This window comes from Sorghum bicolor, chromosome 2 (assembly GCF_000003195.3).
Source record: "Sorghum bicolor cultivar BTx623 chromosome 2, Sorghum_bicolor_NCBIv3, whole genome shotgun sequence".
NCBI lineage: Eukaryota > Viridiplantae > Streptophyta > Magnoliopsida > Poales > Poaceae > Sorghum > Sorghum bicolor.
The window spans coordinates 12,714,357-12,786,445 of record NC_012871.2 but is presented as its reverse complement, the minus strand read 5'-3'; the positions used below and the strand labels follow the sequence as shown (position 1 = coordinate 12,786,445).

At 44.3% G+C, this 72,089-nt stretch overlaps 4 protein-coding genes across 4 annotated transcripts; 3 read left to right on the top strand and 1 right to left on the bottom strand.

The window, feature by feature from the left end:
* On the top strand, positions 27,368–29,271 carry LOC8057285 (F-box/FBD/LRR-repeat protein At1g13570). The gene is made up of 3 exons (XM_021453926.1): positions 27,368–28,378; positions 28,471–28,605; positions 28,746–29,271. Exons 1-3 carry the CDS (start codon positions 27,425–27,427, stop codon positions 29,142–29,144), a joined length of 1,488 nt encoding a protein of 495 aa, XP_021309601.1. The 5' UTR covers positions 27,368–27,424; the 3' UTR covers positions 29,145–29,271.
* LOC8084618 lies at positions 32,886–33,774 on the bottom strand. Its single transcript, XM_002459658.2, has 2 exons — positions 33,177–33,774; positions 32,886–33,089 (listed from the first exon to the last, which is right to left on the bottom strand). Exon 1 carries the CDS (start codon positions 33,648–33,650, stop codon positions 33,255–33,257), a length of 396 nt encoding a protein of 131 aa, XP_002459703.1. The 5' UTR covers positions 33,651–33,774; the 3' UTR covers positions 32,886–33,089; positions 33,177–33,254.
* Positions 41,854–45,025, top strand: LOC8084617 (wall-associated receptor kinase 3). The gene is made up of 2 exons (XM_002461798.1): positions 41,854–42,823; positions 43,842–45,025. The coding sequence occupies exons 1-2, from the start codon at positions 41,854–41,856 to the stop codon at positions 45,023–45,025; spliced, it is 2,154 nt and encodes a 717-aa protein (XP_002461843.1).
* Positions 51,919–53,898, top strand: LOC8084616 (putative F-box/FBD/LRR-repeat protein At5g22670). Its single transcript, XM_002461797.2, has 2 exons — positions 51,919–53,082; positions 53,498–53,898. The coding sequence occupies exons 1-2, from the start codon at positions 51,925–51,927 to the stop codon at positions 53,762–53,764; spliced, it is 1,425 nt and encodes a 474-aa protein (XP_002461842.1). The 5' UTR covers positions 51,919–51,924; the 3' UTR covers positions 53,765–53,898.

Genomic DNA, 72,089 nt, shown 5'->3' with positions numbered 1-72,089 from the left:
TACGTATATATCTACAACCATATATATTGTGCATGGAATCCGCTCTTACATGGAGTATTTGCAGCGGGAAACACTTATCGAACGCTAAGGTCGACAACATTGGATGTTGGACCTACGTTCGACGTGTGTTGGCAGTTTTGTGTGTTTTTCAGTGGGTCACTGGCGCATTCAATGCTCTAGCACGAACACGGCTGAAACACTATTGAGCGTCCAAGGAGCTGTGATGTCAGCAGGGTCGTGAGCATTGTTTTTAGGTAGTGTGTGTCGCATACTGAGGCACGTCCAATGGCATATTATTGGACGTGTCCGATGTGTCTTTTGAGCAATTTTGAAACTCTTTGAGTAGCGTACGGTGTGAGGGAGGAGCATCCGGTGTGTAGCACCTGGCGTGTCTAACGCCTCGTGACCAAGTGCGTTAACGTTGAAGTGACTGTTTGTGGGGGTATAAACCCCTATACCCTTACGGCTAGACTTCAGCTAGGAAGCTTGGCCCACTACGAGACGAGTTCAAGGCTTGATCTCGGCAGCCCGTGTTTCGTGCAAGGAAACAAGACGTGGAGATCAAGCAGGATTCTAGTCGGTTAGAATAGGAATTGATATCGAATTATCTATGGTAATTGTAACCGACTAGGATTAGTTTCTAGATCTGTAACCCTGCCCTCCAGACTATATAAGGAGGGGCAAGGGACCCCCCTAGGACAGATTATCTCTCAACACAATCCAATACAACCAGACGCAGGACGTAGGTATTACGCCAACTCGGCGGCCGAACCTGGATAAAAAGCTTGTCCGTGTCTTGCGTCACCATCGAGTTCGTAGTTTGCGCACCGTCTACCGATAAACTACTACCGTGGGTATACCCCAAGGTAGACTGCCGACCAGCTTTCGTCGACAGTGGCGCGCCAGGTAGGGGGTGTGCGTGCAACTTTTCCGGCGAACAAGATGGTCACGATCCCAGCTTCCGCGACCGTGCCCGAAGGCCTCACGTTCACCGTCGGCCAAATCACGTGGACGACGCGCAGCGGCGGTTTCGCGACCACGGTTCCGAAAGAGATCCAGATCCAATCTGAGATCACGTCGTCTCCGACCACGCGCGTGACGACACCAAGCTCCCGACCACCGTTCCCGCTCTACAAGGGAAGGGAGATCGACTGCTCGGACCTCCTCCAAGCGCTCGATCGCGCTGACTCCAAGCTATTCGAAGTCTCCCAACTAATAGATGGAGTTCTGCGCCGGCCCGACCAAGCCGCTCGAGCGGATTCTTTGAAATTCCGCCGGCCAACTCGTGTCACCACACACGAACGGCTGGGAACATCCCTGACGATAACCTCAACCCCCTCAGGACGATCCGTCGAGCTCAAAAAGGATGACTATCCTTGCGGCCTGAACAACTCGGCCTCTGTTTATTCACAGCATGTCCAATCCGTTTTCACCAAAGCGGGCTGGTCGCCGACAAGGAACAATCGTCACCATGTCAACATGGTGACCATCCGAGAGCTACGGGACGGCCAGGTTTCCAGCACCAACTCAAGCACCGGCTCCGTCCCCACCGAGGTTGTGAACACCGAAGACGAGGACTATGACCTGGATTTTCCTTCACACCCTCCGGGTTTCGACCGATTCCCGATATTCCCCCCCCGGCGAGGGGATATTGTATTCAATGTCAGCGCCGACGAACCAGCCGTTGACGGAGAAACAGACGACCAGAGGCAACTCCGCGAACAGCGTAACGCCGAGCGCGCCCGACGGCGTGCAGACGAGCAACAGCAGACGCCGCCAGGCAACCTCAACGACGCCTTCGACATGGTCGGGGACCAGCCGGTCTACAAAACGCCAAGCGCCAACGTGGCTGTCGCCATGGCCAATCTGGACCGGCTTCCTGACACCCCCGAATGCCAGGGAGTCCGGACCAGTATCCGAGCACACCTGATCGCCGCAATGGGACAGACAGCCACTCTGCTCAAGAGAGTCCAGGACGCCTCTTATACGGAAGCCGCCTCCGACCAGACTCATCGTAGCCGGGCCTCACCCAGCAGGCGTCGCCGCAGCCGCTCCCCCGACAACCGTCGAGGGGACTCACGGCGCGATGATGGTGGTCGGGACACCGATGGCCGCCGACAGCAGGACCGCGTACGCGGCCAAGAAGAAGAAGATCAACACAGGGATCTCCGCCACAACATCCCTCCCAAAGATGCCCGGGACCGCATCAACAGGCGCGCCGCAGAAAGAGCAGTCCACGAAAACCTGCGCCGCATCGAGTACGACGCGACCCACGGCCCTCCGGGCCTAAGGCAGTTCTCTTCACACCTCCGCCAAGTCGTGTGGCCCCGCAATTTCAAGCTCGAAAAACTTAAAAAATACGACGGCAAGGAAAATCCAGAGAACTGGATCACTCTCTATGAAATCGCCGTCCGATCAGCGGCAGGAGATGAGCACGTCATGGCTAATTACTTCCCCGTAGTCCTCGACCAGGCTGGTCATCAGTGGCTTCTCGGCTTGCCCGAGGACTCCTTCGACTCTTGGGAAGAGCTACGTCAGGCTTTCATCGACAACTTCATCGCCACATGCGAGCAGCCCGGAAACAAGTATGACCTTGAAAGGATAAGAGACAGGAAGAATGAACCTCTGCGCGATTACATCCGACGATTCTCGGATATGCGTCTCAAAATCCCGAAGATTTCTCATGACGAGGCCATATCAGCCTTTATCAAGGGTTTGCGTTTCCATGAAGCGCTGAGGAACAAGCTATTGCGTAAGCGCCCATCAACAGTAGCAGAGCTCCTCGCCACGGCTAAAAACTACGCCGATGCTGATGACGCAGAAAAACTAATCCGAGACGATGCGAGAGGCACCGACCAGCCCTCCCGGCGACACGACGGTCGTGGTCGCTACGACAATAGAAATCATCGCCGCTCCGACAACCGCGATCACCGAGAAGGTTGGGATCGGCGGCGCGACAGCCGCGACGACTTCAGAGGAAAGCGCCCTCGCGAATACGACCACGAAGTAAACACGGTCAAACGTCCCAATGGACGACGGGACTACCAAGACGACTACAACAAAACGTTGAAGGGACCGTGCCAGCTACACCCGAAGTCTAACCATACCATGGAAGAGTGCCGCGTCCTCAAAAGTATCTATACACGGCGGGCCGCCCAAGAAGACACCGCCAAGAAAAGTAGCAAACGCGACGGGCACGACCACGAAGATGAGGATGAGGACCAAGACAGGGACCCCCGACACCAATATGTCAGCCCTACCGACGTGGTTCACTCCATTTTCGGGGGCAAGGTCTCCACTGAGTCCAAGCGAGAAAGAAAACTGTTAAAGAGAGCCTGCCTCAACATAGACATCACGGACGGGCTGATCGCAGACCCGAAATTTCCCGCCTGGTCCCACAGGGAGATCGCGTTCAGCAGGAAGGACCAGTGGGCCGCTATCCCAGAGCCGGGTCGTTTCCCACTGATTCTTGATCCCTGCATCAATAGCATCAGATTCGAGCGCGTGCTCGTGGACGGGGGAAGCTCCATCGACATCCTCTTCCGCAACAGCCTGCCCGCCCTCAAGATATCACTGGCGCAACTAAAACCTTACGACGCCCAATTCTGGGGGGTTTTGCCAGGTCAAAGTTCGGTGCCCCTCGGACAGATAACATTGCCTGTCCAATTCGGCACACCCGATCACTTCCGGACGGAGTTCATCAACTTCGTAGTCGCGGACTTCGACGGGACCTACCACGCCATACTGGGCCGCCCATCACTGACAAAGTTCATGGCAGTCCCGCACTACTCATACCTGGTGCTTAAGATGCCCACGGAGAAGGGCGTCCTGACCGTCAGAGGCAACGTCTATACTGCGTACACCTGCGAAGAAGAAAGCTTCAAGATCACCGAGGCAATTGACCTCTCAATCCGCATGGCGGAAACAGCAACCCAAGCCGCACAGCTGCCCCCCGACCAGCTCCGATTACCCGAACAAGAGACAGCCAGAAAGAATTCGAAATCCAAGGAGTACAAAGAAGTGCAGCTGGTCGAAGGTAACCCCGAGAAGACAGCCCTCATCGGGGCTAATCTGGATCCAAAATAGGAAGACGCGCTCGTCAGGTTTCTAAGGGACAACGTGAGCGTTTTCGCATGGAAACCCGCAGACATGCCCGGTGTCCCACGAAACCTGATCGAGCACTCCTTAAACGTCTCGAAGACCGCAAGACCAATCAAGCAAAAACTGCGACGGTTCGCTCGTGACAAAAAGGAGGCTATTAGGACAGAGATAACACGGCTTCTAGCAGCCGGATTCATAAAAGAGGTGTATCATCCCGATTGGCTCGCCAATCCGGTTCTTGTACGCAAAAAGAATAATGAATGGAGAATGTGCGTTGATTACACCGATCTCAATAAGCACTGTCCTAAAGATCCTTTTGGTCTTCCTCGCATCGACGAGGTGGTCGACTCAACGGCCGGATGCGAACTCCTCTCCTTTCTAGATTGCTACTCTGGTTATCACCAGATCTCGTTAAAGGAAGAAGATCAGATCAAAACATCCTTCATCACACCCTTCGGCGCATACTGTTACACTACCATGTCTTTCGGACTTAAAAACGCCGGGGCCACTTATCAAAGGGCCATCCAGCAATGCCTCCACGACGAGATTCGCGACGACCTCGTCGAGGCCTACGTGGACGACGTGGTCGTAAAAACAAGGGACCCGAGCACCCTGATCGACAACTTAGACCGAACCTTCAAGGCACTCAATAGGTACAAGTGGAAGCTCAACCCCAAGAAATGCATTTTCGGCGTTCCTTCCGGTCTACTGCTCGGCAACGTCGTCAGTCGCGACGGCATACGACCAAACCCTTCAAAAGTCAAAGCCGTACTCGACATGCGACCACCGAAGAACGTCAAGGACATTCAGAAGCTAACCGGATGCATGGCCGCCCTCAGTCGTTTCATCTCAAGGCTGGGAGAAAAAGGCCTCCCTTTCTTCAAACTATTAAAAGCGTCAGAAAAATTCTCCTGGACCGAAGAAGCCAACGCTGCGTTCACTCAGCTTAAGATCTTCCTCACTTCACCGCCTGTCCTCACAGCGCCTCAGCCTAATGAAGACCTGCTCCTTTACATTGCTGCAACCGACAGGGTTGTTTCCACGGCAATAGTGGTCGAGCGAGATGAACCAGGTCACGTCTTCAAGGTCCAGAGACCCGTTTACTTCATAAGCGAAGTTTTAAACGAATCCAAGGCCAGGTACCCACAAATACAGAAGCTTATATACGCCATCCTGATAACGTCAAGAAAACTGAAGCAATACTTCGACGGCCATCGAGTCCTGGTGACAACCAGCTTTCCTCTCGGTGACATCCTGCGCAATAAAGACGCCAATGGCAGAATCGTGAAATGGGCAATGGAATTATGTCCATTTTCCCTGGAGTTCCAGAGTCGCACCACTGTCAAGTCCCAAGCCCTGGTCGATTTCATTGCCGAATGGACGGATCTCAACGAACCTTCCGTTCCCGATGTCTCAGACCACTGGTCTATGTTCTTCGATGGGTCCTTGAACATCAACGGTGCAGGCGCTGGGATACTGTTCGTATCACCCAACAAGGACAAACTCCGCTACGTCCTTAGGATCCTTTTCCCGGCGTCAAACAACGTCGCCGAATACGAAGCATGCTTACACGGCATACGACTAGCCGTTGAACTGGGGGTCAAGCGCCTCTATGTCTACGGCGACTCTGCCTTGGTCATCAACCAGCTCAACAAGGAGTGGGACGCAACCCACGAGAAGATGGATCTCTACTGCAAAGAAATTCGCAAATGGGAAACTAACTTCTATGGCATAGAGTACATCCACGTGGTCCGGGACAAGAACCAAGCAGCAGATGCGATGTCAAAGTTAGGCTCATCTCGGGCCCAGATCCCGCGGGATACTTTTGTCCAGGACATCCATGAGCCAAGCGTAAGCCCTCCCCTGGTCGACAAGCAACCCACCGAGGCAATGCTCATAAATGACGCCACTCCGGCAACCGGTGGGCGTGACTGGCGCACCCCGTTCATCAAATACATATCAGACGGAACAGGCTATCAGGACAAAACAGAAAACGAGCGCCTCATCCGACGATCAAAGAACTACATCCTGGTCGACGGAAAACTCATGCGGAAAAACGCAAGCTCCGAAGTACTGCTCAAGTGCATACCCCAAGATGATGGTATCAAGCTCTTGGAAGACATACACGCTGGATCCTGCGGCAACCACGCCGCATCTAGAACGCTGGTCGGAAAGGCTTTCCGAGCAGGTTTTTATTGGCCAACCGCGGTCGGCGACGCAGAAAAACTGGTTCGGCATTGCGAAGGATGTCAGTTTTTCGCTAAGAGGACCCACGTACCTGCCCATGAAATTCAGACTATCCCGTCGTCTTGGCCCTTTGCTTGCTGGGGGCTTGACATGATCGGACCATTTAAACCAGCCCCGGGCAATTTCAAGTTTGTCTTCGTGCTAATCGACAAGTTCTCCAAGTGGATCGAATACATGCCCTTGGTCAAGGCAACCTCCGAGAAGGCCGTGGAGTTTCTCAATCAAATCATACACAGATTCGGCATCCCGAACAGCATAATCACCGACCTGGGCACTCAGTTTACTGGCACCACTTTTTGGGATTTCTGCGATGACAGAGGCATAGTCATAAAATATGTGTCAGTAGCACATCCACGTGCTAACGGTCAAGTCGAACGTGCTAATGGAATGATCGTTGATGCCCTAAAGAAGAGGCTGTACACCGAAAACGACAGAGCACCCGGTCGATGGATGAGAGAATTGCCGGCAGTAGTCTGGGGCCTCCGAACCCAGACCAGTCGAAACACAGGGGTGTCTCCCTACTTCATGGTATACGGTGCAGAGGCGGTCCTGCCGGCTGACATACACTTCGGATCTCCTAGAATCGAGCACTACGACGAGGCGACTGCCGACAACGCCAGAGAACTCGAAGTCAATTGCATGGAGGAAAATCGTTTAGTTTCATGCCTCCGAACAGCAAAATATCTCGCGGCAGTCAGGCGATACTACAACAGGAACGTCAAGGACCGTTCCTTTGTGGTCGGCGATCTGGTGCTTCGATGGAAAACGAACCAGGAGGGAATGCACAAGTTATCCACTCCCTGGGAAGGACCCTTCGTGGTGACCGAGGTCACACGACCTACGTCCTACAGATTGGCATACCCAGACGGAACACGAGTGCCTAACTCTTGGCACATCGACAAACTGCGACGATTCTATCCATAAAGTTTTAATGACTTTCTTTTGTAAGTATCTTATAGTTTTTGATAATAAGATTCAATATTTCTCGCCTACACTTTGTCGTACGCAGCACCCGGCAAAACTCCTGCAATGGATGCTCTTGGCGACAACCAAGACAAATACGGTGACACGTCACTCAGACATTCTTACAGCGCTCAAAACAACAGTCATGACAAGAAAGAAAACTTTATTACAAACTTTACATACAAAGTTTACAATAAACACCCTGACGGGCAGATACTAGTCTATTCCTACAGACTACTTTATTGGCCTAGCTGCTCGGGCTGATCACCCGCCTGGCCTTGCTGCCCGGACGAAGGGGTCGGGGCCACCGGCGCCTGGCTGGTCGAGACCGCAGGCGTCGACCGCCCATCTCCAGCAACGGACGCGCCCGACAACTCCCTGGCCGACCTATCTGAGCTCGGCTGGTCTGGAGGAGTGGCCGTTCCGCACAGGTTGATGTCGCCGATCACCGTCGACGACAAATCCAGCAGACTTCCCCGAAGTTCGTCCGCTTCCTGTGGGCCGACTTCCTTTGGGTACCCCTTCTCCAGCCTGCTCAAGTCAACCAGGGGGTAGTGGGCGCGCACCATGCTGAGGACGTGCGCGCCGGCAAACTCCCCGGCGTCCTTCACAAACTGTTGGAGCCAGTCCCACGTCCGTTGCGCCTTCTCGACTGGGGTCAACTGCGGCGCGCGGGGCTGGCTCTCCGGGAGCTCAGGACTGATCAGGTCCAGGACCGGGGACACTCCCTTCCAGATCTTGCAACAGTTGGCCTTCCAGGAGTCCCGGTCCTTGATCAGGTCATCCAGGTGCTTCTTGGTGTTCACCTTGAGCACTGCAAACGAAATGAAGCGTTACTTTCGGTATACCAGACAAGCACAGGGCAGGCAGCAATCAACAAGGTGGCACCCATTACCAGCTAACTCCCGGTCTTTTCGGCCCAACTCCTCTTCCGCTCGCCGCCCGGACTCCTGTGCACCGGCGAGCTGTTGGCCGAGCTGCTCCTTCTCTTGCTGGAGGCTCGCCACCTCCTCCTCCAAGTCTGCGTGAATCCTAAACTGGTCAGCAAAGCAAACTATACAAGTATGCGAAACTGCTCGGAGCGTGTGACTAACCTTCCTGCAGCCGGTACTGGTCGGCCAGGCGACGAGCGAGGTCGAGACGACGCTCCTTTTCGGCGCTCATCTCGACCACCTTCTCTCCGACCTCCGCCCGCAACCGGTCTACCTCCGCGGCAAGGGCCTTGTTCTCGGCCATGACGCCTTCTATCTGGTCAAAGCACCGTTTCCGGTACTTCGCCGTTTTCATAACGTCCTACAAAGCAAGCATATAAGAATACGCAGAAGACAAGGCAAAAGAACGCGCGGCAGCTCAAAACGCCGCTTACCTTGACTTCGTCGACAAGGCGCTTGGCCGCGCGCTCCACCCTGGCGGCCTCTTCGGACTCGGCGAGCTCCTCATGACCGATAAAGTGATCCCCGCGTTGGCGCCACACATACACGTGTTGGCGGCCATCACGGGGACGACCCTCGATCTCTTCTACCTCGTCGTCGGAGGCCGCCCTGGTTTCCTCCTCCTGGGCTGCGTCACCCCCGGTGGTGGTCCCAGGCGCCACCATCCCTTGGACCAGGCCTGGGGAGCCCGCAGCCGGAGAGGCTCCTGCTCGGGGTGGCGGGGGGACTTCACTCCCCCCGGCAGGAGGAGCGGTCGGAGACTTTCCCTTCTCCGAGGAGTCAGTTGGGGGAGCCTCCCCAGCCCTGGTAGGGCTGCTTGTTGTAGTAGGCGCCGCGCTCGGGAGCCCCTCCGTGCTCCCAGGCGCGACTGCAGCTGTCGGCTGCTCTGTGGTCTGGGGGGCCGCATCCCCAGAACCGCGGGCAGGCTCGCCCGTTCCCTGGCCAGCAGTTTGGCCAGGGTCGACATCCGATGCCGCACTACAGGAACAAAAGTTAAAAAAAAAAGAGAGAGGAGTCCAAAATACGTAAGTTGAACACTTACAGGTCTGACCGCCGATGGGTCGCGGTGAACCTCCTCCTCGCCCGGCCGGTCGGCGCCTGTGCCCCCACCTCGGCAACTTGCGGGGCAGCCGCGTCGCTGGCCACTCGATCAGTGGTGACCGGCGCAGCGTCTGGGCGGTCCCGAGGCCGTCGGACCAACGACGGCGCAGCCTCCTCGTCGTCGTCGTCGTCGTCGACGATCCGCACGAGCCGACGACGCTTCGGCGCTTGGCTGCTCTCCGCCGGTAGGTCTGCCGGCAGCTCCGGTGTTGGCAAGGGATTCGCCGGCAATGGCCTTTTCCCCGCTACCCTCTCCTCGGAGGTCGGGACGGGGCGGGCTCGGTCTTCCTCTGACGGGACCTCTCCCACAGGATCTTCCATCCCCGGTGCCAGTGATGCGTACACTACGCACCGGTCGACATCACCGACCTGCAAAAGCAACAGAGGTGAGCCAACTGCAGACGACATACGAATGATCAAACGGAGTATGCTACATACCTTTGGTGCTGGTCGTCCTAGCTTGAAGGCTTGCACCCGATCACTGCTACGGGTGAAGCCCCCATCCGCAAAGTTAAACAGCTCGTTCAGCAGCTGTTGTACCTCCGCCTTCTCCAGGATCTCCGACCGCATCCTGGTCGGGTCTGCGCTTCCGGCATACTCATACGCCGAGTGCACCCTCTTCTGGCAGGGCATCACCCGGCGGCAAATGAAGTTGCCGACCACGCTAAGCCCATCCAGGCGTGACCAGTCGATCAGCTTCATCAGATCCGCCACTTGACCGTCGTACTCTGGGCGGTCGCTCCAGCTCGCCCTCTTCTCGGGAACGTACCCCACGTCGCAGAACGTGGAGCTGCCCGGTTCCTCCCTGACGTAGAACCACCTCCTGTACCATTCGGTCAAAGAGGTGTTCCATGGGCAGTGTAGGTAGCGGTTCTTCATCCCATCACGAAGGTTGAGGTATACTCCACCTGCAACCTTGGAGCCTCCAACTGCTCCCTTCTTCCTCAGACAGAAAAGGTATCGGAAAAGATCAAAGTGCGGCTCTATGCCAACATAGGCCTCGCACAGATGGATGAAGGTGGAAATAAGGAGAATTGAGTTCGGGTGCAGATTGCAAATCCCGATCTCATAGTACAAAAGAAGACCTTGTAGAAAGGGATGAACAGGAACACCAAAGCCTCTCTTGATGAAATCTTCAAAAACGACGATCTCACCGGCGCGAGGGTCGGGGTAGCTCTCCCCTTCCGGCGCCCTCCAGCCGCCGAGCTCTGCGCCGTGCAGAAGCCCCATGTCGACGAGGTCACCAAGAGACTTTATGGTGCTGCGAGACTTTTTCCACTCCTTGGCCATCAGTTCGGCCCTCTTCCTGGAATCGCTCTTCGCCATTAGAGGTGCGAGTGTGCGCTGGAGCTAGGAAGGTGCAGGAGATTGGAGAAGATGAGAGCGGAAGATTTGACGGCAATGGCAGGAGAAGCGGTACAGGCGGTCCTATTAGGCCCTTATAAACCCGCGACCCCACCTCTCCCACTTCCTGTATTCTCGGAAAGTGGGCAGGCCATGCGGCGGACGCGGCGTTTCGGTTTACAATGATTATAGGCAATTAATGCGGCGGAGTTTTCGTACCAATTGATGGTTTCCTTTTCTCAAACCATGCAAAGAGCGGTTGTACAGTTGCCAGGCGCGGCTTTTCATACATCCGTCTGACATATCGTCAGGAGACCCCGTCATGTCAACTTTAATGGGAAAGATTTTTTCAAAAGTAAGAAGACACATACGCCAGTGAGTCAGCAATCCGGGGACTGCACCGACCACCGAGCACTCGACGCTCGGGGACTGGTCGCCCAGTCTATCAGCTTGGAACTTCAAGGACTGCACCGACCACCGAGCACTCGACGCTCGGGGACTGGTCGCCCAGTCTATCAGCTCGGAACTTCAAGGACTGCACCGACCACCGAGTACTCGACGCTCGGGGACTGGTCGCCCAGTCTATCAGCTCGGAACTTCAAGGACTGCACCGACCACCGAGTACTCGACGCTCGGGGACTGGTCGCTCAGTCTATCAGCTCAAAACTTTAAGGCACGCACCGACCATTGAGCACTCGATGCTCGGGGACTGATCATACAAGTATAGTAACATGTAATTCCACGCAGCACATTAAGTGCCTGGGGACTGGTCGATTGGCATCTTCGATTGCAGACGAGCATGACATGCTCGGGGACTGGTAAATTCAATTTTTCAGACCTTGCTACAAGGCTCATACTTCGCCTTCCAGCAAGCTCGGGGACTACATCGGTACGATGCATCTAGCGATGCATCTCAGTCTCAAAACTACTTTGGGGAATTTTCTTTTGACCCTGGCACCACGTGCCTACGCCACCTACTACCAGGCTCGGGGACTAAGTGGGCACACTTCACCTAGCGGTGAATTTGCTTGCCTTTTTGATGCTTCTACCTTTCAGAAAGGCAAAGTGGGCACACTTCACCAAGAAAGAAATTTTTTTTAGAGCACCATGCATTCTTCGAACAACCTGCTTCTTCGATGTCAACGTTGATCAACTGTCCTTCGAGTTGGTCAAGGAACCGTTGCGACTGTTTGGGCGATTTTCCCGCTTATTAAAGACGACAAGCCTCGCTGATTGAAGAAGCTCAAGACGGCGTGTTGCATCACAATACATGGCGCTCGGGGACTAGCTGTGGGGGTATAAACCCCTATACCCTTACGGCTAGACTTCAGCTAGGAAGCTTGGCCCACTACGAGACGAGTTCAAGGCTTGATCTCGGCAGCCCGTGTTTCGTGCAAGGAAACAAGACGTGGAGATCAAGCAGGATTCTAGTCGGTTAGAATAGGAATTGATATCGAATTATCTATGGTAATTGTAACCGACTAGGATTAGTTTCTAGATCTGTAACCCTGCCCTCCAGACTATATAAGGAGGGGCAAGGGACCCCCCTAGGACAGATTATCTCTCAACACAATCCAATACAACCAGACGCAGGACGTAGGTATTACGCCAACTCGGCGGCCGAACCTGGATAAAAAGCTTGTCCGTGTCTTGCGTCACCATCGAGTTCGTAGTTTGCGCACCGTCTACCGATAAACTACTACCGTGGGTATACCCCAAGGTAGACTGCCGACCAGCTTTCGTCGACACTGTTGGAGATCAATGGCTCACGTTTCACTGAGGACATGTGGTAGCAATCGAGAGCTACTGACAGAGTATATAACACTCCAAAATTTTAATTTTGGATTGTTATTAGAAAACACTAAATAAAATGAAGGATTTAAATTTTTCTAAAATATTACAAGATTTTATTAATTATTGTCATTATAAAATGAGAAAAATGTGAAATTCTAAAATTTTCGTAAAGTTAAGTGAAGGGTGTTTTGTTTGCTATTATGTGCTTTGTGCCCTAACTTTGTTTGGCTTGTGAAAAAAATGAATTTCAAAATTCCTAGCGAGCCATGTTTAGGTCCTGTCGGTTTTTGAAAAAAATAAAACACTAAAAGTGGCATTTGAAAACCATTTCTAATTTGAGTTAAAAAAAGCGAGAGTTGTTTTAAGAAAATTGGTACTGTTCTCAAAAATAGGAAAGAAAACAAATTCCAAAATAATCCCTAAGTATTGAATCAAATTTATTTTGAAATAGGGTTTGAAAATAGTTTGGAAATTGGTTGGGCAAAATAGTTCAGAAAATCTGTTTTATATAAAAAAGAGAAAGGTATTTCTTTCCCTCTCTTTTTCCATCCCTCTATTTTGGCCTGCTCAAGCTCCCGGCCTGCCCCAGCCATAGCCGAGCCAGCCCACCTCGCACCTCGCTCGCCCTTGGGTCTTGGCCCAGCAACCGCGGCCCAGTAGGAGCACAGCAGCAGCGCCTGTTCCAGCCTAGCAGCGCCCGCAGTCCGCCCTGCGCCTGAGCCGCTGACTGGCCGGACCCGTGTGTCAGCCGCTGCGGCTTCTTCCCCAGCGCGTCGTGCGATTCGGAGAAGGTCGCCGTAGATCCCCTCAGTTGCCGCACCCCGGATGACGAAAACCGATCCCCGAGCTTCGTGTCGAGGTGAGGAACCCACCGGAACTTCTCCCGCCCTCTCTATCCCTTCCTTTCGCGCGAACGGCATCGCCGGAGGAGCTCGTTGCCGCCGAGCCACCCCCACCGCGCGGCCAGCGCACCCTGGCTCCTCTTTCGCACAGGCATCGTGCGCACTGCACTCGCCACGCTTCGCTCATCCCGCCAGTGCCTTCGCTACGTCTCGCCGTGCCTCGTAGCGTCGACGCGGCCACCTCGCCGGCGTCGGCCATGGCGCCGCCGCCCACGCGCCCCGTGCCGCCGCGGTTGGCCAGGCCCCCAGCACCACGCGCCCGACCCCAGCCCAGTCCACCGTGGACCGGTGCACCCCTGCCCGCACCCGGTCCACCGTGGACCCGCCAGTCCCTAGCCGCCACGTGTCCAGCCGGGCTGGCCACTAGAGATGAAAACGGATCGGATACGAACAGATATCAATGATATCATATTTGTTTTCATATTTTTAGTCGAATTCGGATTCAAATACGGATAATATCAACCATGTCGGATAAGATAGGATTGGATGTCGACATCGTAAATATACGATTTTAAGTATTCGAATACGGATACGGAATCGGATATTGAATATTCAGACTCAAATACGGACAGATCTAAACCCCTATAAACGAATTCGGTCTCGAATACGATTGGAAAATATCCATACCATTTTCATCCCTACTAGCTCTTTTGCAAAAAGGCCCTCGGCCTTTGAAGTATTTAACCCGCAGTCCGCAACTATTCAAATTTAATTAGATCTAGGTCCTATTTTTAACAGTTAGGACCCTGACGCCCTTAGTATTTATTTATTTAGTCCAAAATGCTTTTTAAATTCAGTTTTGATTTATTTAAAATATGAAAAATTGTTCTGCTTTATCACAGTTTTGCCACTAACCTAGTTTTGGCCATAGAATCCGTGTATTAATTCCGATTGAGCCTGTTCTTGTCGCGGTAGTTTCGTATCATCGTAAGCTACACTTTAGCAGTGATAGTTACCTCGTTTGACCATTTAGGTTTACACCATAAATACAAAATGATTAATGTCTAACTAAACGTCCTTTTAATCTATAAAAACAATTTATGTTTCTAACTTTGGTTTTTCATAAACAAATATTAATATTATTTATACCAACATAAATACCTTTTTAATTGTGATCTACTTAATCTAATCTCAGTTGATAAATGCCTTGTTTAACTTATGTCACGAATTCTACGCTTTTTCTAAACTATAAATGACAAAGTGACTTAAATAATTTATTATTATCCATAAATAGAATATGACTAGAACTATACTTCATCTTTGATAATTATGATTTGTTTAACTCCGTATTATGAAATTTCTCTTGAATATCTGTCACCATAATTCATCTAATAAAATAAGCCAAGCGTATAGTCTATGTTCTCCGTTATGTTGCAAACCTCGAAAGTCATGTTCGATTAACTATAGCTCTGTTCTCAATCGTTCTTGCGTTGTCTCGATCGTAGCAACAAACCGTGTCATTCAGTGCGCTCTTTCTAAGCTTTCCTTATGATTGTCATTTGTTCTTAGTCGTGTTTGTTTGTTGTTTGTCTGTTTGTGTTGCTTGGTTGGTACAAGTAGAAGAAGCGTGGTTCGTCAACAGTGAAGACCAAGAGCTGAGGACCGACAGTCGAAGCAGAAGTTGGAGATCAGAAGAAAGAAGCCAAAGAATTTTGAGCAGATATACACTAGGAATAAAGGCAAGTGTAGGCACCCTTTGATCATATTGTACCTATGAACTTTAAATACATTTACTTTTCATTGCATGTGTACAATATGATTATAGGTACAATATGATCAAAGGGTGCAATATGATCAAAGGGTTGTTGAGGAAAGGGGGAGCGGGTACTGTTGGTTGGCCCGGTTGCCGGGCGTACCCGTCTCTACTCTCCGTAAGGACTTGGTCATGGAGCGACCCCTGGGACATACAGTGCAACTCTAAGCTATATGGCTCTGGCTTGACTAATTATCATGACCTCCGCTAGTAGGGTGTTACTTTCCGGGTAGGCATAAGGAAGTAGCTTGGGTATTCATATTAAGACGTCGATCAGTTCGGGGTCCCATTGTTATGGGCACGGCTGCCGCGCGCCCTGGCCAAAACTTACGAGTGGCATCCTATTAGTTGGACCCTGTAAAAGGTCTCGTAGTGAAACCCTGCCTGCTCACCTTGGTAGTGTTTTGGGGAGTCGTGTAATACCCGATTCTAAGGACAAAACCAGATATACACTATATATGAGTTTTAGAAGTCAATTCTCATATATAGCTACAAATAAGGGGTAATATCAAAAGACAATGCATAAGTTATATAACGTACTTAGTACAAAAGAGATAACCTTAAGGAGCAAACAACGGAAGATAACTCCAAACTTCGGGTATTAACTTCACTCTACAGGATCCAACTGACTGGTTGATCACAAGCCTAACACATCTCCTGAAGTGTGGGGGAAATAGCAAGAGTGAGTCCATGTCGAACTCCACAAGTATAGCAACTAGATTGTATAGCTCCCACAATCTCATGATCAATGTGACATAAATTATGTAAAGCATTAAATAATAAATAACGAGCATATTCAACACACAGGAATCATCATCGTCACAGCAAGAATCCCCAAGGCCGCTCCTGACCGTGAGCTCGGCTAGTATACTAGTTTTTAACCCTCTGCAGAGGTTGCACATCTTTACCCATGAGTCATGATTTACCCTTTCGCCCGAGGTAGCTAGTCTCTTAACCCCCTTCCTAGGGAGGTCGGCAGGGATCACTATGAAGTCTTTCAAAGGTTCGTCTAACAAGTTAGGGCCGCTTGGTTTCATTAGTCAGTCCGTGTGATTCACCCGCAGGAATCCACGGTCTGCTATTCCCCAATTGCGCCACAACGGGTAACCGCTAACGAGCTAGAAAAGTTACTCATACTTAACTAAAGCCAGAGCCATTATAGCCCTCATGGTTGCACTGTTGTCCCGGTTATCACTTACAGATAAATCATCAAGTGGCTAAAAAGTCATTTTTATCATTTATTACTTAACATTAATCTAGTCACACGATCATGGACACTGAAATAAAATCCAATTGTTATACTTGCCTTAATCCAAATGCTCTTGCTGATCTTGCTAGTTGTCCAAGGCTCTGATCTTGATCACTGAAGCACTCTTGTTCACCACGAATTGCTTACCGTCTAAACTCGATCATCGATCACACAAACAATCGGGAATAACATACACGAAGCAAACAAGGCTATAATTAGAACAGTACACCAATCATATGAAAACAGTATGAAAAGTTTATAAAAAGATTCTACGCATCGCTACGATTTAATAGACGTAAAGATCACGAAAATCGGAGCTAAAACGGAGAAGATCTGAATTTTTCGGGATTTTCTATAGATAAATAATTAATTAAATGCTACTGCGAAAATAAAAAGTTTCAAAGCAGAGATTTAATACTTCTAACATGCAGATCTCGTAAATACGAATCTAACAAAATTTGAATGGGTCGAAACGGAATTAAAATGAATATTTTATGGCTAAAACAAATTCAGTGGCAGTTTTGTAAATTCCGAAATCGTATTTTGGATTAAACCGGAATAGATTACGCTTTCCAACCTGAGAAGGCGTATTCCACAAAACCTGCTTTGGACTGCGGGTTCCATATTTAAATACACCAGGGGCTCTTTAGAAAGATGTCCAGGCCGAAAGGGTATGGACGAATATGGGCCGTTGATCTTGGATCGGGTTGCTCAGATTAGATCGGAGAGAGGGGAAGAGAGAGCGCCGTCAGTTCCTGTAGCCCGACGGCGGCGCCATCGCCGGAGGCTCGCCGGAGTTGGGCGATTTGGCGATTCAGCGCACGATTCGATGAACCAAAAGCACGGGAAGGTAGAGGAGGGCACCGCGAACTTACTCAGGGACTTATCGCGGCCAGAGAGGGCTCGTAGCGAACCGGCTCCGTGCTATGGCGGATAGCGAGTTCCCTGTGAACTTCGGCAACCTGAGACAAGCAAAACAAGGCATGACTTCGAGGGAGGAAAAGCTCGGTGGCTTCGCAAGCACGCAAATAAGCTCGGCAAGGCACTTACAAAGGAGCTAGAATCACAGACGATGGCGTTCTTGTTGGCTGTTGAACCTCGGATTGGCGAGATCCAACACGGCGACGGGGAGCTGCGAGGTTGGCTACAAACGCGTATAGATGGAAGAGATGGTCGCAGGGGGTTCGCCTAGGGCTAAAAAGGACTCGGGAAACCAAATCCCGTAGAAATCGGGGTTGAACCAGATTTGGCGGCTCCCTGCGTGAGTCCTGCTCGGTCACGACATGAGGAAGGGGAAAGGACTGACACGTGGTCCCTACTGGTCAGTGAGAGGGGAAAGGAGGAGGGTGCCCGCATTGCTTCCTGGGCTGGCCAGGCTTCGCGGCCCACGAAGGCAGAAGGAGGGGAGGGGGAACCAGGCCGGTGCTGCGCATTGCTGGGCCAAGCCAGAGGGGGAAAAGGGAAGGGAAGGGCTGGGCTTTCGGGCCAGAAAGAGGGGGGGGAAAAGGTTCTGTCTTTCTTTGTTTTTTCTATTTTCCTTTCTTTCATTTCCAAAGTCATTTTCAAATCCATTCTAAAATCACTTTGAAATACTTTTGAACTTTAGTAAAACCACTCAGCAAAATAAAAATGCATAAGCATGAGTGCACAAAAATGTTGCTACACTCTATGATTAATTTTAATTTGACCTAAAATATTATTTTTCCTATATTTTTATGAGCACAAAATACAAAATTAAATCATTTTTCTCCTATTTCAAAAGTTGTAAATTTTTGGGTGTTACAAATCTACCCCCCTTAAAATGAATCTCGTCCTCGAGATTCGGATGAGACACGGATTCCAAAAGAGAAACAAGAATAAGATATTGATCATTATTTCAACTTGACAACTTGTATCCCAGATGCAAGCACTTATGTTTCGGGATTACAACTTGTGAACAAAACTTCCATAAGATGTCTATTATTCGTAATTGCTCACTGTCCATCTTGACTACCAACTTTTCAACTTATACAACTCGAAGACATGATATCTCGGCATGGATATGCCTCCTCAGGTAGGAGTGGACCACCTTGATACTCAATTCTTTTCCCTGATGGTGCAGTTAAGAATATTTTCCACTGGGTAGCATAGATCACTGCCTTGTGTGCACATAACCATCCATTGCCAAGAACCAAAGGAATATTGAGTGACTCTAGCACAATGAGGTTTACAGTGAAGTTTTCCTTCTTTATGACAAGATTGATATTTGAGCAAACCTGATCTGCCTGTATTTCTCCCATTGGGGTTTGAACTAACAAAGGCTTTCTCGTCGGACACTTCACCCGTTCGATTGTCTTTACCAAGTCAGCGGAAATAAAAGAATGTGAAGCACTTCGGTCAAACAGAGCAAAAACTAGTACTGAGTCCACTTGAATATAGCCTCCCACCACTTTGGTGGCTCCTTGAATGTTATGCATATCCACATTGTTCAGTCTTCCATTGATATAATTTCGCTGTACTTTATTTCCGAGAGCAGGCTTCTTACGAGCTTTCCTTTTACGCTTCCGTCGTTGTGGATTTTGATTTGATTCATTGTCAACTTGCTCCTCAATATTATTTAGATAACACTCAGCTTTGTCATACTCATAGCATCTTTCTTCAAAGGCAAGATGATCATAATCTTCCCACCTATCCATGAGAGGTGTCATATTGTGCTCCGGATTCATGGGACACTACACTCCCTGTCATCAAGTGACCAACGTCAGTAACACGGCAAGGATAGATGATCATAACCATAGAATATCTTAGAAGACAATTATCACTCCAAGCTAGTCTTAAAATGCAACACTCGTGATATCAAGGTACTACCCCCCTTAAAATTGGGTTGATTGGGGACACTAGGGACTAGTTCTCCTATCCTTTTTGGACGCCACACATCATAGTCTTTTACATTCGTGGTACCGAGTCTCTTGTTCCAACATTATCCAATTCTTCTCCATATAACCCCTTTATTTAGGCTACCCCCCTTAATAAAGGTCATCTAGGGGACACAAGAAAGGTAGCTAGCATGTTTTCCAGACAAGTTAACTAACATTGAGAACTTATGACATCCCAAAGAGCTTTTGTGCAAGAGACAAACATGTATCCTGAAATTTTTCCGCGATATGAAAAACACCAGCATAGAAAAACAGGTATAACTCCCATTCTGTTAATCCAATAGAGTTGTAGCTTATACCGTTAGAAAGATTATGAAATTCCCTACAACTTTCCTGTAGAAGACGTCCTTAGGTTCTGTATTTAGGCTCAGGTAAAACAGCCAAACATAATATCCTTCCTGATAATATCCCAGCAAGGATGCAGTAAATTCCAGAAATTATATCTCGAGCTCCTTAACTCATCTGGAGATGATCCTTATATTGTTGAAAAGCTTATGAAATCCTCTACAACTTTCGTATACAACTCTTTCCCAGATTCTGAAGTTAATTCAGCCGAAATTAGGAAATTCCAGATCTGTCCAGATTTTGAAACAGAAAAGAAACATCCAAGTTTAAATGTCATATCTCAGGTTCTACTTGTCCAATAATGTTCCAGCTTATACCGCTGGAAAACTTAGCAAATTGTCTAATACTTTTCTATAGAACACTTTTCCAAATTCTATAGTTATATATGTCCAAACAGTAAGCAACCGAAACTGGTCCAGATTCTTGACAGCACAGTTGTATCCTGTTGTGATTTTTGTAACTTCCAAACCATAACAGCTATGAGGGTGATTCTTGTGGTCAGAGAAAGATCTTGGAGTCTAGTTGTTTCCAGAAAAGTTTAGTAAAATTTGCACGATCAGATCTTGATATACACTATGATTATTGCAGACTGCTCCAGAAATCAGCAAAAGACAGAAACAGGATGTAACCAAACCCAACTACTTATGTCATTACTCCGTATGCCTTAGTTCTATAAACTAAATGAAATTGTGAAGAACTTCACAAAATCATTACACTCATTACAAAGATCCAAATCAAACATAAACATAATAACAAGCAATTAAGCATTAAAGGTTCACTAGGCACACAACTCAACTTTCGCTACTAGCGTTTTTATTACACCAGGGGACACGGACACCTATATCTTAGACTTAGTGTGGTTATCTTCACGATGCATCTGTTGCTTCTTTTGTGGACAAGAGCTTATATAATGTCCTTCTTGTTGGCAGTGATAACACCTTCTCTTAGCTGGTTCCTCTGTGATGTTATTTTCCACTGAAGTGTTGTTCGGTGTGTTATCAACTTGCATACTCTGATGGTTTATCTTTGCCTGGTTAGATTTCTTTCTACATTGCTTGATCCTCCGAGGTTGAAACTCTCTATAAGTAATTGTCCACCCATCTATGCATACCTCATGAGCAGTGGGATTAGCTTGGGGAATTTGTTCATCTCCAAGGTTTGAGTTTTCCTGACGAGGATTTGAAGCTACATGTGACATCTTGGGATTTGGGTGTTGATCACTTCCCAATCTCGGCTCTAGTGCTTTTGCCTTCCTCTTCTTATCCTCATTAGTCACACAGATTGGTTTTGTCTTAACTTCCTTCTTAGATGACATATTCCGAAGACAAGGAAGACCATAATGCTCACAACAGTGGCATTGATCCTGATATCCTGATGTATTACTCCCAACGCTTCCATGATTTCTCATATTTTTCCAAGCTTCTGCTACTTGTCTCCTCACGGGTCCTGAGATACGTTGTTGAGAGTTCTTATTCTGAGTTATTCCTTCCACTACTTGTGTTTGCATGGCTAGAAGCTTCTCCATGTCGAATGCTTTTACGGTTGGAAAATCTGGGTGCTTTCGTTCCTTCTTGTCAAAGGTCTCCTCGTTATGACCCATCTAAAGAGACAAAGAGAGAGGATTTAGAATAGAGACAAGATTTTATAAAAGAACTAGGCAAGAGGTAAGCATAACTTTTAGCAACTATCAAGGTCAAGGAGAAAAGCAAGAAGTAAGCAAAGATAGAAGCATGCCAAAACGTCCAGTTCTAACTAGGCTTGCGTCCTACAGTCAGCATTGCTTTGATACCACTTTGTAATACCCGATTCTAAGGACAAAACCAGATATACACTATATATGAGTTTTAGAAGTCAATTCTCATATATAGCCACAAATAAGGGGTAATATCAAAAGACAATGCATGAATTATATAACGTACTTAGTATAAAAGAGATAACCTTAAGGAGCAAACAACGGAAGATAACTCCAAACTTCGGGTATTAACTTCACTCTACAGGATCCAACTGACTGGTTGACCACAAGCCTAACACATCTCCTGAAGTGTGGGGGAAATAGCAAGAGTGAGTCCATGTCGAACTCCACAAGTATAGCAACTAGATTGTATAGCTCCCACAATCTCATGATCAATATGACATAAATAATGTAAAGCATTAAATAATAAATAATGAGCATATTTAACACATAGGAATCATTATCGTCGCAGCAAGAATCCCCAAGGCCGCTCCTGACCGTGAGCTCGGCTAGTATACTAGTTTTTAACCCTCTGCAGAGGTTGCACATCTTTACCCATGAGTCATGATTTACCCTTTCGCCCGAGGTAGCTAGTCTCTTAACCCCCTTCCTAGGGAGGTCGGCAGGGATCACTATGAAGTCTTTCAAAGGTTCGTCTAACAAGTTAGGGCCGCTTGGTTTCATTAGTCAGTCCGTGTGATTCACCCGCAGGAATCCACGGTCTGCTATTCCCCAACTGCGCCACAACGGGTAACCGCTAACGAGCTAGAAAAGTTACTCATACTTAACTAAAGCCAGAGCCATTATAGCCCTCATGGTTGCACTGTTGTCCCGGTTATCACTTACAGATAAATCATCAAGTGGCTAAAGAGTCATTTTTATCATTTATTACTTAACATTAATCTAGTCACAGGATCATGGTCACAGAAATAAAATCCAAATGCTATACTTGCCTTAATCCAAATGCTCTTGCTTATCCTTTTGTTTCTGCTGGTCTCACTTGTTGCCAAAGCTTTGATCTTGATCACTGAAGTATTGTTCACCGTCTAAACTCGATCATCATCACACAAACAATCGGGAATAACATACACGAAGCAAACAAGGCTATAATTAGAACAGTACACCAATCATATGAAAACAGTATGAAAAGTTTATAAAAAGATTCTACGCATCGCTACGATTTAATAGACGTAAAGATCACGAAAATCGGAGCTAAAACGGAGAAGATCTGAATTTTCCGGGATTTTCTATAGATAAATAATTAATTAAATGCTACTGCGAAAATAAAAAGTTTCAAAGCAGAGATTTAATACTTCTAACATGCAGATCTCGTAAATACGAATCTAACAAAATTTGAATGGGTCGAAACGGAATTAAAATGAATATTTTATGGCTAAAACAAATTCAGTGGCAGTTTTGTAAATTCCGAAATCGTATTTTGGATTAAACCGGAATAGATTACGCTTTCCAACCTGAGAAGGCGTATTCCACAAAACCTGCTTTGGACTGCGGGTTCCATATTTAAATACACCAGGGGCTCTTTAGAAAGATGTCCAGGCCGAAAGGGTATGGACGAATATGGGCCGTTGATCTTGGATCGGGTTGCTCAGATTAGATCGGAGAGAGGGGAAGAGAGAGCGCCGTCAGTTCCTGTAGCCCGACGGCGGCGCCATCGCCGGAGGCTCGCCGGAGTTGGGCGATTTGGCGATTCAGCGCACGATTCGATGAACCAAAAGCACGGGAAGGTAGAGGAGGGCACCGCGAACTTACTCAGGGACTTATCGCGGCCAGAGAGGGCTCGTAGCGAACCGGCTCCGTGCTATGGCGGATAGCGAGTTCCCTGTGAACTTCGGCAACCTGAGACAAGCAAAACAAGGCATGACTTCGAGGGAGGAAAAGCTCGGTGGCTTCGCAAGCACGCAAATAAGCTCGGCAAGGCACTTACAAAGGAGCTAGAATCACAGACGATGGCGTTCTTGTTGGCTGTTGAACCTCGGATTGGCGAGATCCAACACGGCGACGGGGAGCTGCGAGGTTGGCTACAAACGCGTATAGATGGAAGAGATGGTCGCAGGGGGTTCGCCTAGGGCTAAAAAGGACTCGGGAAACCAAATCCCGTAGAAATCGGGGTTGAACCAGATTTGGCGGCTCCCTGCGTGAGTCCTGCTCGGTCACGACATGAGGAAGGGGAAAGGACTGACACGTGGTCCCTACTGGTCAGTGAGAGGGGAAAGGAGGAGGGTGCCCGCATTGCTTCCTGGGCTGGCCAGGCTTCGCGGCCCACGAAGGCAGAAGGAGGGGAGGGGGAACCAGGCCGGTGCTGCGCATTGCTGGGCCAAGCCAGAGGGGGAAAAGGGAAGGGAAGGGCTGGGCTTTCGGGCCAGAAAGAGGGGGGGGGGAAAGGTTCTGTCTTTCTTTGTTTTTTCTATTTTCCTTTCTTTCATTTCCAAAGTCATTTTCAAATCCATTCTAAAATCACTTTGAAATACTTTTGAACTTTAGTAAAACCACTCAGCAAAATAAAAATGCATAAGCATGAGTGCACAAAAATGTTGCTACACTCTATGATTAATTTTAATTTGACCTAAAATATTATTTTTCCTATATTTTTATGAGCACAAAATACAAAATTAAATCATTTTTCTCCTATTTCAAAAGTTGTAAATTTTTGGGTGTTACAAGTCGTGACCCCCGGGCAAATGGGAATCACGACTTGGAGTGAAAGTGCACACATCTGTAGAGTGTAAAACTGATATATCAGCCATGCTCACGATCACGAGCGGTCCAGACTCTCACATGATGAGCAAATTAGAATCACATGAAACTTGGTGAAGGAACTTGGTCGAGGTTGCTACCTCGTGCTTTGGTGGAATGGCTATTCCGTCTTGGCAGGATTGCTATCCTGTGTTCTTAATTGGGATTGCTATCCCATGACCTTAATGGGGTTGCTACCCCGAGTTACTATCTGAGGTTGCTACCTCAGAGATCTTAATAATAATAATTATAAAGGTGACTAATAATATTGTTAATTTACCTTCATCTAAATAAGGGTTGGGATGTTCTACTCACAACTAGTAATAGGTTGTTTTAATAATAAAGTTGTAATAAAAGTTTACCAACTAGAAAGCTCACCTGCAGTCAAATAGTGTCAGCTTTTTCTTTGATTAAGCCCTGCATGTCATACATTTTCTACCTGTACTTGTTGAGTTCGACATGAACTCACCCTTGCTATTTCCCCCACACCCCAGTGTGCAGTAAAGTGCTGCTCAGGAGAAGGACAGAGATGTTATGGATTTTTTTCTAGAAGTTTATCAGAAGTGCTTGGCGTACGTAGCCCCCAGTTAGCCGTCCCTGAGAAGAATGGAGCCTAAGAAGTTTAGCTATTGTTTCCACGTGCTCTGATGTTTGTAAGTGTTATTATAAATATGTTTTCCGCTATATATAACATTGTTTCTGATAGTTATATTCTTCTGTTGTATGTGTGGACTTCCTGGACACACATATGACGACTCTGGTCTTATTTTTAAAACTAGGGTGTGACAGAGTAGCATCGGACGCTAAGGTGCGTCCAACGCCTAAGCACCGCGGTGTCTAACACCCCTAATAGTAGCAGATTTCAGAGCCTAATGACTCTAATTCTTTGGGGGTTTATAAATACTTGGTGACCGACTCAAGGATGTTCCTCTTAGCACTTTGGCATACTTGACATCCTTGTGAGGCTAAGCAAACACCTCTCACTCTTTTCCTTCATAGATTCGTCATCTTTGTGAGATTAGGAGTGATTTCAAGTGTATGTGCATGAGTGATTACACCTTGTGGCACTTGGGGTCATTGTGACTACAGAGTTCTTGTTACTCTTGGTGGTTGCCACCACCTAGATGGCTAGGAGCAATGGTGGAGTTGTGGCAAAAGTTGGTGATTGTTCTTCGCCACCTCTGGTGATCTTGTGAGGGGTGTTGTGTCTTTCCCAGTGGAGTGCCAAAGGTAACTCTAGTAAATTGCTCGTGTCATTGAGTTACCTCACTTGTGGGTAGATTCTTGCAGTGTTCAATTGTGTGGACGAGGTTCGTACAACATCACTAAGCCGCTGAACCACCAAGTGTTGGTCGACACAACGAGGACTAGCGTGCCAACAAGCACGTGAACCTCGAGAGAAGAATTGTGTCTCTCCATTGTGAGTGTTGGCTGCCATACCGCTACGTTGGCCACCGCCCCTAGCACCGAGTGACCTCCTAGCTATCTACAAGTACCCCTGTGCTCTCTAGTGCTATAAAAGGAGGCCTCCGAATCTTGAATCGAACATCTCGACTTCAAGCTCAACATACTTACACTCAGTAGCACAGCTTAGCTCTTTTGTTCTAGCGCTAGCGCTAGCTCTAGCTTAGCTTAGCTCTTCTAGCTCAGATGTAGTAGCTAGCTAGCTAGAGGAGAAGAGTCGAGTGAAGCTTCTGCCTCGGAGTCTGGAAGAGTCTTCTAGAATACTCCTTTATATCCCTCATGTCCTGCATAACCATTGTCACGTATTTCTAGCGTTGGGATTGACAATTCCGCTAAGTAACGCTAACAAATATCAACAGTTGCTGAGTCGACTACCCTGACACAAATAATCGAGGAAGGCAATTGGTCCAACTGCCTCGGAGGCCTATTTTGAAACGCCTCGCAAAAGATTTTGTATAGTAATATGTGTCCCGCATTGATCCTAGTAGGTGTAGATTGTGTTTACCTCACGCATGCAACTTGGTTCTAGGCTCCTGATCAATGCCGGAATGGGACGACTATGACCCAAGAGAGGGGGCGGAGTTCTGTTCGCTTGTCTAAGCCGTACTTTTTCTACCAGCCAACATTGTTTTTTCTCGTAATAAATCAGCGAATAGTATTTTCAGCCATGACTTTTTAGACCAGCGAAAGATAAAAAAAGGAGAGAGAATGTAGGGTCGGTTTTTCTGGTTGGACTAAAAGGGAGGAAGAGGAAAGATTTTTTTTCATTTCCAAAATTTTCAAGCTCGCTCAATCCATCCCATGGGAATTTATTCTATGCTCAAATAAAATGAAATGCACTAGCAGGAATGCAACAAAAATATTTCTAGCACTTATATTTTTATCTAAATTTATAAAATTTATTATTTGGACTAATTGAATCATGAAAAAATAAACAAAATAAGGAAAACAATTCAATATTCAGAAGAATAATTTTTAGGGTGTTATAAAACCTCTCACCCAATGATCAAAGTCTGCGCTCTATGTGGCGATGGCGTGGAACGACATGGAAAAGCTTGTCAAGTAGAGCTTGGTGCCAAGAAAGACATTCTATGGGTTGTGTGCATAGAAGAGAGGGGATGAAAGGGGATAACAACCGAAGTTCATGCTCTCAAGAAGGGCTTCTGGTAGCCCAACATATTGGATATAGCCAATTCATCATCCAATATATTGGATATAGCCAAATCATCATCCAGTCAGACTGCTCAAAAGTGGTAGAGACAATGAAGCAGAGGTGGTAGAGACAATAAAGCAGAGTGGATTTTTTAGCAAACAACTGATACCAATATATGATGAATGTAATTCAGATGCTTTGGCAGGATGTCCCTTTTATTTCTACTGAGCACAGTAATTGAGATATTAATAAAAAAAGTGACGGGGAGGTGTGAAACATATGCCACACACTTCGTATAGATTTTTAATGCCATATTTCCATCCTGTCAAAAAAAAAAAATGCTATATTTCCATAGATCTTTTTAGTCAAAGTCGTGGATGTGAAACCGTATCAACGTAAAGACACCTAGTTATCATCGGAGTATTCTACTTTATTACAAAAAAAATATTTCATTGTTTGCACGAATTTTAGTAAATTAATTAATTATTACATGCATTGCCAAAAAAGAAAATAAATAAATTACAAAACGACCTTTAAATTCTTTGGGCCGAATCCAGTCGCTAGTGGGCTAGCTGGGCCGTCAGTGTGCGTTTACTATTTCAGAGCAGCCTTGGCTCCTCTCGCCACTCTCCCGAAGCAAGCATCCCGAATTTCTCCCCCATTCGCCGTCGTTCAATGGCGACGGCTCGTAGACCCAAATCCAAGAAACCTCGGGTGGCGGCGGAGGGCGGCGGTGGCATCGGGGGCCACGAAGAGCCGCCGGAATTCTTGGCCGGAGGACCCGACCTTATCAGCGACCTCCCGGACGCCATCCGCGCCACCATCATCTCCCTACTCCCCACCGATGACGGCGCCCGGACTCAAGCCTTGTCCACGCGGTGGCGCCACCTCTGGGGCATCTCGCCTCTCAACCTCTGCGACGGCGACATTAGCGGGTCCAGCCGCGACATCACGGCCATCGTCTCCCGGATCCTCTCCTCGCATCGCGGCCCCGTCCGCCGCCTCTCCCTTGGCTGGCCCTGGTCCCTCGTCATGTACCCCGACCTAGACTCCTGGCTCCGGTCCCCCGCGCTCGGCAGCCTGCAGGAGCTCGAGCTGTGGCGCGGGTTCACGCGTCCGGGCCCGATGCCGCCGGCCGCATTCCCGTTGTCATCCTCCCTCCGCGCCCTCGTCCTCAGCGGCGGCTATGGACCGTTTTGCGACGACGGTGATTTCCTCAACTTTCCTGCGGATGACGTGGATAGGATGCGCTTTCCCAACCTCAAGCAGCTAACGATCAAGTGTGTCATCATCGCGGAGAGCGCGCTCCACACCCTGCTCTCCAAATGCCCTGTGCTTGTGAGCTTGGTACTGAGCCAAAATGTGGGCTTTCGTCGCCTCCAGATTAGCTCCCCTAACCTTCGAAGCTTTGCTGTTTCGGATGACCGTCTAGACCTGTGGGATCCTGAAAGGCTGAAAGAAGTCATTATTGAGGATGCGCCTCTCCTACAAAGGTTCTTCACCCGATTCGAAATTTTTTCTGAAAGTGAAGGTCTATCAGTTCGGATATCTGGCGCGCCCAAACTTGAGTTCTTGGGGTCGCTCACACATGACATTACAACACTTGAGCTTGAGACTGCTATTTTGAAGGTGTCTAGTTTGTAACTTAATGTGCCATCCTCTTATGTTTATACAGCTTCTATTTCATGCTCTTACTGTTGATACCCAATGTTTTAATTCAGGAAACTGTGTCTGTGAACTCAACAGCGGTGGTGCGATCAGTGAAGGTTTTGGCTGTGCACATGTCCCCTCCTAGTATCGATGATGTTATTGGCCTTATGAAATGTTTTCCCTGCTTGCAGAAACTATATGTCAAGGTAGGTAACGAATGTTTCCCACCAGCCACCATTTTTTTTATTCTTGTTCCCAACTGCTCTGTTCCATTTTTATCATCCTGTTGGATCTGTCTTCATGTTGAATCATGATTGACAAAAAATCTTTTCTGCTTCATATTCAGGTTTCTCTTAAGGATAGGTCAAAAAGGGTGCAGCATCATAATCCACTTGATTATCTCGAATGCCTTGATCTCCATCTGAAGAAAGTAGTATTGATGGATTATCAAGGGATGAAGAGAGACGTGGAATTTACCAACTTCTTTCTTTTGAATGCTAAAGTGCTAGAAATTGTGGAATTAACAACCCAGCGTCGGTGTGATTCTAAATATTTGACTGAGCAGCTTGCAAAACTGCAGTTGAAGAACAGAGCTTCTAAGGATGCTCAAGTTCACTTTCTTATGTGTATTATTAGCCTTCGCCATGCAAATGATTTTATGGACATCAGGCATCTGCATGATATGAGTACTGTTGATCCCTTTGATCCGTCATTGTGTAGCTGCAGATGTATTCAGTTCCTCTAAGCTGGTGTCCTACGCCTGTTTTCTGTAAACTTTAGAAGGTATCTTACATTCAGAAGAAAACCATACTATCTCTGATAAGCTATATTCTGCTAACCATTAATCTATTGTTGCAGCTAGTGCTTAGATATCTGTTATCTCGTTGTTATGCATGTCTTAATTCCATCCTTTTACGTCTTTTCTTTTATCTTTTTACATGAGAATGTCTGGACTACAGTGTCTGCAATCGTGCTCTGCTTTTCCTACTGTAAAACCTAGAATACGATTTTATATTCTGAGCATCCATACTATAGTTTATTGCATTTGATGGATTAATGGATGAGATTAGGGCTCGCTCCCATCTGCTTCTTCTGTCTCTAAAGATTAGAGTCATCGACACGATTCCAGTCCAATGCTGATAAAGTCCTGCTTTCCAGTTCTGGAAAGCAAGTGATTGATTAGTTCCATTGGTATATTGGCTTCAGCTTCCAGTCTACATTATTTATATCAAAATGATCTGGTGTCTTTAGTGCGTCAGTTGAGCCATATTCGAGGCTCTATCAGCAATGTGCTGTTGTTTTTCAGATTGTGCAATCATGGACTAGACCCTGTTTAAGGCTGCTTTTAGGTGCTCAAAAATCATATAAAAACTATATTTCTGTAGTAAACTTCAGTCCTTTCTTTTGGTGTAAAGATCATGTTTACATCTCTTCTACTTTTAGAGACATGACCATTGTTAGATCATGCATTGATCCCCTGATTGTGTACATAATGTTACATTTTTGTGGACCTATCTTCTAGGACAAAAAAGGAGAGAAAAATTCTAGTATCTCTTATATAATCCTAAACCTCACTACAAGTCAATCTCAACATGCAAGTCATCCACGTCAGCAGCTCACAAGCACATGTAATTATGGCATGTATCTATTCATGCAAGTTATCTACATCGGTAAGCCACTCCACTAACATGTATTTACGGTGTGTTTGGTTCCATGAATATCCATGGATGGCACCTAGATATCCCTGGGCGAGGGTTATTTGGTTGAAGGGATATGATGGCCAATTGGCCATGGATATCGAAATATTCCCCCAACATGCTGGATATAGTTGCCCCTCAAAATATTCATCTCTTCCCTACTGGTGCCCGCTAGCGCGTAGGTGAGGAGTGGGAGCAGGGGCTGCGTCGACAAGATGGAGAGACAAATTTTACATTAAATATTTTCTATTTATCAACTAATCACTATTAATCACGTTGATGATAGCGTCTGATTATGAAATAAAATGAGGGTATATAAGTCTTTTATGCTCTCTTTTAATTTGTCTTAAAATTTCTAAAATGCACTATGTTACAATACAGGGAGAGTATATATGTTTCTGCTCTGCACATTTCAAAGGGGGTAACCTCACCACTTTAGGTAGGTGGTGAGTGCATTTGCTTTCTCCATCCTCATCCAATAGATATTCATCACTCTGTCCAAGAGATATGCATCCAACCAAATTAAAAATTGGCTCGTCCTATCTATCCAATCAAACAAATAGCATGGATATCCATGGATGACCATATCCCATCCACTCTTGTCTTCAAACCAAACACACCCTTATTATCCATATCAACATTTATCACACAATTCACTAAAATTTATTCATGATCCTCACAATAACACATGGAGTATACTTATAGTACAACTAATTTCTTGTGAATTTGTCGGTAACAATAGGTTTTCATGCATCCTGTCCCTACTATCAGAAAATTCTAGCACCCAATTGATAACCACACAGCCCAATTGACACCACACAGGTGCTGCACCTCATCAGTGGCGATCCATATCGCTTGCAGCAGCGTGGCGTGGCACTAATTGGGAGCGCGGCGATGTGGAGTGACTTGCAGCACATTGGTGTGGCAAGAAAATGGAGCGGATGGAGTCGCATGTGAGGATAACAGGAGGATGGCTGCATCATAACTTTGCATGCCGTAGGAGGCATCGCCCACACATAAACCTGAGAACAAACACGAGGGACCACACCGATGCCGACTCCTTGTAAAGAGTTTTGTTCAAATGATGCCGATTTATGGACGGAGGGAGTAACAGGCAATCGCTATCGGGTTGATTCGAACTCGAGACTGCGAAATTCATGTTCCCTCAAGCATACTAACCGACCTATACAACACATGTAACTAACGCCAGGGGTGGAGGACCAACATGGCATGCCATACCTTGTGTCTACCACACATATACCTTTTTACTACTTGTTTTCTTTCACTTTCTATTTTGCTACTTGTTGAAAAGATCTCTAGATTATCAAAACAAGACAATAGTTAGGCCTAGTCAATAGTGCACACGACATAGATTATCAAAAAACTCTAGAATCGTGGCATGCTTTGATCTTCCACATCTCAAGTTTAATCCGTCGTCCGCCACTAACTAATGATATTCTTCTAACTAGACAATTTTGAATTTTATATCATATATTTGACACTCCAAACGATATTAAATGAAAAAGTTATTAACTACAAAGTTGTGTAGATCTCGTTGATTCATAACTTAACTTTGATTTTCTCTCCATTTTTAATCATCTCAATTCTGACCTGAAAGCTTATGTATTGAATATTTGGACTTATAAACCATCTCAAATTAAAAAGTTATCAACTACAAAGTTTTAGAGCTCTTTAAATTATACAATTTTGATATAAAGTTTATCTTGATCTGATATCATATGAAAAATTATGATTTTTTTTTTGGGAAAAAAGTGTACCAATAGCTGGCAGTTTAAGGCACACCGACTAGGTAGTGTCCAGTTTGTGGTTTCAACTGACAGTAATAGGTCCGGTTGGGCCACCTACATTATCATTATCGGTTGAAGCCATGAAGCGATAGTGATAATCTATCACTGATAATGATACTCTATCACTATAGGTTCCAGAACAACTGCCAGTGATAGTCTGAAAACTAAGGTCTTTTCTAGCATAGTGTCTATAGCCTACTTGTGGCACCCATTGCTGCCTTGCCTCGTCACAAGCACTGAACGATCCACCGCCCCCAGCTATTTGTGTATGGCCAGAGGACATTGTAATTTTTCCCCAAAGCCCAAGTCCTAGCCCTAGCCCGAAGCCTGTCCGCCCTTTTGCTGCTGTGGGTGTTGCACACAGAAGATGCTTGGGCATCACACGACAAAGACGATGATGCAGCTCCCTCCACGCACATAAGGAGAACAAGCACAGTCTTAGTAGGGTTTCATGTCATAATTTCTAACACACACCCATATTTTGGAAACAACTCAAAAGCGCGAAAGTCTCTGTACTCTCATGAAATTTTTGTCTGCTCTCTCTTCATCAATACGTGTGGACTGACCTATCCCTCCTTATCTTTGTAAAGAATTCTGACCCTATAGTCAATCTTAATATAAATAATAGCTACCCACATGAACGCAGTCTTGACTCGGGAGGAACAAAACGAGAAAGATCGATCACGATGCACACACAAGCACGGAACTGTTCGCCTAAACGGCCGTTTAGACCGTTTAAACGCCGTATAAACGCTACACAGTGGTACACCGTTTCCGTTTAATCATCTGTTTAGCCCGTTTAATTGATCGTTTAGTAGTCCGTTTAATGGACTGTGTTTAGCCTGAATAATGGGTAAACGGTAGGTGACCGACTGTTTGCCGGCGTTAGGAAAACATTGGCACAGATGCCATGAATTGGGAAAAATATTTGTTATGTTTGTATGTACACTTCATCAGGTTGAATTGTCTCAAAGCTTGAAAGATATAAGGGTTGTACTTAGACAGGATCAAATAATATCAGATAGATAGATCATGCATGGACCCCTCTGAGTGTGTATACATAATTACATTTTTGTGGACCTATCATCTAGGACAAAAAAAGGAGAGAGAAATTCCAGGTGGATACACTACTAATTAATTTCTTGTGAACTTGTCAGTAACAACAGGCTTTCATGCACCATGTCCCTGCTATCAGAAAAGGAAACAATTTCGATGCACATTTTCCACGAAAAGAGGAAAAAAAAGAGATCACAAAAGAAGGATGGGACGTACGTGCATGACTTAGAGCGCGCAACACATGAGAAATCTGCGTGCATTAACACGCACACGAACAGCTTGCACACCGTCCTATCAGAAGGCAAAGATGGCGCCGGCGGCCGCCAGAGTGGCGCTGGCAACCGCAGCAGCGGCGGCGGGGCCGCGTACGGAAGCAGCGGTGGTGGCACTACTGCTATCGGGAGGACCCGGTGGCGCGAGCTCCGGCTCGGGCTCCGTCATGGTGGTGCCGATGGGCGAGCCCACGGGCGCCGCTTCATCGTCGTCCATGGCGTCGTCGGCGATGGGCCCATCGGCGCCCTCAAAGGATCCGATGGGGGTGTGTGCGATGGGCGTCAGGATGCTCGGCTTGGTGTCGGCGTCGTCAGGCGCGGAGTTGCCGGTGGGCGAGGAGTCGGCGGCCACCGCGGCGGCCCCCGTCAGGACGACGACGACGAGGAGCAGGACGACGCGGCGGGACACGGCAGCCATGGTGCGTGCACCGTGCGTGCAGTGCGCGAGAGCTTGCGGTGATCAGGCAGAGGCTAATTTTGGTGAGGATTGTTGCAGGTGGATGAAGAGAGGCATATGGACGCAGCTTGTACGAGTATATTTCTGGTAGGGCGTGCATGGCATGCGCGATCGGAGAAGGCGAGCGAGCGTGCGGCCAAACCGGCGATAGGTTTAGACAGAGACGGCAACGGGTGGAGGCGAGTTGACGTGAGCCTCATGTATATGTGGGCGGTGGAGAGGACACAACCTTCGTAGGAAATTATAAATTAATATAAGGGGGGTTTAAATTGAGGGCTAAAGTTTAGGGGTGTTGTATGAGGGTGTTATATCGACGAAACCTGAATTGTGCGTAGCATTATTATAGATTGTCCACGCTAGCCATAATCGACGCTAGCCATAGCACTAAGGATAGGGATGGTGTTTCAAATGGGTACTCGCAGAATGAACTACTTCCTCCATCCTTTTAAAATTTATACTCAAATATAATGCATTTTGGAGGACAAAACCTAGTTTTACATTAAATATTTTTTTATTTATCAACCAGTCACCACTAATTACGTTGATAATAGTATCTGATTAGGAAATAAAACGAGGATACATGCATCGTCTTTTACGTTCTCTCTTAATTTGTCTTAAAATTTCAAGAATGTGCTATATTATAGGACAAAGGGAGTAAATAGACAACTCATTTTCTCTTTTTTTTCATTTAGTTCATTAAGTTAGACTAGAGAAGAACCGTGAGTATACATTTGGAGCAGGAGCGGAGGGTAGTGGAGGCCAAACTGGGCCTCCACCCCCCTGGTTGACAAAAGTTTAATGGCCTATATAACTATAGCAGCTGAACTGTATATATCTACAATATGTCACCATGATTTGATACTGAAATGAATAATTTGGCCCCCTCTTGCTATTGAGCCACGCTCTGCCACTGATTTGGAGCACCATCCCTATCCTTACATAGGACAAGGATGATCAAGTAGCCTTGTTCCACTTCCATATCCTAATGACGATTATATTTGGTGCATTCGAATCTTCCACTTCCATATCCTCAATAACTTTGGTGCATTCAAATCTTCCACTTCCATATCCCCAATAACGACTTGTAATTTGAGTTAGATATGTAAGAGTTTGTTAATAAGAAAAAAGTCAAACAAAAAATTAAGCTTATTTAGTATCGTGCATTTGTACTCTGAAAGTAACATACCAGCTAGGTAGTTTAGGTTTTCTTTTGGTTCTTCAATTATTGAAAATGATGTAAGATGACTTATCATTTGAATGGTTGCAAATACCTCTTAACATACCATCCTATGATTCAACCACTCATCTCCCATTTTATCCTGAGACTCGATCTTGACAACCTTCACTACAACAAACCTATTAATACATAACAATTCAATTTCGTCGCAGATCGCTAAATAACCTTCAGAAATATCATCTATGATGGTTTTAGATATTGTCATGTATTGAGCGTCATAGATTGATGTGTGTGATGGTTGCTCGACACTAATATGGACACTAATGTTAGCGCTGATGTGGATGCTAACATCAGCATTCACATGGACACTAACATCATTCTAGCTCATTTTTGCCAATCTCATATTGATATAACACGCATCACATGCAACAAATAAAGTTTTCATCCAACACTAATTCCAATACAAAGTTTCATGCTTTCACCCAACAATAGATCACATACAAGTTTTTATCAAACAAATAAAAACCATAATTAATATTGAGACTATATCATTTATGTCCAATCGTCTTCCACTATATTGTCCATCCTCCAAACTACACTAAATTTCCATTTAATCGATTTTTCACCCTGCAATAAAACACAACACAAATGTAAGCCCATATGTTAATGTTAAAACATTGTATATCAAACACTAACATTATTGATACTTAAAGAAGCAAATGATCTACCAGAGATAGACACAAACTGATTTTTATTTAACTTCCATTTGATCTGTCACATGCACGAAAACATAGTGTTTATTTAGGGCTACTACAATTGTATTTATCGAACTTTATAAGCTAAATCATTATTGAATGCTTTAGTGGTACCTAAATGAATAGCAGTCAAAGAACAAATCTTAACATCCTGGCCTAGGGCTTAATAGGATTAATAAGATACTTATACTAACAAGTTGCAACTTTTTTCGGAAGCCTATCTCTAAAGAACTCTAAGGTTTAGCGTGCTTGGCCTAGAGTATTTTTAGGATGGGTGACCGACGGAGAAGATTTTTAGGATGGGTGACCGACGGAGAAGTTCGTCTAGAAAAGACTGATGTTGGTCTATAAGGGCAGTCTATATCCTATAGATAAGCTGCTAGATGTAGACACTCGCGGTTTCATGGGCGCTTGTGTCGCAGTTGCGCAGACATGATGCGTATGGCTGGTGTGGACCCAGAGTGGTCACACAACATGGCACATGCGCTAGCACTTGACACATGGACGTGGCTAAGAGGGGACGTTTCTGGCTTGGGGTTGACTGACGAGGACGTCGGTCTCTTAAGAGGGTGAGGATGTAACATCTGGCCTAAGGATTAATAGGATACTTATACTAATAAGTTGTAATTTCTTTTTCAAAAGTCTATCTCCAAAGAACTCTGAGATTAGGCATGCTTGGTCTAGAGCAATTTTTGGATGGGCGACCGATCGGAAAGTTCTTTCTGAGTGCGCACGAGTGAGGACAAAGTGTGCAGTAAAGACTGGTATTGGTTTGTAAGTACAATTTAGATGTAAGTGGCCCAACTTTGAAGAAGCGGGACGTTACAAAATCATTCAATGGATGAACCAAATTTGATTAGCACAGATAGAAAGATTAATGAGAATAAAATGGTATATAGTTTTTATCAACTATGTTAGCTAAGCCAACGACAAAAGAGAAATTATAGCTAAGAAAATCATTTCTACTATGGTGGTTGCAACCGGTAAAATCAAGATCAACTCAATGAGGCGAAAAACCAATACAAATTGTTTGTGTTCTATCGGTCTGAACCATCTTTATAGCAAGAATACTAAGGTCAATACAATTTCTAAAAGAAGGATCAACTCTCACACCACTAATGAAATTATTATGTTGGCCCCCAAGCTGGCCCCAAATATGATCACGATCATATTGGGAGAATCAATATCAAATCCTAGCATGTTCAATTAGTTTCTCATAATCATAATTGGCAAATGAATTCTTTGGATCTAATAGTATGCATCCCAGTAACTACGAAGACCTTTAATTCAACAATAACTTGGTCATGCACCGCATTAAATATCTTAGTTTTGAAGTGACGGTACTAGGTGACCTGCTGCCCTCCATGACCTCTTGAATGACCTCGAATAGTTATTTTATCCTCCATATCAGGGATAAAGATCTGTGATGGATCACACAAAACTCTTTTACTTCCTCAAATACCTCCTTTACCAATTATTGAGAAATCTATAATTTTAGATTCTAATTATAACGAAAACTCTACAAAGGGCTGAAATTGAAAACTCCCAAATTATTAGCAAAGAATTAGAGTCAAGAGAAATACCTTTCGGGGCACTGCAGCGGCCGGCAGGGCCGAGTGGGTAGCACCGGAGGGTGAAGGCCCGAGAGACGGAGCAATGCTCTGTATGTCGGTGGAGTAGCGGGTGACAACTGATGGCACGCAAGCAGTGAGCAGTGATGCAAGCAAGGAGTAATATACCTTTGTCCCTTACTGGGTGCTCTAGTAGATTTGTGTGTACACAACTAGATTAATATGATATAGCTAGTGTAGACGCGATGTCTAGGCTATATGATTATCTATGTTTGTTGCTTGCCCCATGAATTATTTGTGGTAGTGATCAGGTCACTACTACAAGATTTGTTTTGGGTGGCATTGACATTTTTTAATGGAGGCGGACACTCTTTTTGCCCACTTCCATTATCTGTAGCCCGACTAGCCTCTCGAGAGACTGTCTCGGTTAAAGGTTATGGAGATGGTCGCCTTAATACGACCGCCTCGGTTAATCACCCATTAACCAAGGTGGCTGTAAATAAATTAACGAAGCAGTATACGTAACTTAACCACCTTGTTTAATAGCTATTAACTGAGACGGTCACCTTAAGCCAACCGCATCTATTAATCTTTTAACCGAGGCAGGCGCGCTACATCAATCGCCTCGGTTAATAGGCGATTAACGGAGGAGGTGGTCATCCTTAAGGTGTCTGCCTCCGTTATTCCTGTACCTATAAATGCGCCTAGCCGACACCCCTTCTTCGTCGTGGCTCCTCTTCCAATTTTTAGGGGTTTGAGCTCCAAAATCCTAAAAATTGAGCAATTTCTCTAGGGAGAAGTTTTGCCCTTTGTTTGTTGAGGGAGGACACTGCAAGAGATAGACACATGCTCTCGCATCTTCATTCCTCTCTCTCTTCATCCTTTGGGGCTCTAGATCTAGATCTAAATCCACCTTTTCATGGAGGAGAGAGAAAGCTGCTATTTCTTTAACTCTAGATCTACTCTTCTTTGTGGCTATTTATTTCTAATACTATTTTTTTGCTGCTTGTGTAAGGTTCGCAGGTATGACATGTCCAATTGGATGTACCGATGGTCGAGACTGGAGTACCTAGATCATGTGAGGATGTTTGTTGCCGCTATGAAAACTCATCGTGTGTGCCTGAATCGAATGACAACCACATGTTCGTGTTCGAAGTGTATGAACATGAGAGCCCACGAAGACAATGTAGTGCAATCTCACTTGATCAGGTTTGGTTTCTCCAAGGATTATACGGTCTAGACTTTTCACGGCGAAAAAGTAAATGTGAGTGGCATTGCATCTAGAGGGAACTCGTCCTCGGCAATGACCAATGCAGACCCTGTTAATGGGCACTAACCGAGGTGGTTGTCTTTAGGCGTCTGCCTCCTTTAATGCATTAATCCAGGCAGACAGGACAATCGCCTCCATAAATTCATGATTAACCATGATCTTTGATTGGAGGCAGTTGCAGTGCTTGCCTCCATTACCCTTTTTACCTGCCTCTATTAAGATTTCTGTAGTAGTGGGTGGTGACAGCCTATCGGTAGTCTACCATGTTTGGGAAAGTTATTAAAATTGTAGGGCCACTCCTATTGGGAGCCTTGGCACCCTTCACATCCACTACGAAAATAGTAGAATTCTCCTAGTGTTTTTAAGTAGTAATAAAACACTACCACTAGTCATAGCACATGAGAATTCTCATTAGAAGACATTTTATAGGGAAAATTTATGCTAAATTTTGAATACTGGAGAATCCCACCCCACGAGGAGAAGTAGAAAATTCTGTTTATGATCCCTTTCCATTATCATTTCTCATCTAGCTGAAACTGTTGCAATGTGTGTGAACACTGTTCTTGCATGCTATAACTTGTCTTGCTAAGTTAGAACCATATAAGTAGAGATAAATCATAGGAAGCATTTACTTACCCCCACCTAGCTATACCTTACTTGTATGTTTATTTGAGTTATCTTTGTCTTTAGTACCAACACTACTTTTCATTTATCGCTTACGCCCACTATACTTTGATATCTTAATTGAGGTATAACTAAGATATCTTATTTATGATTACTCTTAGCCACTGCCTTTTCTTGTGGTTAAAATAAATAATGATACCTTAGAATACTCCTAGGTGAAATTCTATAATGGTATTCTATGGACTTAAAGAATTATTCACTTAAGCATAAGAATTATCAACACATGACGAACCACCACCCCTACGTGGCAATGATCGATCTTTGAAGATGCATCATCTAACCCTATTGTGGGTTTTGGTGAATTAGTGGCAATGCACGCATATAAAGATCCAATGAGTTTTGTAAATAATTTTAATGATAATCTATTGTGAAAAGTGCAAATCAAGGATGGAGACCTCCCTAATTCTTAACTAAGTGATCTATATGGCATTGAGCAACTTATTTGAAAGATTGATCTTTCTATGGTTCATTTTAATTCCTTTTAAGTTTAGAATGACATAATATTAATGGGGATGAAAGTTAAGTATCATGAAGGTCTCCATGTGCTCTAAGTAGACTAACAAAACCGTAGACACCGTATAAAAAATCCCAAGATATACCTTGTGTCCTGGGTGGAAGAAAATCCTATTAACATAGACTTTCTTAGAACAACTTGTAGAGCTTAGCTATTCTTATTATGAAGGCTATTTTAGAATTGCATAGCAAAAAGTATACTCCAATATGTGTGCTATCTAGTTTTGTAAAATAGAAAGTTGACTATCCCTTAATTTTTGGTGGCTATATATAGCGAACCACTGACACTGGCTATCTGATTTTGTTAAATAGCAAGACTGTTGTGGACTTCTTATTTTTCAAAAAGTTTTCCAAAAATGGCTAACCAATAGAATTTGACTACTAATTTTAGCCAAGCTCTTGGAGTTGCTCTTATATATGCTGCAGACCTTCTGCCTCTGTTAATGCTGAATGACTGCAAATGAAAACCTAGTCTATAGTGGACAAACGATTTATTTACAAAATAAATTATTCAGTGCATAATTTCCGAGTAATGCTAGCAGGAGACTAGGGGACGACTGTGTGATAGCGCTCCTTGGAGCAACTTTTTTGTGAGAATTTCTCCTCTCCAGCCCAACAATAGAAAGTCACGCAGATTCCCGTAGGATCAAATAAGAAAGGATCACTTCTCCATCTACAGTTGGAATGGGAAGATAAAAAAATCCAGTCCCTGCTCCAACCTATTCAACTCCCATAGAATCACTTTGCAGCTGCTCCCCATCCTGATCCCGTAGCAATCACTTGGTAAAGAATCATGAAGCTAGAGCTAAGAATCAGGGAGAGGAAGCACTGCAGTGGGACATGGCTGATTTTTGTCGCCTAAGGTCATTGTTGCAGCTTTGCATTTGATGTGGGATTAGTGGTTTGCTGCTCTTCTTGTGTTTTGTTTGTTTTTTTGCTGATCCATTCCACCCGGCAGTAACTTCATATTACCATTGTTGTTTGTAACTCTATCCCCTTTTAATGAAAAACATGCCTCATGGCACGATCAAGAAAAAAAGCTAGAGCTAAGAATAAAGGAGTAGAGCTCTACTAAACAGCCTTAGATAAAAAAGTACATGAGTATTTATTCTGTTGTTAGTCTTTTTTTTAACGAATCGGCCGGAGAGCTGCTTATTTTATTAAAAAACAGGGAAGCCCTGACAAGCACTATATATAGAGAAACTAAATTAGCCACCATAATAGCAGCCGCAACAGCAACAACAAAGTCCTAGCAGGCCAAAACAGAAAAAAGACAACGCACATGAAAAAATTGTACAAGTGCAAAAACTCAACAATGTTGGAGTAGTCGTTTAAGGTGTTTTGCTCCCGCTGTGATCCATAGGCTTGCATCATCTTTAAGCTTTTGTAGCACTCCGCATTTGTCGATTCTTTATGCTCAAAAACCCTCACATTTCTTTCCTTCTAATTTTCTCAACAAACAAGCATGATCAGATAGCGTAAACCTCTCTGCTTGGACACAGTCCACAATTGGTGGACGGTCTTTCTGTTTTTAGTCTAGTTAGTCTCTTCTGTTGTTAGTCTAGTTATTAGTCTATCAGTGGCGCGCCGGTAAGAAATGATAGGAGTATTTATTTGTCAGTTGTAGTGTATTAGTGGAGTTAGTTGAGTTGTTAATTATAGTATGTTGACTAACATATGGAGAACTCAGATTAGAGAAAAAATAAACTATCGGTGCATTTCTTATCTCGTCTTCCAGGATCAACTGACATTTGGAGGCCAGTGATCATGCTTACGTGATCTCTGCTAATAACTAAGGCCTGGGCTGCACACGTCCACCCCTAAGGTTAAACCAGGTCAAATTGGTTTATTTATTTGCCTCTACCTCGTGATGACCTGAGGGCTCGATGGCCTTGCCAGTTTGCTTGAAGACTTGTCCATTGCCTGCAGAACTGCGATTGTTATCTTTTGCTAGTTTGCTCATTCTTACACCTACAAAAAGCACGATAACATTCTCTGATCCGTTGTTGTATCAATAGGTGATGCTCCAGATCGATATTGCATCAATAAAAGGTAATGTCCTGATTCCATGAAATTAATTAATGTGTACTCTAGTCCCTCTTTTTTTTTTCCAGTTAATTAGCATATAATTGCGGACCCTGACTATCTGTCTGGTAATCACAATTAGGTTTCAGCTTTGCAGCCCAGAGCAAGAATGGCTGTATTTGCCATAGCGACGACGCTGCAGCTGTTTCAGCTTCTAGCTGCAGCCTCACTCATGCTACTTTCAGACACATCAGCAGCCTCTTCGCCGCTAAGCGGCAGCGGCATCCGATGCGGTAACATAAGCTTGCCTTACCCGTTCGGCGTCGCCGCCGGGAGCTACCGGGAAGGCTTCAAGCTGGTCTGCAACGAGACATATGATCCCCCGAAGCTCTTCCTCGGCAACACAGGAGTTGAGGTGCTGGAAATCAGCGTTCAAGACGGCACTATACATATTGACGGTGGTATCCTCAGCGTGGACATGGACATGATGATTTCCAACCCAACCAGCAGTTTGAATTTCCTGGATTGGACGGTGCCCCTCAATGGCAACCTCTATACAGTGTCTTCGTCCAACCAGGTTGCTGCTTTGGGCTGCGGTTTTCTGTTGGTGTGGACTGTCCCAGAAGAAGGAAACCCAGGAGAGGGAGCATCCACCACGTGTTCTTCCAGCTGCGCAGCCGGCGGCCATTCTGTAGTAGCCACCGATGGCACGTGCGATTGCAGTGGAGTGGGTTGCTGCTCTGTTTCAAAATTGTTTGGTCACTACAATACATTTAGCTTTGGTTTCGGAATGAACGACAATGTAAGATACACAAACATGACGACTTTGGTAGTGGTGGATCCAGAATGGTGGAGTGAGCAAGAGAACATCATGGCGGTGCAGAAGGCGGTCTCGTCGCACTCCTCCATCCTCGGCGCCTCTGGAGTGCGGCACACCGTACCATGGATTCAAGTCAGGACAGTCGTGAACTGGGTGTTCAGTAACTCGTCGTGCGCTCGAGATAGGAATACCGGTGACTACGGTTGCCTCAGCGACAACAGCGAATGCCATGACTCTGAACTTACATCAGTCGATGGTTACAACTGTATGTGCCAGCCTGGGTTCCAAGGCAACCCTTACATACAAGATGGATGCCAAGGTAAGGAACTACCAAGAGATGTACGTTGATGACTGTGCCTCAATTTGTTGTTCAAGTAGTACTGTTACTCTTCCAGCAGTTTTATTTGTGTTCTTGTTGGTGCACCACCCTAACAATAGTGTACTACTACTAATCTCTATATGTTCGGTTTTACTTAACTTATTACTAAAAGCTTCTTCCACAGACCGAATTTCATGATTTTCAAGATAATTAGTTTTTTCATAAAAAAATGACCAGACTATTATTGATAGTTAATTTCTCAGTACTTTTGTTATATCTCATTGCCTAGGGCAATAACATATATCTTATTTTTGGAATTCAACTTGGGCCTTGTTTAGTTCGGAAAAATTTTGAGAAATCGACACTGTAGCATTTTTGTTTTTATTTTACAAATATTATCCAATTATAGACTAACTAGACTCAAAAAGATTCGTCTCTTCAATTCCGACCAAACTGTGTAATTAGTTTTTATTTTCGTATATATTTAATACTCCATGCATTTGTCTTAAGGTTCGATGTGACAGAGAATATGAAAAATTTTGCAAAGTTTTCTGGGAACTAAACAAGACCTTGGTGAAAAGTGCCAAACTAAATGCAATAGACAACAAACTTGTTTCTGAATATATACTAACCGCCCCACTCACTGAACGTAGATATCAACGAGTGCACAAGTCCAGGAGAGCACTCATGCTTTGGCCAATGCATTAATTTCGCCGGATCATACCAATGTACCTGCCCGCGTGGCACCTCAGGGGACCCTCGTAAACCGAATGGATGTTCTTCTACCAAAAGGAAATTTCCAGGTAACAAGCAGTATGTTCTTCAAGCTAAGGCATGCAGAATAATTATTTACGCATTTAGATAGATTATTAATCAAGCAATTGTGAGTAGGGATGTCCTAATCAAACAAAATTTTGACCTATCCAATCACGAGCACTGACTACTGATAATTGATCTCCAAATTAATTACCTGTGTTGATTTTATTAGGAATTAAAACATTATTCTAATATCTTGCAGGACTTCTTGTTGTGATAGCAATTTTCAGTGGAATAGCTGTGGCGATATTCATCTTTACTGTTGTATTTGTAAAACGTAAGATCAGAGTTTGGAAAGCCAGGAAGTCAAGAGAATTCTTCTTCAGGCAAAACCGAGGATTGTTGCTACGGCGGCTTGTGGACAAGGACATTGCTGAAAGGATGATCTTTACCTTAGAAGAGCTCGAGAGGGCAACAAATAAGTTTGATGAGGCTCGGAAACTTGGAGGTGGAGGCCATGGCACCGTCTACAAAGGCATTTTGTCTGATCAACGTGTTGTTGCCATCAAGAAGTCCAAAATTGTTGTTAAGAGAGAGATTGATGATTTCATTAATGAGGTCGCCATCCTTTCTCAGGTAAACCATAGAAATGTGGTAAAGCTTTTCGGCTGCTGCCTTGAGAGTGAAGTTCCGTTATTGGTTTACGAGTTCATTTCAAGTGGAACTCTTTCTGACCATCTTCATGTTGCTACTCCGCTATCATTGCCGTGGAAAGAGCGAGTAAGGGTAGCTCTTGAAATTGCAAGATCCCTTGCTTACCTTCATTCTGAGGCTACAATATCGATTGTACATCGAGATATAAAATCTAGCAATATACTACTTGATGAACGACTCATAGCAAAGGTATCAGACTTTGGAGCCTCTCGGGACATCCCCATTGATCAGACAGGAGTGAACACTGCTGTTCAAGGCACTTTTGGTTATTTGGATCCAGAGTACTACCACACATGGAGACTTACCGAGAAAAGTGATGTATATAGCTTTGGTGTAATACTTGTTGAGCTATTAACAAGAAAGAAGCCATTTGACTGCATGCCATCACCAGGAGCCAGTCTAACTGCAGAATTCATCTTGCTAGTGAACCAAGACAAACTCTCTGAGATACTAGACCCGCAGGTCACTGAGGAAGGGGGACAAAAGGCCAAAGAAGTTGCAGCGATTGCAGTGATGTGCTTAAGCTTACATGGTGAAGATAGACCCATAATGAGACAAGTAGAGACAAGACTTGAAGCATTGCTAACTGAGGTCCATGGTCATGAAAACATAGTGGAAACTGATGGGCTCATCTTAAATGATCAGCAGAGTAATGACAATGCTAGAGATAACATAAGCAGGAGATGCAGTATGGAGGAGGAGTTCTTGTGTTCAATGAGTTTGCCTCGGTAACATATATAGTTCCTAATTTCCATTAGATAGTCATAGTCATATGCTTGTTGTTACCTGAATCCCCCATGAAAATTGGGCCCATATGTTCTGTCTAGTTTATATGATTACATTTTTCATGCTACTTTCAGAGCACTTAAATAATCTTGTGTGTTTATTTGCATATCATCACTTCTGTGAAACATCAGTCCACATTTATTACAAATGTAGTCAATCACGGATGAATATGAAATAAAGAATATTGTGGGGCACAGAATTGAATTGTGCTTGCAATTTTATATGGTTACCTTGTTTTCATAGTTTTTTACTTAAATTTTTAGATAAAGGAAAAGCTAGAGCTTCAGCATTTTTTGTCTATAGAACCATCGGTCAACATTTATTATATGTAGCAATTTACAGTTACCGTGAACACTTGGTGAAATAAAAGAAAAAAAAGTACTGTTCCACATTATTGATCAATTTGATCTTTATATAAATTTAAAAGAACATAATCTCACAACTTTTATGACCTGAATGTACAACCACTGGATTTTTTGTAGTATAATAAGTTGTTGCAATTAGTTTAGAATAACAGAAGGTAGTTCTAGACAATTATTCAATTGGTTCTAATATCTTACCCTAATAATAAGTGATCTACCCTATCTTCCACTAAGCGATGTCATACCCTACTATGTGTCATGTGTCATCCCTCAATAAGTGCTACAACATCTTCCACTAAATTTTAGTCTATAAACATACAAGTCATACATGTTATACTATTTATTTGGCCATCACATTCTCCAATAATTCGATCCAGTATTCTATAAGCTTCTTATTTGATTCTTCCATTAGCGTACCCATTTTTGAAAGCATGTATGCAAAGATGTAACAATTTTATTCATAAGTCTTGCAGCAATGTGTAGGATATTCTTCGAGTATATATGAAATGTACGCCACAGGGGTATGATTCGCGTGTATGCGTTCATAGGGGTGAGTGTGTATGCATTGTGAGTGTCTACGTTGTACTATGTAATTCGCAAAAAAATGGACGTGTGATCATAGTTTTAGTCTATTCTAGAAAATGGTTATGTTATCAATCAACCACCAAAATCAATAAACCCTTGTTAGGATCCATGTTTCTTATGGACCTACATGGAAGCTATATTTGAGGAGCCAAATTATGACATGTAGCTGAAGTTTTATATATCTGTTGACAATAAAAAAATGTATCAACAAAGAGATTGGGCTATACTATTGAGTTCCTGATGTTAAGGAGATGGAGGAAAATTTTTAGCGCAATGAGAATCAAAGCCTGGGCTCTATCCTGCCTACCCTTGGTGACTAACCCAAGCAAAGAGGCCAGGCCCTGCAAAAACCGGCTCCTCCTTATGCTAATTAATTTACAAATTGATTTTGGATCTATTTTTGACATGGGAAACTAGGAGATTGCATGCTGGACATGTTTCCTAATGGGATAAAACCACCACACTCAATATAAATAAGAGGACTAGCAGCAAATGAGCTTCGGCTGGGTATAAGATGGCTCTTCCTAACCCACCGAAATCATCAAGTGTTGACTTCAAAATTGGCAAACGGGTAAATCCGTGTACATTGTCAATGTAGCCTTCACTAGAAGTATGTCAGGTATATCGATTTCCAAGAGGAACGTGAAGTGGACTAACAAAGGATTAGGGTCATCCTATGATGATACAAGGAGTTTAGGATAGTGGGTAGAGAGGATCTTTATAGCCATGATATCTGGTAATATATGATAGATATATTGATGTATACACACACTCGCTCATGGGGGCAATGATAGGAGAGACAATAGGAGACAAAGCTCCTACCCGAAGTGGCTACACAGACTAGATAGGGTTATCATCATCTGCTAGTTACCACAAACAATTCATGCGACACGTGGTATACATAGGCAAGGTATAGTCTAGACACCACGTCTACAATATATCTCACTACTCTAACCTTGCGCCACTAAGTTCCCTTACTGAGATTAGAGCACTCTACCAAAGTAAAGTGGCATACCAATGACAAAATGAGTATATATCTATTTACCAAAATTAGGTGTCAAATAGCACAAAAGAATCTCAAATGCTTAGTTATAGACAACCCCGCATCCGTGGAGGTACAACTTGGAGAAGACAACAAACACGTCCGGCTCTCCTCCTCACTCCCATCACTCTCTCCCTATTTGCATACTACTACTAGAGTAGGGCTCCACCTACCTAAAGAGATTTGTTTCCTCCATATGATCATGTGAGGGAGGAAGGGGATATTCATAGCCCATTATTATGACACCATGAGTTCATGTGACATGTCTTCATAGCCATTGGATCAAACTGCCATCAAATCAAGGGCCAAGGTCTTGCAAATGTGTGCTTCTTTGCATGCCTCCATGCATGAGGTCGACTAATCATAGGTGGTTGTCGGTCAACCCCTATGACATGTGGGGCTAACCCCTTGCTATGGGCCCCTCCTAACTTGATCGAGAGTGGGTATACATGTGTGGGACCACTTTGTCATGCTAGTTCTTCACATTGTCGACCCTTCAATCCATGTGCCCTGATTTGAGTTGTCTAGAGAGGAACACAATGTTCTCTTGTAGAATGCATAGAAGTGTGTTTCTTGGCTTGGGAAGGATTGAGGTCTCTTGTAGAATGCATAGAAGTGTGTTTCTTGACTTGGGAAGGATTGAGGGGTTTGGGGACACAAGATCTGCCGACTATAGGTGGGGTTAACCAACCACACTTTGTGGGCCCCCACTACATTGTAGTTGCTCCATTTTTATCCCTACAAGCAAATACACTGCATGAACAAAGTGATACCATGTTATTTGTAAAAAAGTAGTTTGCTTGTTTTCTTTCATGTATGACATTTTTGTGACACTTTTGACTATAAAAAATATTGAGGAAATCATCGTCAACATCAAGTCAATTTTTTATGCTTAGTAGTGCACCCGTAGCGCTTGATGTAGACGTAGCCTATCCTCCAATAGGTATGGTAAGAATTCAACATTCAAATTCTAGGCTTCGAACCCATATTTTATAATTTTTAAAACTATAACACTACAAACTTTGTAGTGCTAGCTACAAAACTTTACACTCTGATTTATAAAAACTTTGAAGTATCCAATTAAAAACTTTGTAGTGCTAGGTTGAAAACTTTAAACTATCACATTAAAAACTTTATAATGAAGTTAAGAACTTTAAACAAAGAATTTATAAACTTTAAACTACCACATTACACACTTTATATCACTATGTTCAAAACTTTTAATTATCAAATTACAAACCTTGTAATGCCAAATTCTCTCACACAATTAAAATTTAGAAACTTTATACTAGCACATTTTAATCTTTTTATTTTAAGATTCAAAACTTTACAGTTTTGAATTTTATTTTTAAATTTAGGAAATGTATACTAGCATAGTTAAAACTTTGTACTTTAAACTTTGGAACTTTATAATTTCAAACTTAAATTTTAAATTCATGTACTTTATACTAGCACATTTAGAAATTTTTACTTTAAGATTTAAAACTTTATAATTTTGAATTTATTTTTAAAATTCAGGAAATTTACACTAGCATATTTAAAACTTTATACTAGCACATTTAAAACTTTGTATTTTGAACTTTAAAACTTGTAATTTCAAACTTTACACTTTATCAATTTAGAAACGGGATACTAGCACATTTTAAACTTTTTATTTTAAAACTTAAAACTTTGTAGTTTCAAATTTTAGTTTTAAATTCACGAATTTTGCGCTAGCACATTTAAAACTTCATATTTCAAGCTTTAAAAAATTTGTAACACTCCAAAGCTGTAAAACTTTGTATTGTATCATTTAAAACTTTATACTCCTAAATGCAAAACTTTATCATCACGAATTTTTTTGAAACATATCAAACATGGATCTACTTTTATATATCTTGTCATAACAAACGTAATGGTGCATGGAAATTAAAAATAAATGCTTGACAAGAGATTTATCATATTTTAAAGTTTCTACAACATTTGCAAAAGTAAAAAAAAAAAGCAGATCTAAAACACAGCACGTGACCCGCTCCCGGCCCTTCCATGCATCCACCATCTACTTTTGTCCTGCATGCACCACGTCATATGTTTGCTACAAAATAGAGTAAAACGAAAAGAATCCGATAAAAAAAAGATAAATGCCTAAAAAGAAAAGGCGTGTGTCGCTATCTGACCAGACGCATGTGCACCCAATAAGAATTTGGGCACACGGGAGGTGAAGAAATAGGACGTATCATGTTAACACATCATCACCAGCGTGTCGCGCGCGGTTACCTTAACAACAAACATGCGCTGACACGTTGGCACAAATTACACGAATTTGGAAGCATGCATGCACGAACGGCTGATGGCAGGGAACTAGGGAAGGTAAGTCCCCTCACGAGTACACGAACATTTAGCTGATGGCACAAATTGATTCTTCAGATACTGAGCTCAGTGATTGTAGCAATCTTCTGATTCTCTCGGCTAAGTTCTTTCTTTTTTTTTTTCAAAAAGGAATGCAACAAGAAAATAGAATTCATCAATCACTGTGTATCCATATTAGCAATAGCAACAGCAATAAAAATAATGTTCAGCTGGTGATATGCAAGCTGCATTGTGTTCAGTTATGGTCACCACCACCCAAAAAATTGTTTCCTTCTGTTGTTTTGCTTTGTTTCACTATGATATGTCTAGTGTTTCATTCCATTACTCTTATGTTGATCCCTGCTGGGGTTAGTATCGGATAACAACTTTTCAACATGTGTGCTGATTCCTCCATGGTTTTGTGTTGGATAAAAACTTTGAGCATGTTTCCATAACCTGTCCTGCCTTGTTTCACCATGATATGTCCAGTGTGACATGCCATTTTTTTTAACTTGGTGGTTCCTTTAATTTTTTTTCCTTGTATACTGCACATATGCTCTGTTTAGCTACTGAAACAAGTGTTATAATAGTACTAAACACTAACCAGAGTCCACTGCAACAAGAATTCTAGGTGGATCTGTGTTCCATGATACCCCCTGTTTCGTAGTTTCTAAAACATACAATATTTTCTTTGTGCAGTATACTGAAACATACAATATTTCCAATGTGTTGCAGGTGTTAAAATGAGTATACAAGGAAGGTGAGGCGACATTGAAAGCATACAATGTTGTTGTGAATCAGGAATATGAAACATAGTCATGCTCTTGCAAAATGTTCGATCAAGATGGTCTCTTGTGCCCCTATATCCTGAAAGTTTTTACAACACTTGATGTGTAACAAATACCACAAAAGAACTAGGCTGTGGCACACGGACGTGGGAGCGGGAGTGGCATGCAAGGTGGCCAGAGTTTTAAGAGAGATGTGTGGATAGCCCGGATATCAAGTGTTGTAAAAACTTTCAGGAGAGTGCGGTTGGGATATCCTATAGAAAAGAGAAATACGAGAGGAGAAAAAGAAAATAAAGAAATAAAATATACAAAAGAAAAGAAGGGTATCATGCACATTTTTCTGTTTCTACCACTAGCAAAGGTGTAATGTCCGTTTTTTCGCCCTCTACAACGTTCGTCCAAAAGCAATTAAGGTTAGATTTTGATGATTCTTTCTTTTTTTCTGAAAATTGCTTCTGATAATTTTGGGCCGGATAATATTTGATTTTACATGTCACTGATATTGACAATGATATCATAAAAAAAATATAATCATATACTCTGTCTCTAATGTACAGTAACTTATCGTTCAGAATTTGTATTCATCGTAACATAACGCTGCTAAAAGACTATAGACTATTTTTAAATTTTGTGAATATGTAATGTTTTCTGTACAAGGAATATGTAATGTTTTTTTATTATGCAGTAATATGTTGATGTGACATGAATCATGAGAAATTATAATATGGTAGAGTTCAGCCAGATTTATTGTTTGTTATAAATAGTGTTAAGATTAATTATATTTTGTTGTGCTTTACAATGGACATAAAAGTCTATCAATTTAATCGATACATACTTAATTGGATAATGTGATTAATATTTACTTATATTATAGATATCGTGGTTATAAAAAAAATAGCTTTTTAAGTTAAATTTACAAAAATGTAAAATATAAATAAATATGCAGGGCGACTGCTGTGGAGGGGCGCGCTGGCTGCTGAAACAAGGAGGAAGCGGAGGGGAGCGGATAGGGGATGGGTGGCGCAGCGATTGCTATGGCACGGTGAGTCGCTGCTGAAGCAAACAAGTGGAGAGGCGTGGTGAGGGGATGGGTGGCACGGCGGATCGATGAGGGACGGGCGGCACAGCGGGATGGGGACAGTGCGGTGCAGCGAAAGGACCGGCCGCCCACGAGCGTGGCACGGAGGGACAAGTGAGTGGAGTTCGGATTGGTGGAACCGATTCGATCGAATCGATATGTCCAGTTTTAGTTTGCCGGGGGGCGCATCCGAACGCGCCTAGGAGCCAGGACGCTAGCTCGCCCGTTCTTTGATTCATGGAATCTTTACATTATGAACAAACTTGTACTCCTATAACAACTGTCTAAAACTTGACAAATTTTGATGCTATACACTGTTCTATGGGGTCTACTAAGTGGATGTTTAGAACTGCTCCACAAACTCCACCGTGGAACAGCTCCACAAAAAACTAGAGTTTGTAGGTGCTCTCACAACTCCACTATTTTTTCCTCGAACTGAGTGCATGGAGCTGAAACTGTTTGGCTAAAAAACATAGAGTGAAGTAAAAAACGTGAAGCAGAACAGTCTCAAATACTCCCTAAATTAAAAATATCAATTCGGAGATAGAGCGATATATAGGGAATTGAACTCAAAATTGGAGACCGTAGATCTTTTTTATAAACTCCTATATATACCTACCAGAGTACTACTAGGGCCGCTGGCGCCGAAGCCTAGTTGGCCCATGGGCCTTGGCCGCCGCCCGCAACAACAACTGCACAGATACGGCGACGAGATCTCGGTGGAAGTGGAAGCCATGGATGGCGGCGAGGACCTGATCAGCGTCCTCCCGGACGGCGTCCTCGGCGAGATCGTCACCCGCCTCCCCATCGCCGACGCCGTCCGCGTCCAGGTCCTCTCCACCCGGTGGCGCCACATCTGGCGCTCCTCCCCGCTCAACCTCGATCTCCCTTGCACAAACTACCACTACTACAATCGCGTCGTGTCCAGCATCCTCGCGGCCCACGCTGGCCCCGGCCGCCGCCGCCTCAAGCTCGAGTGTCCGTACGACGACGGCGAGTTCTACAACAGCTGGCTGCAGTCGCCCGCCCTCGACGGCCTCCAGGAGCTCGAGATCGAGTACCAGTACCATGGCGAGAATTGGAACAACAGGACAGCACTGCGGGAGCTGGCATTGTTCCAGTTCGCTCGCACGCTGCGCCGCCTCAGGATCGGCTACCACACCTTCCCTTCGGCGGCGTCCATGGCGGCTCTTCGTCTTCGGCTCCCGAACCTGGAGCTCATCTCGTTCTGCAGCGTGGACATCTCGGAAGGCACCCTCCACGGGGTGCTCGCCGGATGCCCTGCCCTCAGAACCCTCGTCCTCGACGGCTGCACCGGCTTCGCCACAGTCCGGATCAACTCACCCACCATTACAAGCTTCGCCATCTCACCTGCAGATTACGACTCGGACGACCACTACTACGGAAATCCGAGGGAAAAGCAGACGTCGTGGGTGAGGACGCGGCAGGTGATCATCGAGGATGCGCCTCTCCTGGAGAAGCTGCTGGTACTCCCCTGCCGCCGCTGTTCGGACACCGCTGAACCTTTCCGGCTTGTTCGGGTGGTCAGCGCTCCCAGGCTCAGGGTTCTGGGGGCCCTGTCCGCCGCCATTCACAAGTTGGAGATTGGTGGCACCGTCTTTGAACCCACCACCCGCCGTGTCAACCGTGTGAGACCTGACAGTGTCATCGTGGAGAAGCGTTTGCTGATGCAGGTCGTCATGCTGGCAACGAGCCTGCAAACCGTCAAGATTTTGGCTGTGGAAAATGTGGACTCCTCCGTTGATGTCCTCGCCAACTTCTTGAAGTGTTTTCCATGCTTGGAGAAGCTATACATCTCGGTGAGGTCTTCTCAACTTCAATTTTTGTCTTCTTGATCATAGTCTTATGCATGTGTTCCATGCTTGCTGCTAAACCTTTTGCAGTTTATGTTGCTTTTGGCTTAATCATAATTCTTAGAACCGCACTCCATCAATTCTTTTTTACCTGTCACATATGAGTTACATATGAAAATATATATTTCTTATAGTGAATCTACATTGAAACATAAATCTTATGTCATGAGTCTATATAAGTTTTAAGAATCAGTTGTCAAAATATAATATTTGAATTATGACAATGCTAACACGACATGTAAAAGGAATCGAGGCAGTATCATGTCCCTGGCTCGGAAATTAAAAGAGCATGTGCATTACCAATTTATGTTGCACCAGTGCTTATTTTTCTCTTCGCTAACGAACACAAATAATTTTTCAGGCATCACGAGGATTCAGAAGTGCTGCAGGCTATGATAAACAAAATCCCATCGAATGCCTTGAGCATCATCTTAAAATGGTAGCACTAGATGGATATGAAGGCAAAAGAACACATGTCAAGTTCGCCAAATTCTTTGTTCAAAACGCCCGGTTGCTAGAGTTAATGAAGTTCAGAATCTTTAGAAACTACCACTGTGAACCTGGGACCACCAAGGAATGGATTGCGAATCAGCAAAGGCAGCTACACGTCAGGAGCATGGCTTCCTGACATGTTAAGTTTCATTTTGTATATGATGCTAGATGTTATCAAGATGTTTACTGTGGAGAGGACATCAGTGACCTCTCAGAGTGCATACATGATTCCTCAAGGGATGACCCATTTGATCAATGGTTTTTTTTTTATGGTCAACGGGGGGAGGCGATCCCCTCCTGAAAAATTTTATTTATTTTAGCCCGACGCGGCTCGCGAGACAGTAGCAGTTACATAGGGGGGGAGGAACAGGGTACAGAGACGACTAGATTACAAAGCAAAGCAGCAAGCACTAGTTGCTGAAGTGTGAGAAAACAGAAAAGTAGCTTTGCCCTGCGATCTAACCTTGACCTTCTCTAGCCATTACCAGAATGGAGCACCAAAGATCTACGATAGGTTTCTTCCTTGTTGGGAATCTGTGTTTCCACAAAGAGGCAGCAGATATGCAATCCTGCAGCACCTGAGACACCGTTTGCGATTCATTCCTAAAAATCCTTGCATTCCTTGCCTTCCAAATCTGCCAGCACACCAAGGCAAGAAAGGACGGCAGCTCTGGGATTGGATTGGAGGGGGGACCTTGAACTGAATGGAGGTCATTCATGTCCACTGAGATTATGGACAGAAGGTTCAAGCTTGTCCACACACCGCGTCCAAGGGGGCAGGATCAGAGAAGGAAGCCTTGGCATGCTGAAGGAAAAGAAGACGTTATATATAGCTTGGAAGAGTATCTCCCGCTATTGGCTTGATTCATTTTTCATCAATGCTGAATAACAACCTCGTGTTCCACTATTTAGTTCTCTGTTATGTGTGCCTTCAGTTGATATAACCACGTCACATTTTCAATTTAGATGCTTCAGTATCAATCCTGAGATAGTGTGTCCATATAATATGAATGTATTAAAGCGACATATTGTTCCCTTTCTTCTGTATGGAATTTCAGCAATGAATATCCATGATTAAACAATGATTCCTCTGTTCTAAATTATGGTCCTCTTTGGCAGGGTTCTAGAGAGGCAACATCTGTGGTTTTTCAGGGAAGCCCTGCTGATGTGTGAAAATGTCTTGTAAAGCCAAAACCAAACAAAAAGTGATGAAGTTGAAGCCATGTTGGCCTATAAGGCCTTGTTTAGTTCACCCCGAAATCCAAAAAGTTTTCAAGATTCGCCGAAAAGTTTTCAAGATTCTCCGTCACATTGAATCTTGCGGCACATGCATGAAGCATTAAATATAGACGAAAATAAAAACTAATTACACAGTTTGGCTGTAAATCGTGAGACGAATCTTTTGATCCTAGTTAGTTCATGATTAGATAATATTTGTCAAATAAAAACGAAAGTGCTACAGTAGCGAAATCTGAAATTTTTTTGAAACTAAACAAGGCCTAAAAAATATGCATTTTTCTGCCTTGACTTGATCATTATATGGGACGTCAAAGCCTACCTAAGAGGGCCTAATTCTCTAGTTGAGACAACCACCTGGTCTGAAAGGCCTGCTCAGATTTGCCTTCTGTCCACTTAACCATCACTACTACAATACACATTTCTCGCCATTGCCATTGCCTCAGTAACAGAGGCAGGCACAGTGCGGAAGTGACCAGCATCTCTACGACCGCAAAACCATGATGACCATAGGTTCTCAAAGCCGCTAGGGCTCGTGACTCAGTGTCGTTGCCGCCGCTGCTCCTACCTCCATCACTGTTGGTCCCCCTCCCTCCTCCGGTGATAATCACCGAAGGGCAGAGGGAGTGGGGATCCATCGTTCTTAGTAAGTTCTTCTAGTAGATCGAGTCTTTAGGGTTAGAGTCTTTCTATGCTAAGTTTCTTGGTTTTGAGAATTTATTTCCTCCTCTTCTTCGGCGACAGTGAGATGGTAGGGTGGAATTATTTTCTCCATGGCGGCACCGTTCAAGATGCGGGCAACAGTTACATCGTAATTGTTGCTTCATGGGTTTGGAGCCTTTATTGACGTCAATTTTGTGCTCAGCCAACTCTTTTGGGACACCTGGCATGACAGCCCAAGGATAGCGTGATATGATGATTTGAAATCTGCCACCTCAAACTTGATGAAATTAGTGCGGTAATTTGTAGGGCTTCCAAATGTGATAGGTAGAGTAATTTGTGTCCAAGGGGCATAGCTACTTCATCGGGTACTATCCCATAGAAAGGAATGGTTCTTAGCATATCAAAAAATATGATGTTGAGTCCAGCTCCTCCATCGATCAAGACTTTGGTGATGGTCATGCCAGCAATAGTTGGATCCAGGACGAGTGGATAATGTCCAGTGTTTCCCACGCTGGTCGATTGGTCTTCTCTTTAGAATTGAATTGGGTTCTGTGACCAATTGAGGTACCTAGGAGTAGCTGGCTCTGCTGCCATGATGGATCGAAGGGCCAGTTATCATGATGCTTGCTCCTAGAATCCGAGACTACAGCAAAGATTACTACACTATGCCTTTGGACTTCTAAAAACCTTTGTCTCCTTGATCGTCCTCATCTTTTTTCTGCTCGACTTCTTTGTTGTCTCCCTTGTTATTTTTTTCTTGTGTATCTATCAATGAAGATGCGATAATCTCCAGTTGTGTGATTACCATGTGGGTGCCATATGCAGTGTATATTCTCAATGTCATCAAACTTCTTGGGTTTGAAAAAAGGCTTCTTTGCTTTGTCTGTCATAGCCACGGTGTTGTCAAGTCCTTGCTTCTTACCTTGCTATCCATTGCTATGATGCTTCTGTTTGTCGGAGTTGTCTTGGTTCTTTTGATCTAGTAACCTTTCCGAGTCTTTTCCTCTGTAGCAATCATCTTTTCCACCGTGTGCTTGAATTCTTCATTGCTCCATGGGTTCTCTTTGTAGAAAATCATGAAATTGCCTCTTAGATAGAATTCCATAGGAGAAAGCCTCGACAACCTCTCGCTCAGTGATGTCGTGTACATGGGCATGCAATTTAGCAAACTACTGGTAGAATTCCTTGAGACTTTCACAGCCTTTCTGCTTGAATCCTTTTAGTTTTGCTTGAGTAATGGGGTGCGTGATGATGCCTACAATTTTTTTACAGAAAGCTCTTTGCAAATTATTCCAGCCTCTGATCGACCTGGGCCTTAGCTTGTCAAACCATTGGAGCAACATAGCTTCTAGGGCCGTAGGGAAGAAAAGTGCTTTGACGTCATCATCACTGTCGGCTAGTTCAATTGATTGAGAGTAGATTCTGAGCCACTGCTTTGGTTCTATCTTGTCATCGTACTATGAATGGTTAGAGGGTTTGAACTTGTAGGGTAGCCATATCGAAAGAAGTCAATTTGCAAAACAGCGAAACCTATCGGGCATTGTAGCCCCTCTATACCTGGACTCTACTCTTCCTTCTTGCCAACTATCGACTCGATGGGAGTGCGAGTAGTTCCAAGGTGCTATGAGGATCGTCAGTCTGCTTCTATTTTTCCTTGGTTGCTCAATTTGATTACTTTGGCTTTGTTCTACCCTGCTTCCTTTATTGCTGCTTTTAGTTGGTCCCAGTCTCTCACTACAAGAAACCTGTTAATCCGTGATGAAAAATTTCCGTCACAGATCACCAAAAAACCGTCACTATGTAGATTTTGTGATGGTTTTTGGGATCGTCACGGATTAAGCGTCATAGATTGACCCCTGTGACAGTTTACAAAAAACCGTCACAGATTAATAGAATCAGTGACGGTCTTAAACCGTCACGGTAGAGCCCGAAGCCTAGTTAGCCCAGCCCAAACCCATTTTTTGTGACGAATAAAAACCGTCACAGATGAATTGTCACACATCATGGATGCTTACGTGAATGATACCCATTTGTAATATATTTTGGGCCAATGTACATCTCAGCCCACATAACACATATTTTGCATTAAACAAAATCTCAACACAGATTATAGGCCACCCACATAACACATACAGTTTATATTGATGATAAAATCAACATAGTGTCATTGGATACTCTCTGCATGACGTACTCACAGGACTAAATCACAGGTCATAATTGTTAAGAATATGTGTTAGCTGTGTCTAGGTTCAGCGTATGCTATCTAGATTGTTGTACAAGATAGGTTTGTTAGATCTAGATAGATTTGGTTTGTTATCTTTGTTGTAATCCTAACAACCTGTACACGCCACCACGGGGGCTGTTCCTGTGTATATAAACACGTAACCGAGAACCCCAAAGGGTCATCTCGTTCCACCCAGTTTTACATGGTATCTAGAGCCTCTTTCCCAAAGGAACTGATCCATGGCTCAGTCATCCTCCGCTGCGTCTGCATCTCTCTCGCTAGGGTTTCTGCCGGTGACGGAGAAACTCAGCCGCAGCAACTTCCCAATGTGGCGCGCCCAGGTCGAGTCGGCCATCAGGGGTGCGCAGCTTGGTCGCTTCATCAAAGCCTCAGCCAAGCCTCCGTCGGAGTTCCTGGAAACCGACGGAAAGACAACAAAGGAAGGGAAGGTCGTCGATCTGCTGCCCAATCCTGAGTATGAGGAGTGGATGGCAAAGGACCAGACGGTCCTGAGCTATCTGTTCAGCTCTCTCACCAAGGAGATCTTCGCACAGGTCTCATCAGCCAGGACCGCAGCCGAACTTTGGGCTGCCATTGAGGGCTTGAATGCCTCTCAATCCCATGCTCGTGTGATAAGCATGCGCATGGCCCTGGCGACGGCATCAAAGGGGACGTCTTCAATCGCCGACTACTTCACCAAGATGAAGGGGCTTGCTAAAGAGATGGCTTCGGCAGGCCGGAAACTAGAAGATGAAGAGCTGGTGTTGTATATCCTCACCGGGCTTGATCTGGAATACAACCCTGTTGTCTCTGCAGTTGCAGCCAGGGTTGAGCCTATCACAGTTGGTGAACTCTACACCCAGCTGGTTAGTTTTGAGCAGCGCATGGAGCTGCATGGTGGGGGATCCAACGCCTCTGCAAACATGGCATCCAAAGGAGGCCGCAATGGTGGTAATCCATCTCATGGTCGCAATGGCGGTCGCGGTCGAGGTGGACGTGGAGGTTTCGGTCGCGGCGGAGGCCGTGGCCAAGGAAATTTTCAGCAAGGCGTCTTCTGTCAACTGTGTTCCAAGGAGGGACACACAGTCATTCGCTGCTTCAAGAGGTTCGACACCACGTTCACCGGCGCCCCACAGAAGAATGCAGCATCGGCGGTGACATCGTACAGAGTCGACACAAATTGGTACGTCGATTCCGGTGCCACCAACCATGTGACAAGCGAGCTTGAGAAGCTCACTGTTCGGGACAAGTATGGAGGCCACGATCAAGTTCACTCCGCCAGTGGGGCAGGTATGGAGATAAATCATATTGGTTCTAGTATTTTGCGTACCCCAACTAGTAATATTCATCTTCGCAAAATTCATCATGTGCCTCAAGCTAGCAAGAATTTGCTCTCTGTTCATCGCCTTGCATGTGACAATAATGCTTTTCTAGAATTTCATCCACATCACTTTCTTATTAAGGAATAGGGAACGAGGAAGACTCTCCTCAGAGGCAGATGTGAAAGGGGTCTTTATCCGTTGAAGTCAAGTCCATCCAAGCAGAGTCCAAATAAACAAGCGCTTGCTGCCGTCAAGCCGTCTACTACTCTATGGCATCATAGATTAGGCCATGCGTCTACTCCTGTAGTTCAGCAGGTTCTAAGTCGCCATAGGCTTCCTTTTGTTAGAGATCAAAATAAAGACAATGTCTGTGATGCATGTCAGAAGGGCAAAAGTCATCAATTGCCCTATCCAAGGTCAACTAGTGTGTCTACTAGTCCCTTGGAACTTGTGTTTTCGGACGTATGGGGACCTGCTCCCTCTTCCATTGGAAGAAATTCATATTATGTTAGTTTTATTGATGATTACAGTAAATTTACTTGGATATACTTTCTCCGTCACAAATCTAAAGTTTTTCAATGCTTCCGTAACTTTCAGCAGCTAGTTGAACGCCAATTTTCTCGAAAAATTCTTGCTATGCAAACTGATTGGGGGGGGGGGGTGAGTATCAGTCACTAAACTCATTTTTTAATCGAGTTGGCATAGCACATCATGTCTCGTGCCCCCATGCACATCAACAAAATGGGTCTGCTGAAAGGAAACATCGCCACATAGTAGAAGTCGGGTTATCTCTGCTCGCCCACGCCTCCATGCCTCTTAAATTTTGGGATGAAGCTTTTGCTACTGCTGTTTTTGTTATCAATAGGCTTCCTTCCAAGGTTACCCACAATGAAACCCCCCATGAACGCCTTTTCCACCAACAACCTGACTACTGTTCCCTACGAACTTTTGGCTGTGCTTGCTGGCCGAACTTGAGACCCTACAATACACAAAAGTTAGCCTTCCGCTCTAAACAATGTGTTTTCCTAGGCTACAGTAATCTTCACAAGGGTTTTAAGTGTCTAGATCTATCTATTGGTCGGGTTTACATCTCTCGGGATGTCATTTTTGATGAGCATCTTTTTCCCTTCGCCAAACTCCATCCCAATGCTGGTGCTCTTCTTAGAAAGGAGTTGGCAGTCCTTCCTGATGCGTTAACCAATCCTACTACTAGTCTTGGGGACGCATTTTCACTAGATCAATGTGATAATTCTCCAGCTAATGCTCACGGCACAGGCCGAAGTTCTTCTCTGGGTACTGCAGGATCTCATCTTGGTGCTGCTGGTGAAAGCATTGGTGTTCATAACCAAAGATCAGTCTTGCAAGATCGTCATTTTATGTGTCGCATTCTAGGAGGCAATCTCGGCGCAGGAAACGAGGCTGATTCGCCCGACGACAGTGGATCAGCACCGGGATTGGCGCCAATCCCCTCTGATGAGCTGACGGGATCTTCTGCGGTCGCTACACTATCACATGAGACTCCACCAGCGATCTCGATGCCACAGGCGGATCCGAGCGCCGGGGGACAGCCTGAACCCGGATCCTCTTCGTCAGGCGTTGCTTCTCTCGGATCCTCTGTGCCTGTCGTGCCTGCAGCTGAGTATACACGCCCGGTTACACGGCTTCAACATGGTATACGAAAACCAAAAATTTATACCGACGACACTGTTAGATGGAGTATGTTGGCAGCATCTGCAGGTGAACCAAGCACGGTAGGTGAGGCCTTTCAAGATCCAAGGTGGACAGCAGCCATGGATAGTGAGCATAGTGCTCTGTTGAAGAACAAAACTTGGCATCTTGTTCCTCCTCCGAAAGGCAAGAATATTATTGATTGTAAGTGGGTATATAAAATTAAGAAAAAGGCAGATGGTACAATAGACAGATATAAAGCACGCTTAGTAGCCAAGGGCTATAAGCAGCGTTATGGCATAGACTATGAGGATACCTTCAGTCCTGTAGTTAAAGCTGCTACTATTCGACTTATACTCTCGGTTGCAGTTTCAAGAGGATGGTCGCTGAGACAACTTGATGTTCAAAATGCGTTTCTCCATGGTGTACTGGAAGAAGAGGTGTTTATGCGACAACCACCAGGATATACAGATAAGTCTCGTCCAAACTTCGTATGCAAACTTGACAAGGCTATTTATGGTCTCAAGCAAGCACCACGTGCCTAGTATGCCGGCTGTGTGGGAAACTTGAAGCTCTGGGGTTCAGATCCTCCAAGGCAGATACATCTTTATTTTACTTCAATAAAGGAAGGACTATAATATTTGTGTTGGTTTATGTGGATGACATAATTGTGGCTAGTTCATCACAAGAAGCCACGGATGCCTTGTTGAAGGACTTGGAAAAGGAGTTTGCCCTGAAGGATCTCGGTGAACTACATTATTTTCTGGGAATCGAAGTCAAAAGGAGCTCAGACGGATTGATCTTGTCACAGGAAAAATATGCTGAAGATGTCATCAAGCGGTCCGGTATGGCTCACAGCAAACCGGTTAAGACACCGCTCTCTACCGTTGATAAGCTCGGTGCGATTCAGGGAGAAAAGCTGGGGCCTGATGACTCCACAAAATACAGAAGCATTGTTGGAGCTTTGCAGTACTTAACACTTACTCGGCCGGATGTATCCTTTGCAGTCAATAAAGTATGCCAGTTTCTTCATGCTCCTACTACTCAGCATTGGAGTGCAGTCAAGAGAATACTTCAATACATTCATGGGACACTGAAGCTGGGTCTCAACATCAGACGGTCAAGCTCCATGGTGGTGAGCGCATTTTCAGATGCGGATTGGGCCGGATGTGTTGATGATCGTCGCTCAACCGGAGGTTTTGCCGTATTCCTTGGCTGCAACTTGATATCCTGGTGTGCAAGAAAACAGCCAACAGTAAGTCGTTCAAGTACGGAAGCTGAATACAAAGCACTTGCTAATGCCACAGCAGAAATGATGTGGGTTCAAAAGTTGATGACTGAATTGAAGATTGAACATCCACCGGTGGCACGTTTATGGTGTGATAATTTAGGAGCTACCTATCTCTCTACAAATCCTATGTTCCATGCAAGAACAAAACACATAGAGATTGATTTTCACTTTGTCAGGGAAAGGGTGGCTCAGAAATTGTTAAGTATTCGGTTCATCAATTCTGCTGATCAGTTGGCTGATGGATTTACGAAACCATTGACGCTGGTCAAGTTAGTACAGTTTAGAAACAATCTTAATCTTGTTACCGGTTAAGATTGAGGAGGGGTGTTAAGAATATGTGTTAGCTGTGTCTAGGTTCAGCGTATGCTATCTAGATTGTTGTACAAGATAGGTTTGTTAGATCTAGATAGATTTGGTTTGTTATCTTTGTTGTAATCCTAACAACCTGTACACGCCACCACGGGGGCTGTTCCCGTGTATATAAACACGTAACCGAGAACCCCAAAGGGTCATCTCGTTCCACCCAGTTTTACAATAATAACATATGGTCTGATGCCAAAATACTTGTCTAAATCACTCTAATGTAACTACAGTTAAGGAATGTCTTGCTCCACTAAAAAGCAATGGACCGAGGGTATTGATAGCAATATCATCAGTGGAATCAAAATCACCATCTCTTCTAGTTGCTTGTCTCATCCTAATTTTCAACACAAATCTGAATTGCACCTCGCAAAAAACTGTCAGGAAGGGCCAAGCTACCATGTCCCTCACTTGTCTTGCTTGTTGCAAACCTGCAAACCTGCAAGTGAACAAAGACAAAAAAAAATAAGTGGCTGCACAGAATGACTGCTACAAGGAGACTGCTAACTTACTCAAGAAAAATAAAATAAGGTAGGGCTAATAAAGGCAAAACTACCAGCAAGCTAGAGTTAACATGCACACTATTACAAGCTAACTTAGCCGAGAATAATTACTACACTCACACAACAAGTAGACAGCAGCAACTATGAAAAACAAGATTAAGGATAGCTAATCAGTTTGCAGAACCCAAGTTTAATTAATGTTCCTTTTGCACAACCCAAGTTTAATTAGTGTGCAGGTCTGTACATTACACTTGAGCTACATAAGTATACACTTGAGGTAATGTTTACTCTTTAGATAAAACATGTCCAGCACCCTGTCCTGATAAATTATATATTTTTTAGCAAGTATTTCATTTATAAATAAATACTTATAACTACTCAGCAATGAAATCAATAGAATAGCAATGCAGCATTTGAAACTATCGAGCAATGCACACACCTGATGGCTCACTATGCACTTATCAGAGAAGGAAAAGAAAAACATATCTAGATATGGATTAAGAGGTTTCTTGTAGTGGAAGCACTTCAGGGCACCTACAGACAATGCAAGCATCATCATTCGATCTGAAGCATGTTAGCGAACCGGCCTGCAAAATCTGAAGCATGTTAGGACAGACATGATCAGGCATCATTCATTATTTATCCCATACTTCCAACTAATTTATCTCAGGCAAGGTCTGATGTACGCCTGTCATTGCAAACTGATGTTTGTAATCTCAAAGAAATCAACCAAGAAGAGGAGATTGATCCAGGTTGGTTTGAAATATACTTAACACGGAGATTGATCGAATATAAAACAGAAATCAAATAGAAAGGGAACAGACCGGTTCTTGATTTTCATAGACAGGGTTTCCATGTCATGCTGCTGCCCAAGCCATGTCTGCTTCCTCCAAGCACATATGAGCATCTAATTACAATTGCCAATAGGTTCATACACCAACTGAACCTAAATCTATTAAGGTGACATGAAGATATGCTACAGGCTATTTATTTTCTTTAGCTACTGTAAGACTTGACAAATCTGGCTAGGTTTTAGCTTAGAAACAGAAGAAATATCAATAACCAAGTAGGACATCTGAACAAAGCACAACATTCTCTTCTATGGTAAACTGTCTACTGACAGTATTCTTTGTTTCTGTCCTCACTACTACAGAAGTAATGAACCAGAACAACTAAACAAGCAGTTCTGCATTTTTAGGAATCAATAGAAAATATTGTTAGTAACTACATAATCATTTTGTAGGTGGATTCTATCAAAATACTGTGAACATACTACTACCCCCTATCATATTCATTTGACCTTCAGGTAGAGCTTACAAGCAAGGTTATTACAATGTAGTTAGAATGTTTAACAGAAGCCTCACCGTCTGTTACTCTATGTATAGTCGAGTTGATATTTTGCAAGAACAAGGATCTTCATCAACCAAGACTCGAGATCTAGAACCTACCAAGACGCCAGATCTAGAACATCAGTTCCTCGAGCAGTACAGGTAAACAGTCAAGTTCCTAAGAGGCACACACATTATATGGATGAGGAGGGCAACGGATGAGTAGGCACTTACGTCAATCACCGTGCTGGACCTCTTGCTGAAGCAGTAGCACTGCGTGCCGCCAGATTCGCAGCCCCACGCCACAACACCGCACTTCTCCATGCCGTAGTAACCCTGCGCCACCTCTGTTCTGTGCCAGCTGCCCTGGGCCACCACGTTGTCGCAGCTTAGTGACGTCGCAACCCCACGCCGCCGATCTGTGTCGCCGCTAGTCCACGACGCCAGCAGACATCGTTCCACCATAGCCCCACACTGCTGCTGCTCCATTTTGGGAGTTTGAGGAGAGAGAGGACGTGGTGGCTGGGTGGTGGCTGGTGAAGTGAGCGGCTGTGGGAGACCGGGAGGAGTATTGGGCTAGGGTTTGCCTTCATTCTTATACTCCAACACTGGTTCTGGGCTGGAATGGGCCTTAATAACCAGGACTGGTATGTTTGTATGACTTAGTGACGTTCTTATAATCACTAGTAGAAAAGAGTACAACGCCGACGTCTCCTTTTTATACTACAGGCGGTTGTAGTTATCACGCGCCTGTGGTGTAAAAAGAGCGGTGTCAAAACTACGAACCGTCTGTGAAGATGCATTTTCACAGGCGGTTTTCCTAACAGAACCGCCAGTAGAAATCATGCATTTCTACAGGCGGTTGTCCTAAGGAACCGCCACTAAAAATCATATTTCTATGGGCGGTTTTCCTAACAAAACCGCCTGTAGAAATCATGTATTTCTACAGGCGGTTCTCCTAAGAAACCGCCTGTACAAATCATATTTCTACAGGCGGTTTGTTAAGAAAACCGTCTGTAGAAATAAGTTGAAATTAAATTTTTTGAGTTTTTCAAATGATCTTGTTTGAAAAAACTGTCAACATGAAAGTTGTAGATCTCGAAAAGTTATGAAACTTTGTAGTTGATAATTTTTTCATTTGACATCATCTTGTCGTCGAAAACTATGTTTGAATTTTTTAAATTTGAAATTCAAATTTTGTAAATGACCTCAGATGGAAAAACTTCCAATATAAAAGTTGTAGATCTTAAAAAGTTATGAAACTTTGTAGTTGACAACTTTTCCATTGAAATCTGTTTAGGGCCTCAAATAATCAATATATGCTCGGTTTGGGATAATATGTGGGGAACTAAACTCTAATATAGACACAAGTGAGTGATAGGTGGAGTGGTAGAGGAGGCTACGCGCAAGGGCAAGGTCGCAGGTTCGAATCACACCGGCCGCGAAACACGCGATTTTACACGAAAAAAAGCCAGTAGAAAGCGCGATTTCCTAATTTTTGGAAAAATATTTCTACAGGCGGTTGGCATAACTGAACCGCCTGTAGAAATGCATTTCCACAGAAAAACGCCGCCTGTACAGTATGCGTCTGTACTAGTGAATTTGTCACTAAGAATCCGTCACGGATTAAAGGATTTCTTGTAGTGAAAAGATGATCTTCATTGATTCTGGTTGTCTTGTCTTTGCGAACCTATTCTAGTGGGTTGCTCTAAGTGAGTTCTCCCACCTTGCATTTATAGGGTTGTTGATCGAATGATTTCTCTAAGGCGTTCTTGTTCCTCATCGAGATGAGGGATAGCCTTGAGGTCTTCAGCAAGCTCACGAATTCTGGTATAAGGAGAGTTGTTTGTCCTTCCATCTACACGTCTATTCTTGTCTTCTCATTCTACTTTCTTTCTATTGTACTTAGCTAGGTCAGGTTCGAATTTGGCCCATGCTTCTTTGTGTTGTCTTGCCCGGTGTTGGCGTCCTTGCTTCATTGCTCTTCCTTTCTCTAATTTGTCTTTGGTCTTTAGCTTCGCTTTTGTTCCCTTGAATTTTAGGTGATATATTGGATTCTGACTCATCTGATGACCTGATGTCACGTGCTTAAAGAAAGACCAATGGTGATCAGGGATGGCAAACCATGAATACTTCTCGACCACGAATAGCCTTACTCATTTCAAAGTTGTTGAGGATTTCAGTGGCGTATTCCGAGTCATAGAGTGAATGTCCTTGGTATGGTAAGACCATCATTGTGTCAACCAGCTGGGTGTTGCTATTTTTAGTAATAGAACCCGGCCAGTGGATGATACAACCCTATGATATCATCGTCAACACGAGTTCTTCTTGGGCACCTGTCAGAGATATCCTTACATCTTGAAAAATGGCTTGATAAGACGTAGTTGTGTTGGTGAGTCCAAATAGGAAGGTACTTGGCTTCTTGACTAAAACTTCGAATGGTCTTGAGTTGAGTTCTTCGAATGTCGAGGTTTTCCGGAGTCCTAGTGGAAGAACCCATAACTATGAGCTGCGAGAACTTCTTAGCGAGTTGGCTTGTCGCACTTGTCAAGACATTGAGTGTTTTGTGGGCTTCTGAATCTTCGAGTAGATAGCTTTGGAGCTTGCCAACGCCATCTGCTTCACAAATCTAGGACCCAAGGCAAAGATTGATCCTGCCAAAAAATCATATTGTGGAGGTCCATTGAGCTCTTTGATGCAAATCTGCGGAAAGCTCCCTACTTGGGGCACTAGCTGTGGATGTTTCACTACCGATAGAACTCAATGGTCAAAGCAGAAGATAGTCGATTTGTACTGCTTCGGGCCCTTAGAGTAATAGCCTTTACGCCCAGTCGACATTAGTCTTTTGCGTTGAATTGATCGTATTGTGTATTATCTTATGATCTCCTATATAGGGTGCTTATAGCCTCTCTTTATATAGGTAGAGAAGGCTATGGTGCGATATAATCCTAGTCAGATCCTTAGAAGATATACTGATTATATTACATAAGGTACTTTTCATTAGAAGTCCGACGCCTATTCTACTTGGATTCGGCGTCATGTGGAGTCGCACCTCTTCTCCTTGACTTATGGGCTGGGGCTACGGCCCATTGCAGGTATTGATGTGGAGCCCAGTAGGTCTCGTATCCATACTTAACCAAGTGACAAAACTCAGATCCACCCGACACCATATCATGTTATGGCATGTCGTGAGCCTATGCATGTCATGTTTATTCTGGAAACAGCCATGTAATTACGCTCCTGGTAACTCTCCATCAAACAACTGACCCAAGTGACAAACTCGGACCCACCTACACCATATCATGTCGTCATGCCACGGCCCATGCCCATGCATGTCACGTGTTTATTCCCATAATACACTAGTACATAATACACTAATAATACACTAGTACAGAGAAGCTCTACGTTGTCGGTGGAATTTAATTTTTACAGACGGTTTCAATTAAAGAACGTCTGTACAAAGAAATTGGCGGGCCCAATTCAAAAACCACTAGTGAAAATCAATTTTCGCAGTCGGTTTTTCTAACAAAACCGTCTGTAGAAATCATGTATTTCTACAGATAGTTTTCAGTTATCCGCCTATGAAAAAAATTTATTTCCACATGCTACCAATGCAGGCGGTTCATCAATCCACCTGTAGAAAGGGGTTGCGAACCACCTGTATAGTACCTCTGTGTACTGATGATAGCTCCACTCTAAGTTGTAACTGCTCCATCAAATGGCAGACCCAAGTGGCAAAAACTTAGGTCCATGCTACGACACGGCTCGGCAAAGGCACACGTGTGCTACACCTTTCGTCTCTCTCAACTTCATATCATGTGCACGCTTAGGTTACTTTTATAAGTGGAGTCAACGTTTAGTCAAATTATCACATAAGAATAAGATTTTATTGCACCTAATTAGTGGTGTAGTTAGGATCTAGAGCAAGGGTGATCCATTTTAGATGTAAAACTAAATTATAGAGTCATTTATATGTAACTTTTATGATTTTGGAGAGCTTATATATACTATAGTTTAACCTTGAGCTGGACCAACTGTCCACCTAGCTAGCTCTGCCTATGCACCTAACATTTAATATGAGTCTTAGAACTTATATAACTTAATTCAATTTAAAATAGACCAAACCCAAATTAAATCCAACATCCGTGCCGAAAAATTCAATCTCCCGTACTCCTTGCGCTCCCTACTTTAGAAGTTTATTAAGTGAAGGTCGTACTTTAAGTTTTTTTATTGATCAAATCTTTACATTTTAAACAAACTTGTACCCCTATAATTGTCTAAAAATTATCCCTTTTTATGGTAGACTGGTTTGTGGAGTCTGCTGAAGAAAAATACCAATCCGAAAGTATAGAGCGGGTGTTTAGTTCCTCTTTTATTTCAAAAAATTCTGGATATTAGTTTATCATTTTACATAATAAAACTAATGTAACATCCCAAAAATTCACATTCAAAAAACACTCGCATTAAAAATTATTTTCAAAATATATTTCAAAAACTATAAATCATTTGAGCTCTATAGTATCTCCATCTGATTCTTTTTCCATCCATCCTAATTATCCATCTTTAAATATAACCTGCACAACATGGCATCAGCATCACATGTCCGCTACTCATCCCTCTCGCTCGTTCGCTCTGCCCGATACCCGGCAACGGCGCGTGCGCCGACCCCACCACCATCAGCGCCGCAGCGCACTCACGCACGGCCCCCTCGCCGAGCGCACTCGCTCGCGCGCGCACCGCGGCATGCGGGCCCCACCTCTTGCCTTTCCCGCTCCTCTTTTGCTGTATAAAAGATAGCAAATCGCAACGCACAACTGGGCACCATTCATATTTTTCGCGCACAAATAACAGCGAGTACCAGCAAGCTTACATGCAAGAAAACATAACAGTGCACACACACGAATATATCTCATGCATGCATGCATGACAAGCATGCACCGTCCATTTGCATGCACCTGCATGCAAGGACATGGTGATTAGGCACCGTCCATTTGCATGCACCGTGCATGCAAATGGGACATCGTCCTTTGCATGTAAATTAGGAACCGTCCTTGTCCCATCAGCCATGCACTACAGTAGCATTTTTAATGGCACGCAGCTGAGCGCTTTTGGCCTATAAAAAGCCAGCCTCGGGTGCTCACTCTCACCACCCGAAGAAACACGTTCACTCACTCGCTCACTCGCTCTCACTTCGCGTATACCGTATACGGCTATACGCACAAGCCGAGCTCGGCTGTCGTCGCAAGACGAGGTGAGCAGCTCATGAGCTTGTCCTTGCTCTTCTCTGTCTTTCTGTAGTATTTTTTTGGTATCTCTCCTTGTATTTGTCTGTACCGATTCACTACCAAGAACTTCACGAATTGAACCATGACGTACAGAAGAGCTCTAATAATCTCTGCTAATTTCTCTCTTCCCATGCATATGTGGGCCATAAGCATTAACTGCACCAAATAGTACATGCGTGCATGCACTACCAGCCAAGCAAATGCCCACGTGAAGCATCCATTCCTTAATCATCCTTAGCCTTTTTCGCACGATTAAATTCCGGCCATTTCACAAATACCACATGCTAACTCAGATTTCAATAATTCTTTTTCCTAAATTCATCTAAAATCATGATCTACCTCCCATATTAATTTCATGATTTTTGGAGCTCATTTGAATTTATATGATTATTTGTGTGTGCTTGTTATCTGTGTCCTTCGTCGCGTATTTTAGCTGACGGAGTGAACGAGCCGGAAAACGCGGACGTTGGAGACGAGTACCGCGAGTTTGATGCCGAGGATCCGGACCGTCAATAGGAGTTTGCCGAGGACGCTGACAGAGGCAAGTCCAACCGATTTCCTTTGATGCATATTGATCCTATTTTTAAACACAACCCGTAGAAGCCGTTTTAAATATTGCATGTACGATATATGTACGAAGTATTTTCGCTGCTTAGTTAAAACCTGTTGAATAGCCATCCTTGAATTGATATTACCCGATAATTGTCTTGTTTGAACCTAGGAACAAGTAATATGCTATGACAAGAAATATTATTATTTAGTATGCTTAGGACTTGTTACTCATCCCGGATACTCATCGCTATATTTTCTCAAATATAATGATTTTAAAACTAAAAGGTGTGAGTGGTGAAAATAAATTGTGGATATTGTGAAAGGGTTAATGAACAAGTTTTGATGTGATTATTATGGAGATGGGGCGGATGGAATCTCTTTTGGGGATGCCCTGTTGTTGTGGCTTATACCTTGCGGGGTTAAGCATGAAGATATCCGCCTTGTCTCGATTAAGGACTGAGTTGATGATTCATCTTGCCTAACTCATTTATCGTACAACCACTCGCCTTGCATGGGAAAGGCTTAGTCTAAATCCCTCTAGTTAGTATGGCAATCATCTGGAGGCAGATGTGCAACGGGACACTAAGTGATGTATGTGAAATTGTAAAAATATATGAAAAGAGCTTTGTGAATTATTGTGGTATCATGAGATGTGGTCTTAGTGTTCCCGTGGTGAGCGTCATTACTTAGCTATGGAGGGTAATGACTTTGATGGATCTGTGCTTGCACGACGGTGTAAGTTATGGTATCCTACTTGTGGGAAAAGTGTACAACCTCTGCAAAGTGTAAATCTATCTGGATAGCCGCGTCCACGGTCTCTAACGGGATATGGTTTGGTTTCAACAACTAGATGTGTTGGGATGAGTGAAAACATGAGAGTGAGTGTGATTTTGGAAATAAATGGTTGGCTGCCATTGTGTTGTGGGAACAAGGGTTCAACAACACTTAAAATTGTGATCAAACCGCCATTTTCAGAAATACTATCATATGTGGAAAAAGAGTTCTTTTACAACAGTATTTGTGAAATGAAACCTTGCATGTGTAAAAAGATAGCTTTATGCAAATAAAACTAAGCCTCACCCTTGATTTATCCATATGCATATATATTGTTATCCCCTTCCATAGGGTAAGGTTGGATTTTCTGAGTACTTTGTACTCACCCTTGCTTTATTAAACAGAGGAAGATCCGGACTTCGATCCCGAAGTGGCGTTCGAGTAAGGTTGTGTCTGCACCCAACTAAGCCTGTGGCATTGGGACTCGTCAGATGTTCGGTTGTGATATCGTTTGTTTCTGGGTCCTTTGGACCTATGTTGTATTTTGGTGTCTTATTATTATAGCGTGCCTTCCTTGTCCACGCTTACCGAGACTACTACGCTGAAACTTATCTGATGTAATAAATGTGTTACTAGCCTCTTGGGACTAGTATTGTATCACATTTGAGTTCCTGGTTTACCAGGTGCGCTTGAGGTGGTATCAGGGCCGTAGTTGGCTGTAGGACGCGACCTTAGGCTTTTCTGGACCAGTATTTTACTAAATAAATGTATTTTACAAAAAGTTCTTACCCTCTTTCCTCTATTTGAAAAAAAAAATTTACTCTCATCTATGTCTCTCAGATGGAAGGAGTTTGGACCAGCAGTTACTGTTTAAGTGTAGAAGGCTTTCCCAAGCTCTTGTATGCTACCATGCAGAAACTTGAAATCAAAGATCGCCCAGAATATGAAGGCAGAGAATATGAAGAGCATGAGACCGAGCGGTGTGAAGTTACCGTCTATATTGGGAAAAGTGAGGACTTCCCTAACATAGCAGAAGCTTGGAGTATGACTGCGACCGGATTTCGGTTTGCAGATACATATCAAGCCGTCGCCCGCAAAGCCTTGAGGTACCTATGCCAGATCTACGAGAAGCCCATCACTCGTACACCCATGAGGTTCTTTCCACCCAACGAAAAAGGCCGACCAGTTTGGAGGACCCGCATGGAGCTCTTGCAGGGACGTTACCACTTGAAGATGACCCAATTGTGGTATTCAT

What these genes read in the sequence shown, in the direction of transcription:
- LOC8084618 (XM_002459658.2), bottom strand. Translation starts at nt 33,650, where the DNA reads ATGGCTGCCGTGTCCCGCCGCGTCGTCCTGCTCCTCGTCGTCGTCGTC.
- LOC8084617 (XM_002461798.1), top strand. Translation starts at nt 41,854, where the DNA reads ATGGCTGTATTTGCCATAGCGACGACGCTGCAGCTGTTTCAGCTTCTA. An exon ending in CATACAAGATGGATGCCAAG is followed by an intron (nt 42,824 to 43,841) that starts GTAAGGAACTAC and finishes AATATCTTGCAG; the next exon opens with GACTTCTTGTTGTGATAGCA.
- LOC8057285 (XM_021453926.1), top strand. Translation starts at nt 27,425, where the DNA reads ATGGCGACGGCTCGTAGACCCAAATCCAAGAAACCTCGGGTGGCGGCG. An exon ending in TTGAGACTGCTATTTTGAAG is followed by an intron (nt 28,379 to 28,470) that starts GTGTCTAGTTTG and finishes GTTTTAATTCAG; the next exon opens with GAAACTGTGTCTGTGAACTC. An exon ending in TGCAGAAACTATATGTCAAG is followed by an intron (nt 28,606 to 28,745) that starts GTAGGTAACGAA and finishes CTTCATATTCAG; the next exon opens with GTTTCTCTTAAGGATAGGTC.
- LOC8084616 (XM_002461797.2), top strand. Translation starts at nt 51,925, where the DNA reads ATGGGCCTTGGCCGCCGCCCGCAACAACAACTGCACAGATACGGCGAC. An exon ending in TGGAGAAGCTATACATCTCG is followed by an intron (nt 53,083 to 53,497) that starts GTGAGGTCTTCT and finishes ATAATTTTTCAG; the next exon opens with GCATCACGAGGATTCAGAAG.